This window comes from Zeus faber, assembly GCF_960531495.2.
Source record: "Zeus faber genome assembly, chromosome: 11".
Classification (NCBI taxonomy): Eukaryota; Metazoa; Chordata; class Actinopteri; order Zeiformes; family Zeidae; genus Zeus; species Zeus faber.
Window position 1 is genome coordinate 10,816,314 of NC_137205.1, and position 63,051 is coordinate 10,879,364.

The 63,051-nt window shown below is 46.1% G+C and overlaps 3 protein-coding genes across 3 annotated transcripts in view; 2 read left to right on the forward strand and 1 right to left on the reverse strand.

Annotated features, from left to right (window-relative positions):
- smurf1 (SMAD specific E3 ubiquitin protein ligase 1) overlaps positions 1-6,144 on the forward strand; it is a 20,064-nt gene extending 13,920 nt beyond the window's left edge. Inside the window, exons 10-18 of the mRNA XM_080008996.1 lie at positions 47-254; positions 1,447-1,550; positions 2,506-2,620; positions 2,819-2,997; positions 3,693-3,830; positions 4,430-4,550; positions 4,656-4,857; positions 5,677-5,761; positions 6,015-6,144. Coding sequence (XP_079865122.1) covers positions 47-254; positions 1,447-1,550; positions 2,506-2,620; positions 2,819-2,997; positions 3,693-3,830; positions 4,430-4,550; positions 4,656-4,857; positions 5,677-5,761; positions 6,015-6,114 — 1,252 coding nt within the window. The 3' untranslated portion in view covers positions 6,115-6,144. The remainder of the gene's footprint in view (positions 1-46; positions 255-1,446; positions 1,551-2,505; positions 2,621-2,818; positions 2,998-3,692; positions 3,831-4,429; positions 4,551-4,655; positions 4,858-5,676; positions 5,762-6,014) is intronic.
- A 3,092-nt stretch (positions 6,145-9,236) lies between these two features.
- rnf216 (ring finger protein 216) lies at positions 9,237-39,493 on the forward strand. Its single transcript, XM_080008885.1, has 16 exons — positions 9,237-9,368; positions 12,447-12,574; positions 13,609-14,976; positions 15,136-15,212; positions 15,387-15,495; positions 17,124-17,285; positions 17,400-17,511; positions 20,768-20,901; positions 22,437-22,487; positions 22,731-22,868; positions 23,292-23,440; positions 27,303-27,381; positions 33,118-33,215; positions 36,795-37,017; positions 37,825-37,894; positions 38,503-39,493. Exons 1-16 carry the CDS (start codon positions 9,302-9,304, stop codon positions 38,871-38,873), a joined length of 3,336 nt encoding a protein of 1,111 aa, XP_079865011.1. The 5' UTR covers positions 9,237-9,301; the 3' UTR covers positions 38,874-39,493.
- A 4,006-nt stretch (positions 39,494-43,499) lies between these two features.
- fscn1a (fascin actin-bundling protein 1a) lies at positions 43,500-60,233 on the reverse strand. The gene is made up of 5 exons (XM_080009946.1): positions 59,384-60,233; positions 50,207-50,363; positions 47,925-48,046; positions 46,460-46,627; positions 43,500-45,816 (listed from the first exon to the last, which is right to left on the reverse strand). The coding sequence occupies exons 1-5, from the start codon at positions 60,225-60,227 to the stop codon at positions 45,608-45,610; spliced, it is 1,500 nt and encodes a 499-aa protein (XP_079866072.1). The 5' UTR covers positions 60,228-60,233; the 3' UTR covers positions 43,500-45,607.
- Positions 60,234-63,051: the final 2,818 nt, after the last annotated feature.

The window sequence follows — 63,051 nt, forward strand, 5'->3', positions numbered from 1 at the left end:
CGCCCTCTCGCTCTCCCCCCCCCCCCCCCTCCCCACAACCTTCCAGCCAGCACTCCCAGGCCAAGGAGTCCTCCCAGGCCCCACAGATGGACGTGGGGGGCGAGGAGGGCGGCGGGGGGACGGACGGGGAGATGGCGGTGCGCTATGAGAGAGACCTGGTCCACAAGCTCAAGCTGCTCAGGCACGAGCTGTCCCTGCAGCAGCCCCAGGCGGGACACTGTCGCATCGAGGTGTCCCGCGAGGAGATCTTTGAGGTGGGTCTCGGCGGAGTCGGACACTCACTAACTTGCACACAAACTCCGAACGCATCATAACCCCATTGATTGACGGGGTTCTTAAAGTGCTTGAATTTCATCCTCAGAATATGAGGTACTGGAATAGCCTGAAAATAGCCCCTTTTGTGTTGAAGTGCTTGAAAAGTGCTTGGGGGAAGAAAAAAAAAAAACAATCATTGAAAACCTGTGATATTCCCCTGGTTTTGTTATTCAAATCGTAACGGGAACATTTTCCAGAATGGCCTTTACAACATACATTATGCCAACGAAATTAAATCCAGCATGGTTGGAAATAGACACTTATAATTGTTGATGAAAATGAGATTAATAATAGATATAGATACATGATACATATACTAGTATCAATAATAGACAGACTAAGATTATATTATATTTTAATTAATAAAGATTATATTAAAAAGGTATTATATTTGTTTAGCCTGAAGTCCTTGAAAATAGGGAAAAAATTGTAGTTAAATTACTCTAAAGTCCTTGAATTTCATTTTGTAATGCCAGAATGAACCCTGGATTAATAAACTGTTTTCTCATCTTATGATTCAATTTTGAAAACTATTGCATTTTTGAATTCCATGTTTTTAAAACCTCACATTATAGCTGAAACAAGCGTTCATGCTCTGAATTCCCTGGCAAACACAAATTATCTCTTGCAATATGCACTCATACCCACCCCTTACACACACACACACACACACACACACTCTCTCTCTGAGTCTTTGGTACACACACAAAAACCACACAGTCTCACTATGAGCAGTGCAGACAGATCGGGTTCTTCCCAACACCTGCACACTACACACACACACACACACACACACACACACACACACACACACACACACACACACACACACACACACACACACACACACACACACACACACCCCAACCCCCCTGACCCCCGTTACAGTGTCACCAGTTTGAATAACGACCGCCTCTGTGACAAGCACACGCACACACACACACACACCACAACGCCTGTGACCGCGCATACTGAATTAGAACTATTTAACACAAACGTAATTGAGTGCAGGGGACTGTATTGCGCGGGGGACTTAATCATTCTCAGCTACTTCAAACTACTCGTCAATTAAGAATGAATATTTAATGTGGGTGGTTTCTGTTGTTGAGGTTTGTTTTGTTTTGTGTGCAGGAGTCATATCGTCAGATAATGAAGATGAGGCCCAAAGACCTAAAGAAGCGTCTGATGGTGAAGTTCCGGGGGGAGGAGGGTCTGGATTACGGCGGCGTGGCCAGGTAACCGCACTGTCTATCTTTGAGCTATCTTTAACGCTCATGCTTGTTTTTGTGGTATTTCTAGTATTAGTAGTTGACGTTGCGTTGGTCGTGGTAACTTGTACGATAATATACGTGCAGTAACACTGGTATTACACTGTACATACTGTAATCTAGTTGGTACATAGTAAAAATTCAATTTATAATATATATAGCCTTAACAATATTACCCAACATAACATACAACATCAAAATCTTGTGCATAGTATCGCATTTTGTATATTCTGTATATTTTTATCTGACCATCTCGCTTTTGTTTTTGTTTTCTTTGACGATTTGCATATATTAGCCAATTTTATTTTTTTGTTTTATTATTGATGCTCCAGTTTTTTTATATACCAGAAAAATAATTGATCCTGTGCATAGTATCGCGTTTTGTATATTCAGTATATTTTCTCATATATTTGAATATTTGTGTTTTGTTTTGGTATTTTTTGGCTACTTGTATCTATTTGAATTCTCATTTTCTTTCATACTTTTTTTTTTAATGCTAATTGTCTGTCGTGCAATGCACCAGAACAAATTCCTAGTACAGTGGTACCTCGACTTACGACTGTAATTCATTCCATAAGAACAGTCGTGTGTCGAAGCACTTTTTCCCATATAAATTATGAAATCATGAAGGCTGAAAATAAACAAACTACACAGCACAAACACAGTAAATATGAAAAAAATATCGACAAGCCACGAACTACGTGCACACATGATGTAGGTCGCCCGCTGACTGACTGCTGACTGGCTGCAGACACGCCAACTGCAAATTTCCACGGTCATGTCTTGGAGCAGTCGATCGCAAACTATACAAATTTTCGCCACTATCACTACTCGTATCTTGGATTAGTCCTAAGTAGATGCAGTCGTAAGTCGAGGTACCACTGTATATGTAAATGTACCTGATGGAATATTTTGATTCCAGGGAGTGGCTGTACCTGCTGTGTCACGAGATGCTGAACCCCTACTACGGCCTGTTCCAGTACTCCACAGACAACATCTACACACTGCAAATCAACCCGGACTCCTCCATCAACCCTGTAAGTACAAACAACTCAAAGTAAAAAAATGAAAAAGGATGAACTTGAATAATAACAAATACAGCTCAGAACAATAAACCCACAGACTTAGGTCGCTGTGGTTAATTTGTACATCTTTCCATGTCTGCTTTCGGTTCTCTTCCTCTTTTTTTAATTTCCCATCCTGCTTCTATTTATGATTTTTTTTCCCTCTGCCAGGACCACCTGTCGTACTTCCACTTTGTGGGCCGCGTGATGGGCCTGGCGGTGTTCCATGGCCACTACATCAACGGGAGCTTCACACTGCCCTTCTACAAGCAGCTGCTGGGCAAACCCATCCAGCTCAGCGACCTGGAGACCACCGACCCGGAGCTGCACAAGAGCCTCGTCTGGATACTGTGAGCACCAACATACACACACACTTATACCACGGGTCTTGAATTGTATTCTTTTTCTTCTTAAAAATGCAACTCAGACCCTAGACGTGTCTTTACAGTTAGGGGTGCGGTGTGGGGACATCGGGCACAAGCGCTTCACTTGCCCGCCGGCTGCACCGCAGCGCGGAGCGGAGGGAGTGGGTGGACAGGGAGAGGTGGAATGGCTGGAGTGTTCATGCTCCGGAGGCAGAGAGTGTAAGACAAGTGGAAAATTATCACGATGATTAAGTATCATTGTGTTAGGGTTATTGTGTCCGCGGATGGGGGCTCTGTCCCCTCTCAGTCAGCGGAGGGAAGAGTCTGTGGGGCGGGGAGATGGGGAGTGAAGCACTAGTTTGAAAAACAATTGTTTTGCCTAGTCACGTGTGATAGTAGACACCTCGCGTGAGCATCACATCATGTATCCGGAACAGTCATCTATGTGGGAACAGACTCCATACAGAACTTTTCCGTAAAGGAATCCAATGTGGGAATGACTACCAACTGCCTTCACAGGATATTTATTCCTGTAACCAATTCTGTACATCTGAATTCTCACAACCTCGCTGTAGTCATTTCTAAGCGTGTGCGTGTGCGTGTGTGTGTGTGTGTGTGTGTGTGTGTGTGTGTGTGCGCGTGTGCGTGTGCGTGCGTGTGTGTGTGTGTGTGTGTCACAGAGAGAACGACATCACGTCGGTGCTCGACCACACATTCTGCGTGGAGCACAACGCCTTCGGGAAGTTCCTGCAGCACGAGCTCAAACCCAATGGGCGCAACATCCCCGTGACCGAGGAGAACAAGAAGGAATACGTCAGGTGAGGGCTCCACCCCCCCTGTCCTCATCTCTCCCTCTTCGCTGTGTTTAAACTAGATTAAACATTGATTCCACTCTAATCGATATGTTTGTTCACGTGACGGTCCTCCTATGCTCTTTTGTTCTACTTTGTAACAACGCCTTCCAGCGCAGAAAGCCAACGTTTGGGGAAAGTTCTTGTATTTCGTCAGTGTCTGAAGTATATTATTTAAGTTACGATAAAACTTTGTAAATCAATTCTGAAAGTGTCAATCCCCCGCAGTATCAATAGTTATATAAGTATGGTTAACTATATAGTAAAGTGTATATACTACTTTATATTTATAATGAATTATAATACTGGGTGGTATTATAATGACCAAGTATAATATATTAGTATGAAGTATGGTATAAAAAACATAGTTTGATGGTATGGTAATAATATAGTATAATGCATAGTTATATATTATTATACTGCCCAGAGAAAGTATAATCCAGGCTAAGGTGATATTGTAAGTAATGTACTGTGGTAGTGCGGTGTTTGGGTTTGTATGTAATTAATGAATTAATTAACGAATTAATCAAGTAATTAGTAGGTTAATTAATACATTTTCTCTCAAGGCTTTACGTGAACTGGAGGTTTATGCGCGGCATCGAGGCCCAGTTCTTGGCTCTGCAGAAAGGCTTCAGCGAGCTCATTCCCCAGCACCTGCTCAAACCCTTCGACCACAAAGAGCTTGAGGTACTTTTCAAAACCCCATCCTGCTCTGTTTGGTGGAAGGTGTCTCTGTGCTCTGTATTCTCGGCATGTTCTCTTTCTCTATTTAATCCCCCACCGTCCCCGCAGTTAATCATCGGCGGCCTGGGGAAGATCGACCTGGCCGACTGGAAGGCCAACACGCGGCTGAAGCACTGTACGTGTGACAGCAATGTGGTGCGGTGGTTCTGGCAGGCGGTGGAGGCCTTCAGCGAGGAGCGGAGGGGACGCCTGCTGCAGTTTGTCACCGGCTCCACCCGGGTGCCGCTCCAGGGCTTCAAAGCTCTGCAGGGTGGGTCACGGGCCGGTTCGGGACACCACACACACACACACACATACACATACACACACACACACACACATACAGTTGATTATTCTCTTTTGGGATTGATGCAAACGCAAATCCCATCAAATTATCCTTACATTTAAAAGATTTTGTTTAAAATAGGGTCTACTTGTTGATGTGATTAGGGCTGATTTGCATTAAATCATGGACTCTTTAACAACATTATTATGTATCTTTCAAACAATAGCTAGCAAAATAATAGTAATAATAATAATAATGCAACTCAAAACACTTATACTGTTTGGCTCATATACTGTAAATATCTTCATTACACAGCTTTTACTCTGATTGGCCAATAGTGGCTAATCAGCTGTCAGTTATTTCTGAATAATGACCGCTGTCTGTTAATAATGACCGTTGTCAAGGGAAACCTCATCTCCAACTTGTTTCATGTCCTTTGCTTCAATGTTAGTTGCTGTGGACTAATCAGTATTCTGTTTGAGTGTATTGTTTTATTTATTAAGTAGCCGTGTAATAAATGGGATGATGTTAGGCTAGGTTGTCATTATCGCAACAAAATGACCGGCTAGCTGGACATTTTCCCCTAAATATATGCATAGATATCTGATATCTTAAAGTTTCCATATAGTTATCATGCATGTGCGATCACTTCAGAAAGCACCTAACAGTGTGGAGATTCTGTCACAACTATAATTAAAGTTTGTTGTAAATTAAGAATAATGATAATAATAATGCAGAGTGAACTTTGTTATTTGTTCTGTTCACCTGCGTAGGGCAGTGATAACTAGAATGTATGTGTGTAAGGTTCTACAGGTTCCGCTGGACCAAGGCTGTTTACCATCCACTTGATAGATGCCAACACGGACAACCTGCCCAAGGCACACACATGGTATGTGCACACAGACACACATTGTACTGGTATCAAAGTGAGGTCCGAGTAAATACACACCTGGTTAGTGAGGACCCATGTTAACCGGTGCATTACTAAACCAAAGGAATAGTCAATTTGGAGACGGTTCTCACAAGTATGGTTACACAAACACATACACACACACACACACACACCAATTCTGTTTGTTCTATGATTGGCATCTTTCTCCACACATTTACCCCTGAACATCTCTCGCCCTGTGTGTCTTCAGTTTCAACAGGATAGACATCCCCCCCTACGAGTCGTACGAGAAGCTTTACGAGAAGCTGCTGACCGCTGTGGAGGAGACCTGTGGCTTCGCCGTGGAGTGAAATCAAACAAACAAACAAACAAATTCTCTCTCTCTCGCTCTGTCTCTCTCACAGACACACACACACACAGAAGCGCGCTCATGTTACTTACACACAACGTGAGGACGTTTTTTCATACAAACAGACACTCGACAGCAACGGAGTCCAGGGATCCCAGGGTCACGCATACTTGTCCGCACACAGACACACACACACACACACGCATACTCTTTCTGCCTCTTCCAATGCCAAACTACTGGGGTTACAAGCAGAGGCTCAGCGAGAGGACATGCAAACGAAAAACAAACAAATGGAAAAAAAAAAAAAAAGGTATTTTAGATTTTTCCCCAGATGTTTTGAAGAAGCATTTTTACTCTTCTGTTTTAACAAGCTATTGATGTCTTTCTTCGGAAACACGTACAGTGCTACCGCAACATGCGACTCTTGTCTCCGGGCGCTGGTCCGATCGCCATTGCCAATGGTGTCACGAGCCCACGAACAGAGAACTCTGATTCCGACGTTTGAGCAAATGAGGCGGAGATTTGTCCTCCCCCTGTCCTGACGAGCGGTTTGACTGATTAGTGTTCATGCTTAATGTTTAACCACTGTCGCTTATTAGAGAGTGTGTGTGTGTGTGTGTGTGTGTGTGTGTGTGTGTGTGTGTGTGTGTGTGTGTGTGTGTGTGTGTGTGTGTGTGTGTGTGTGTGTGTGTGTGTGTGTGTGTGTGTGGCATGTAACCGGTCTATTTTTTGTATAACAAAAGACAAAAAAAAAACCACAGTGATCAAATGAGCCTGTTCCTCTGTTTTGTTACATTTTGTCTCTTAACGTTTGTACCTGCGACCACTCTGAAACACTCTCTAAGCAATCGTTATTTTTTTTTTTATTATTATTTATTACTAAGTGATTACTGACCATGCTGCTATATGCTCTTTTCGAGAGCCCACACTAATCTCTTCATCATCATCTGTCGAACCCCCGGGTCAATTCACTTGCAGTTCAAGCTATCCAGAAATTTCTTTGTGAAAATTGAAAGAAAATTCACTTCAAATATTTTAATCCATAGGGGAATAAATTGCGGATGAATGCTATCGTCGGCGTATGGATTTTTCTTACGATGTTGGGGTTTTGTCTTCTCTCATGTATTGAATTGAAAGTGAATTACCAGCTCCTACCATTAATCGAGGGGCCCAATCCCAACCTGAGTGTTTATGGAGGGGGGAAAAAAAAAAAAAGGTAATATGGAACTCCCCATCTAACCAGATAGGAGTCAAATACCATGTGGGGACGGTGTGGACGGTCGTCAATTCAGAGGCGTCACTGGTGCCCGCGCAGAAATGGGCATCGCTGGTCACTGGCATCTCCATAGAAATGGACACCAGTTATGTCTCCTGCCCCAAGGCTACAGATCGCACGTCTTTAATGTCAACAAGGTGTTGTTTAACTCTTTCGATCTCTAATATATATATATATATATATATATATATATATATATATATATATATATATATATATATATATATATATATATATATATATATATATATATATATATTACACACACACACACAAAGTATATTGTGAGACTTACCCTGCTGATGTTCTAATCTAGAGGGTCGGGGTATGAACTGCTTGTTCCATTTGAAGGAGCCTATTCTTAGTATCCCCCCCCAACATGTATGAAATAAGCAATAAAATCTCAAAGCCTTTCATACTTTTTATTTTATTTTTTTATACAATCCTCTAGTCAACCATCACCTTCTGTTACTTCTAAAGGTTGGTTTATGAACCTTTTTATTTTTTACTCTGACTCGGGTTGGGAGAGGGTCCTACTGTCCTGTCGTCATCTTCCTCGAGACCACCGTGAATGAACAAAATCTTAACAGTCGTTAAGCCTCCATAGAAATGAATGAATCTTCAAAAAAAAAAAAAAAAGAAATCCAAATGTCGAGCAAATTCTGTGGAAGTTTGTTGGGATGTGTTGTAGATTGAAGATGACTGCCTTTCAGTAACATTACAATCTGCATTTTCTAGGTTCTGACTTCATTGTGTAATGAATGCAAGAGTATTGTAACTTACTATGTACTAAACATTTATGGAAAATACAATGTAAATAAGATTATATTAAAATAAACTAAATTGAAAATATGCCCCCTGTGTCCTGCCACTTATTCAAAGTGTCCTTCTAAATTGAAATATCCCGTTGTGCTTTCAATAAAATACATGTTTTGTGTATTTTATGTTCCCGCTTGACTACAGATGATCGCACTGTGGTGTGCAAACAGTATACATTTTAGGTTCTTAATCCCAATAACACAATTGTTCGTGTGACTGTAAATACCCAATCTAATATTTTTCCTAAAGCGTCCTCGCCTACCAACCCTCCAGGAAAGACTACAACCCTCCAGGACTACATCTCCCAGCGGCTGTCACCCTGCCGTAAAGCGGAACGTTTTGCTTGTGACGTCAGGTCTACTCTTGTTTTGGCAATTTTGTTTTCCATATCCGCAGATTGTAAGTCGGAAGCGAAGCGACATTTTTCTGGTGGCTGTAACCATATATTTGAGTACGAGGTAAGGCCAACGTGTGGGTTGTAACAGTTTTCATGCAGGTCAACATGTTCTGAAACGTTACGTTTAGCTCCAGATTCTTACTCGTAACTAGTTCAGACCACAGTGGCTAACGCTGTGGTGTGTTAGCTCACGATGCTAACGACGCTAACGGTGGAGAGGTTTTCAAACAGCGCTACTTGTGACTAAGCTCTGTCGTCAGAACAGCGCAAACCAGCAAGTAAAGTTCGTTTTAATGGGTGGATGAATTTCATTTCGCCCGTGCGAGCTTTCCACGCGCGGTGTTCTTGTTGGTGCCCTTCTAACAGTAGCACGTAGCTGCCCGTTAGCTCGATAAGGTAATTAACACAGTCCCATGATCCCCGGGACTCATTCAAGGCTCATGCCATGACGACAATGAAGTGGCTTCTCTATCGCAAGCCCATCATGTGTGACGCATCTCGGACGTGAAAATAAAACGTAGGAGCAGGACATTCTCCCTCCATTCCAAACGGGGGAATGTCACTACTCAGTCCAGACAACAAACCCGTGGTGCAAGTAAAGTGTGTTTTTCCCCTAGATGGTGGTGTCTGAGCAGTGGCCTTGGAGACTGGGTGTGTGAGCCGAACCAGGAAGCCTTTTTCTTAACTTTCACCATCATGGCAGATGGAGGAGGGGATGACGACGTCATCCACCTGGCGAGCTTCAATGTCCACCGCAGCCAAGGTAATAAAAAAAAAAATACTTCCGTGATCCATCAGTCCATTCAGACACACGACCTTCTGAAACTCCCAGAAGCGTTGGAAGTCGCAACAGCACCCGATTAGTCGCCCTGATCCGATGACATCAGAATTTATTTGTTTTCACTTTGGCAGTTGTACATTCCATTTTTTTTTTTACAATTTTGATGAAAACTTGTCCGTCTGATCTCCTGCTCTAGATACAACATTTTTCACCTTGGCTTTTCCCCATACACTAATTAAGCTGTCATATTAGATGGACTTATCCACAGTGACTAAATTTAGCACAATGCGACTTTAGGATATGAAGATCTTAAGTGACTTAACCAGATTTAACCAGACATGCAGTGAAATGTCTTTCTCTATTTTGTTAGTGCTAGAGTGGCACTGTGATACTGACAGTTGAAACCCATTGAAACGTTGCACATTTTTAACAGTTATTTTGTAAGCTTTTCCTCTTTTGGATGCATGTATGTAAATGACTTGTTTAAAGTTACCATGGAAACATCTTCATAGCATAAACAGGAATGTCTACTAACACTACAACAAAGTAATCACAAATATTCTTTGCCTCTTTTCAAATGCATTGACATCACAAATGGTCCCGGGGGGTATTCCTGAAAAATCGCGAGGATTAAGATAACCCATAATGCCCTCGCTTGTGTAAGTGCCAACTTGCCGCTGGAGCTCAAATAACGGTTCCAATAACGTCACTTGGAGCTAATTCATTCTGACAAAGTGAAGTCAGGTTAAGACAATGATTGCATGCTCACGATATGTAATGGATGCCAAGCAGTGGAAGGCTGAGGGCTGCAGGATCAATGCAGAACATGACGTTTATTTTATTCTATCCACAGAGCAAGAATTACTGAGGGAACAATATGGAATGAATTAATTAAGAAATGTCTACACATTATTACTAAATAAGAGGAAATATTCCTCCAAGTGAAATGACTACAAACACACTGTTTTAGTTATTTTATTTCGAAGAAGGGGGTGTTGTTCGCGTCCATGTCCGGACACGGATGGTTCACACATATAAAAATATATTTATGATTTCCTTTTTTATAGTTAAAATTTATAAAGTCCAATAAAAAAATAATCATACTGCTTACAGTACACACACACTCACTGAGCACTTTATCAGGAACACCTGTACACCTACTTATTCATTATTCCCAGATACAGGTCAGCAGCTTCAGTTAGTGTTCACATCAACCATCAGAATGGAGAAAAAATGTGATCTCTGTGTTTTGGACCGTGGCATGATTGTTGCCAGACGGGCTGGTTTGAGTCTTTCTGCAACTGCTGATCTCCTGGCATTTTCACGCACAACAGTCTTTAGAGTTTACTCAGAATGGTGCGAAAAACTAAAAAACATCCAGTGAGCGGCAGTTCTGCAGACGGAAACGCCTTGTTGATGAGGTCAACAGACTAACAGAGAATGGCCAGTCTGGTTCCAGCTGACAGCAAGGATGCAGTAACTCAGATAACCACTCTGTACAATTGTGGCGAGCAGAAATGCGGATGGGCTACATCGTGCGCATGCGCATCCTTCATGGCCACAAGTTACCCATCTTCTAATGGTTACTTCCAACATGATAATGCATCATGTGACAAAGCAAAATTCGTCTTAAACTAGTTTCATGAACATGACAATGACTTAAATGTTCTTCGGTGGCCTTCCGAGTCACCGGATCTGAATCCAATAAAACACCTTTGGGATGTGATAGAACAGGAGATTTGTAGCATGAATGTGCAGCTGACAAATTTGCAGGAATTGCGTGATGCAATCATGTCAACGTGGACCAGAATCTCAAAGGAATGTTTCCTTCTTGTGGAATCCATGCCAAGAAGAATTGAGGCTGTTTTGAGAGCAATGGGAGGCCCTGGCAATATGAAGTGTGTGTGTGTGTGTGTGTGTGTGTGCGTGTGCGTGTGCGTGCGCGCGCGCACAACTGTTTAATATACCTTAATGTAATAATTACAGGGAGATAGCAATAAACACATGTTCAGACATGGTAATTAAAATACAGTAATATAATTGATTTTGCATTGTATGATATAATTAAAAAGCAGAAGGTATAATGCAGATCTAAAGTCAGCGTAGAACCACTGTATTGAACCACTAAGTAGTGACACTAACACACGCTTGGGCTGATCTACCCTGCTCCCAAACAGACTAGGACGAAAGCAGCAGTTGCCATGGTAACCTAGCTGGCATCTTTTCTAGCTCGCTCTCAGGAACATTTTTGTCCGAGGAGCTAACCAGGCTAGCGCCGCTTACAGCCTAAGCAAGCTTTTGGGAACGCCCCCTGTTACCGATTATCAGGAAGACATCCTCAACAAGGACAAAGGAGACGTCAACAAGGACAGATGAGGATTCTGACAGAAGCTGAAGAGAGATAGCAGCCGTGTCTGCTGCTTGAATCCCAATGTCTGACTTGGATGTGGCTAGATCATACATTCCCAAATAGTGAACTTCAAGCGGAAGGCGGTTGGGAAAACCATAATCCTTTGCTATTGTTATATCACAGATTCATATAAACTCCAAACAATGTTCAGCTTACTCAGAGGGAAAGCGGGGTCAATCACCTTATTATATGAAACACAGTTACAGAGGGAAGGAGTGACTTAGCAAACAATTGAAGAACACAGTGTGTGAAACTTCCTTGAGACTATCCTTGGTGAGGCTGTAGATGCAGTGATTGGATAAAAACAGAAACATATATTATATGTTTCTGCCAGGAAACTATTGTACCACCCTAAAAGGTGAAGTTGGTTTCAAACGGCATAGTGCTGACATGAGTGGGGGTGCTAAGAACAAAAGCTGATTGGTGCACATTCTATTCTAATGCTGAATGGCATGTTGAACACATGAGGTGTTTATATCCACCAGACAATCTGGCCATCTAAATTATGCCATGGAAAATGTAATTTGTCCTATTAATGAAGCACTCAGGCCCATTCATCCATCCAGAATGAATAAAATAAATCCATTCTTTACATATGCACTCGCTCTTTATCTGTTGCCACGTTTGAAATAAAGCCTGTGCATGTGTAGGGCGGCAGGCACGGAAGAGGGAGCTCATCACCATTTCTGACGACTCAGACGAGGAGCCTGTGAAGCTGGTGCCTGGCAGCCCCGTGTTGGTCCCAGACGACACAGACGATGATGTCAGCATACTGGAGGTTAATGTCACACTGTCTTCTGCGTTTCAATCTGCCAGAGCCAGTTCACCTGCAGCCGAACCCCCGACCGCACCGGCTGCAGGGGTTATGACCTCAAAGTCCCCAAGGTCCCACTAGCAAACCATAACACACTGAAAGGCTGTGTCAAATGTGGCTTTGTAATTTCAAATTTTCTTTCTTTTTTTTTTTTTCCCCATGTTAACTCTATAACGCCTATAATTGGTCAAAAATTATGCAGAGGATTGTTTTCTTGCTTCTTCAAACAAAAATTCCAGGAATTTGTTAATTAAGGTGATTTTTGCACAGATGTTCATTGTTACATTGTTTCAATGTGTACGAAATCTCTGACTTCAAAGTTGTTACACCGATAACAAGATATACACGATCAGCCTCATTAAAACCACTGACAGGTGGAAGTGAATAGCGTTGCTCATTCCATTGGCACCAGTCAAGGATACGGGATATATTAAGCAACAGTCAGTTCTTAAAGTTGATGCTTTGGAAGCAGGAAAAATGGATCTGAGTGACTTTGACAATTGCAATTGGCCTAATTAGTACCTACCAAAAGTGGTCCAAGGAATGACAACCGATGAATCAGTACCAGGGTCATGTGCACCCAAGGCTCATTGATGAGCGTGGGGAGCAAAGTCCAGCCTGTCTGGTCTGATCCCACAGAACAGCTACTGTAGCACAAATTTCTGAAAAAGTTAATGCTGCTATGATAGAAAGGTGTCAGAACACACAGTGCATCACAGCTTGCTGCGTATGGGGATGAGTAGCCGCAGACCGGTCAGAGTGTCCATGCTGACCCCTGTCCACTGCCGAAAGCAGCTACAATGGGCACGCTGGCGTTAGAGCTGGACCATGTAGCAATGAAAGAAGGTGGCCTGGTCTGATGAATCACGTTTTCTTTTACATCATGTGGTTGCGTCAATGTTGTGGCTGATCCATGTATACAAGTAGTAGTTGTGGTGAAAGCAGGAGCAACACGCTATCGCTTTGTTTAACGCTGGACTTTCTGTCTTCCCCGTAAGCCTATAACTCCCTCAAGAAGACAAGTTATTCGTCCGGCAGCGACTTGGAGCAGGGCGTCATACAACCTAAAAGCTCAAAACAACTCGACCTCGGGAGCTCAGTCAGAGTATCTCGAGTCTGCCCCCTCCACATCCAGAGGTCCTGCGCCTAAGCCCATTGTGATGAGAGCGCCCCTCCGAGCCCAGCAGCAGCTTCCCAGCACATCCACTCACACGGAGCCGCAACCCAGGCCTTCAACACAACCACGTACTCCGCCAAAACTTCCTCAAGTAGAGCCCGGCACTACGCCGCCTAGCAAGGCTGAAGCCCCGGCGACCACGTCTACCAGCACCCCGTCTACCTCCCAGAACACCCACGCCAACGCTGCGACATCGAGAACGCCTATCCGAACAAAGGTTGAGCCACCGCTTCGGCAAACAGAACCACAGCCCGGTTGTTCAACACAAATAAAGGCAGGGCCCCAAGCGAGTACATCCTCGTACGCTGGACCCCACCATAGCGGTTCCTCACAGACTGATTCTTGCACAGCCAAGGCTAGTACTAGTAAACAAACCCATGACAATCCTCAGGCAAGTACTTCCTCTGCACACGCTGGATCCCAGCTTAAGCCTTCCACAGCCCCCCAGCCCCAGCCTGGGACCTCCACACAGCCCCCACCTACTGGGCTGCTGAACCCAGGGCCACAGGTCCAGCATGTCATTCAGGTCACCGGTGTCCAACTGGTGGTCGTTCCACATCAGCCGCGGCCCCAAGTCTCCACCCTGGTAGCCACAAACAGACCCCAGGCGCTCTACCAGCCCATCCAGTTCAACCCCAGCAGGGGGAACCTCATACACATTGTGACTAACGCACAGCCTGTGCCACGCCCCCCGACCCCACCCCGACCCCAGGCTCCATTCCAGCTGCCTCAAGCCCCCCAGGCCAGACTGGTGGTTCCCCCGGCCGTGCTGGTGGCCGCAGCCCCAGAAAGACTGGGCCCTTCCGAGGCAGGTCACCGAATCACCCTGGGCAGCCAGGCACCGGGGGAGGCCAACCGCCATGCTCAGCCCCAGACCAGAGCTCCTGGTCTCGGTCCCCCAGTCCCAAATCTCAACGCCGTGGTTCCCAACCCCAACGCTCCTAACCCCAGAGCCACCACCCCCCACCACAGAGCACCTGTCCTGAGGCAGGCCAGTTTGATTCTGGCGCCAGCTCCCGCCCCGGCCCCGAACCCAGGGGGGGCCAATCCAGCCCCGGCCCCGGTGGCAGCCCCTCCGGCCCCAGCAGACATTCCCAGAATAGAGGACGTGAGGCCTGGTCCCTCTGCACCGCAGGAGGGGCACCCAGCGGAGCTGCAGCCCCACGTTAGGGCCTTGGTCTCCGGGGTGGTGAGTACCAGCACGTCAGCTTCCAACAAATAACCAGCATCTAGAAAGAGCCTCAGTGCTCACATTCTTGCCATGATCTTTTGTAACCTGAGGTGTAACGATAATTTGTCTTTTCCCCTACATTCCTGTATCCTTGCTTTCCCCATTTCCTCTATGCAGTTGGATCTATTCCCTGACGTGCAGGAGGCCTTTGTAGCAGAACTGATCCAACTGAACAATGTGAAAGACTTGAATGTGTAAGAAGCAAGCATGGTCTTCTGTTACCATTTGTGTTGTAGCCACTCAGATACAAAGCAATTCACCCTTTGTCTTTACTCCAACTTGTCACCGATCTCTGCCCTGCTTTGTGAGAGAGTCTCATATGTTGCTTACCTCCACTTTTGCCTCATGCCTTTTTTTTTTTCTATCAGTATATGTAACCTGTTGCTGGAGAACCCTATGTATCCCCAGAGGGAGGCTGCAGCAGTGAAAGCAGCTCCCACCAGCATCCTGCTGGAGTCTGGAGACACTCAGACAGAGGTGCGTGTGCGTGCGTGCGTGTGTGCGTGCGTGTGTATGTGTGCACGCGTGTGTGTGAGATAGAGATGCTGTGTCTGTAATAGATACAAGCATACTATTTAATTCACCAAAGTAATGTTTACTATGTCCCAAAACATTTTATGCGTAGTTGGCAGTAAATGGATGATCACATCTAAGGGTAAAATAATCATTATACAGAGTATGGCCTGCTCAAATCTTTATTATAGTCACTATATTTAGAGTTAAAATAAGGGACGGGTGGAGCTCGCCTAAGTTTTTCTCTCAATGTTAGAGCTGGGATTGAATAGCTGATGAAAGGTCAGCACATTGTTTGTGGGTCGACATTAAGATGACATTACAGCTGTATTAAGAGCAATTCAAGGAAATTACGGTATTGAGCTCTCTTCCAAGAAATTATTTCATTTGTACCTATGTGTTATTATTGTTTGCTTGCTTGTTTGTTTATTTAGCAGGCACACATAAACAGGGACAGTCCCAGAAACGCACATTTTGGCCTAATCCCTCAAGGCAATGCTGATCTATTTGTTTTAGTTTTAGTTATTTAGCAATACCGTGAAAAAGTTACGTTGCGATCTCTGATGTCACATACGGTGTTCTCCGGGGTCAAAGAGCATAGACACCATGACGGGCGACCTAATGAAACGGTCCATTACCAACATAAAAATTACGGATTTCTCTGGCTTTCAAAATTGTTGGAATCATTTGAGATACAACTCAGCAAAATATACAACATAGGTCTAGTCATTTTTTGGAGATATGAATGCAGAAAAGTTACATATTGTACCTTTAATTGAACCGTTGCAGTCGGAAAGACGCCCCAGACAGGCAATTGCAGATCTATTTTATTTTGTTTTAACAGAGCCTACTTGTAGGCTATGTTACAGTGCTATGTTTTAGCACTGTAAAAATGAACAATTGTTTGATTTATTCCAGAACCTTTGGAAATGTTACATTTTTGTTCTGTTTAAAGAAATAAGTGTTGTTAATTATTATGCTGCCTTTTCATGAACTAACCCCTTCCCCAAGATAAGACTTGATTAAGCTGATCGATTTGATTATTCGGTGACGATCGTTCGGCAGCTAACAAGGTCATGACCGGCCCAGCCCAAACTACACAAATACATTTCTATATATTGTATTCGCTGGAAATGGTGTCGGTTTTATTTTTCACTGCACTTTTTTTTGCTCAGTCTATAGCTTGTTTTATAATATTGTATATTATAAAATATTAATATCGTATATTATATCATTACTAGTATTAAGGGTAAAGTAAACAATAACACACCACCGTTTGCTACGTTAGGGGTTGAGGTCTGCCCGAATGTTTTATGAACAGCCCCCGATCTAAAATATCCCCGCAGGGCGGGCTCTGTGCCCCGATCACTTCTTCCCTGATGGTACCAACGGCGTCTGCGATGGGGCACCGTGATCGATGCCAAAACTGTGTTTTTATTTTACTGTTTTACACCCCACTCCCCCCCTTAAAAACATTTGTTTGCCTTGTGCCCAACCTTCAGTAATGTTTGCATGGAGCTGAATTTACAATGAAGAAAGGTCTTTCAAAAGCAGCTGCAGGCTGTGATTGTAACGCCCCTGTGTCCCGCCAGGTGACAGAAGACCTGTTCGACTACAGCAAGCTGGGAGCGGTGGGACCGGAGGCTGTGATGCAGGCTGCCGACCTGCTCATGGCAGATTTCAGGATGCTCAGCTGCCAGGACATCAAGTGGGCCCTCAACGCCCTCAAGGGACACTATGCAATCACACGCAAGGTAGGAAGTCCGTGGAATGCGGTTCGGATGCAGAATGACTGACGAGTGTAGGCGCTCTGATGAGATTATGTCTGCCTGTCTGTCTCTCCGTCTGTCTGTCTATCCTCCTGGAAGGCCTTATGTGAAGCTCTGAAGAAGTGGCAGGAGTCTGGCGACGCCTCAGGGAAGAGACGACGGAGCAGAGCCTCCTTTGAGCGCTGCTACATAGAGTTCCAGTTTGAGCACGGTACACACGGTCTCTCTCTCTCTCTCTCTCTCTCTCTCTCTCTCTCTCTCTCTCTCTCTCTCTCTCTCTCTCTCTCCTGCATATATATGTGTAATTACTGCAGTGCTACCCGGCAGACTGAGGGTTGATGATCTGACAAACTGCGACTTCCCTGGCTATATGTGGTTCAGTTTCACTTCGCTTTCAGGTCATTTCCCCTTCTAGAGAAACTTTTGGTGCTGCATTGAGTTAAAAAGATATTCGTAGCAGTACGTAAACAAGATTGGGAATGTTAAAACATTCTTCTTTCGGCTGCTCCTGTTGAAGTGCCATTAATTAAAATGTGACCCACCGCAGCAAAACCCCCCAATCTGCGGTGGGTCACAAATAATTTATTAATATTTTCATATGACCCTAGGCCTTAGGTACGCTTGCTTTGTCATACTAACCTATTTTGTTTTCACTCCCATTGACTCTGTTCACAAAGTATCCTAGAATGTTTAGTAGTGTGGGAAATGCTGTATATGCAGTAGGGATGTTTATATATTTTATATATATTTTTTGAATGTTCTAAAAACTTTACTGTTTACAGACCACGGCTCCAGATGAACCTTTTTCACGAGTCGCTCTGGTTCTCCCTGCTCAAGAAATTTAGGAGCACCACTGAAATCGACATGCAATGCAACACATTCATGTTGTTCCATCTTAACAGCATTACTGATAAATGCTTTGGTAATAAAGATACAATTTACAGTAATAACAGGCTGTTTTAATTTAAAGGAAAAAGTCACAATTTTGAAGTAGTGCTTTCACAGAAAAAAAATCATTAAGTTAAATTGTGCTACTTTTAAACAGACAATAATAAATGAACAAATGTAAACATAAGGTATGTGTCAGTACATTACTGTTATTAACAACCATGATGAGAGCCTCAGCTCTCAATCTCACCCACTCACTCTCTCACACACGCACACACGGGGCTGTCAAACAATGGTTCGATTTTCTAATGACATTTGAATCTAAAAATTGATGTTTGCAGAAAAAAAAAAGCCCTCTTTGTGCGTGCAAGTGAATAAGTCCGCTCGTGAGCTCGGGTTTTTTTTTATCCGCAAGCTGAGCAGGTGCAGGCAGGGCCGGCTCTTCCTACAGGCGAGATAGGCGGCATCCTGAGGAAGGGGGGTGTGGGAGGGGGAAAAAAAACAAAAAAAAAACGGTTTACATATTTGCAAGTCGCCCTGGTAAGCACTGTCTCCAAAAATGGTCAAAAAATGCGACTAAATGGTCGCAGTCTGGAGCCCTGCAACCTTTTCAAAAGGTTCAAAATAAATAACTAACGGTACTGTTTCCCAAATGGGAGAGGGAGCAGAGTGTGCGCGTGCACGTGGCGGTGTGAGAGAGGGAGCAGAGTGCGCACAGCGGTGTGTGCTGCAGGAGTTTCACCTTCTCAGAATTCTATCTTAAGAATTCCGAGGCGAGCCGACCATAGAGATTTTTCTTTTTCTTTTTTGCCCTCGATGTCGACTGCCTCCTGTCCCGTATCATAATGCTCGCACATACTGTATAAGCCGCGTAGCTAAATAAGGTTTCATTTCAGACGCCGCTTGGTCATCATCTCAGTATGTCAGACAGCAGTGTGGGTTAAACCACACAGTTCTCAAGCGTTTTTATAGCTGAATATATAATTTGTCATGATTTATTTAATTAAGCCTACTTTTCGCAAATGCACGCAAAGAAATGCACTGCGGATTCAGCAAAATGGTTTCATTTTCATGTTTCACAATTAAATTAATTATTTCAATAATTACAGGTGATTGCTTTGGATGTTACAAAATGGTTAAATAAACGTTGGTGTAGGCTATAGGCGTAGCCCAAAACACAGTAAAGAAAGAATTTCAACATACGTCTCAATTGTGGTGCTGAAAGGACACAGCGCAGACACATGCCGCGGTGTGGAAAAACTAAATTCATATCTGATGGTAAATGAACAGGTCTATCTGTGAAATAACCTTACATTTAGATACATTTTGTGGTGAATTAAGGCATATAACTTAAATATTATATACCTAGTGCGGTTTTAAATTGATAGGTATAGACTGTCTACAACCGAATCTTAAAAAATCCCAACACAAAAAACAAGAGTACATCCCTAATATGCAACTCTTGCTTTTAGTTTATATTAGTAAGTAATTCTGGGCCGATACTGATGTTTAAAATAACAGCTTGCCTTATCTCCAATACCGTTGTCTGAGTTCCCCTGTACGCTGCCTCACTGACAGTTTTCTGAGTTCGAATGAACCTGCGCAGCATCACTCTGCTTGGAGCGCCTCCAGAGAGCCTTGTCGGCGTCTTCTAAAATACATGGCGGATGCCGTCGTTCTCTCAGACGGATAAAAAAAAATAAAACCGAATAAAAATGATAAAATGGCTCGCTTAATATACCTGGGTGGCCCGCCCCACTAAAGTCTGTGTGTGGTGTAGGAGCCAAAGCACCTTAGACGTGTGTGTGTGTGTGTGTGTGTGTGTTAATTATACATTCAAGTGTTGTTTACATTCACATTATACGTAGAAATTATATTTACATAGATGACACGGGTTAAAAACTGTACTGGTCGTGATGTTTATAATAGTTGAGTTTAGTAAGCATTTTTTTATTCCTTCGGTTCCGTTATTCCAAATGCGTCATTTCACGTTTACTCCTTTTGTCCCTCTGCAGTTTCCTTAGTCCAAGCTGTGATTTGACCCTTTTTGTATTTCCTGACGCTCTGGTCTTCCTCACGTACAAACGAACAGGGTTTAGCTTCAGCCGCTGTTTCTAAAAACACGCCTTAGACTCGATGAGTCATCTTTCCCCTTTAATGGGCCGGGGCCGTAGTTGTAGTTGCGTGATTTAAGTTATTATTACTTAACTTTGGATTTACTCTTGTGAAAGAAGATTTCGTTGTTGACGTATTTTGTTCCCTGTGAAACACTTATGTTCATCTTTTTTACACCGGAATTATGTGCAACTATTTTCTAAGAGGAGCACAATATACACAAGTAACCAGCTGTTTCAACTACCACCTAAACCACCGTCTTCTCCGAAATGTGGGGAAACACTGGATAAACATTGGCCACAGCCATCGGTAAAAGCCATCTTATTTGCCGATAGGCCTATAGTATGACTGCCCAGGTGAATCTCGGCTGATACCGATGTATGGCCGATAAATCGGTGCATCCATAATATTAGCTTATATTATTATTATTATTATTTAATGATTATTGGTTGTCGTCCCACCAGGCTCAGTGAAGTTCGACAAGAGGATGTACTTCTTGGAGCACGACCGTCGCTACATCAGGACCTACACCACCCTGGAGGCTTCAGTGCAGAAGGAGCTCTCCTTCTACCAGCAGAAGGCAAAGGAGTGGGCAGAGGTGCTCATACTACACACACAAAATCACACACTCAAAAAATATTTAATGATAATGATATAGTGGTATGAGACTAGAGAGTTTGGTAATTGTAATGTAGTTAAATGTGGTCTTTAAAGCTGAATTACAGTAAAATAATGCAGGTTTTCTCAACTCTGTAGACTGTTCTAAAGAGTGCCTCTACCTGCTTGGTCATTACATCCACATTACTACATCTCAAATGTTTCTTTTGTGCCAAGATGTTGTGAAAGCATAAGTCATCCCCAAAATATCGTCAAATTGTTGAGGTATTATCGAGGTACTCCTCAAAAAATATGGGGATGTTAGATTTTGTCAACATCGCTCAACCCTACATGTACATCCAACTTCTTTATGTACAGTTGTTCTATTCCCGTCCATATCCAGCTGCAGACTCTGAAGTGTACAGTATAAAAGAGGACAACAGGTTCTAAAACTGTCCATTTTTTCTATTTTTTTTCCCTTGAAATGACGGATGGCATCTAGGGATGTGGGTAATCTGTCATAATGATCGCTACTACCTATTTTCGTCTTATCATTCTGGTCAAAGCTTTGTTTCATTTTATTTATTTTTTTTAAACCTACATACCAAAAACGGAACAGTATCTGTTGTCTGGGTTTTGAGGCCCTGCTGAGCGACGCCACGGGGGTGATTTGCCTCATGGAACGCTGCCTGAGGACATACGCCACATACTTTGTTTCAGCCTGAGGGCCTGTCTGCACTGCAGGAGGGTCCTTTTGTTTTAACTTTCTTCATATCATCTCTTTGCTGTGGTCTTTTATTTTTTATTTTTTTATTTTTTTGTCTTTTTTGTCGCGCTTTAAAGCCGAGCAGGTTAAATTGGCACATCGGCGGTCCAACTCCTTCCACGGGACAAATGTGGCACTGGTATCTCGGCGTGTTTTTCAAAGCCACTTGATATTTTCCCTCCTGACTGTCGGGCTTTCAGATGACTCAAAGAGTCTCCAACTCCGGCTGTTACTCTCATTCAGATATTTGTAATATCGCCTCCCATGCAGCAGTGTTGTGTCAGTGTCTAGCCAGTACATCAACAGTTTGTACCAGCTAAGCCGCAGGGCTTTTTTATAAATTGTGCATCATAAATCAAACGTATGAATAGTTTAGATGAACCATTATTAAGCAGAATGACATTTTTGGCACCTTAGCTTTGGTTCGAGTCCAGCACACAAAAGCACTGTTTTATGGTTCGGTGGAAAAGATAATCCACAAGGTTTTTTTAAAAGAGACATTGCGTCAATATTAGACAGTGCTGGACATGTCACAGGATACCGATAAATCATTGACCAGCCGTGATTGGACAGAACCCTCCAACGTGCATTGTGTGGTTTAGTTCGTCTTGCATCTCAAGTGTCTCCTTCTGTCGTCTGTATGCTCCACAGTCACGCACTCTGTATATTGTTGACTAACAGTCACTCTCTCTCTCTCTCTCTCTCTCTCGCTCTATCCATCTATGCATCTATCTCTTTGTTATTTGCTCGAATCCCGCTCTTCCGCTCAGCATGAGGACTTCCTCCTTGCTCTGCAGGTCAACGAGGACGAATACAAGAAGGTAGGAGCTGCTTGCTGTGACACCCAAGCAGCCATCGCATCGTGACGTGTACTTGTCATCCATTTTCTGTCTCTTTGATTTTGACTGGGCCATGTTTACTTCTGTAAAAATCTCATATATGATCGTCATAAATGTGTGACAATGATGGTTTTTGAATATTTGGCTAAATTCAGCACGCCTTTGCATATCTGAAATTCTGTTCAAATTCGAAACAAAAAATACGTTGTGTGTTCCTGTGGTCAGGACGGCCAATTGATCGAGTGCGGATGCTGCTACGGCGAGTTTGCATTTGAGAAGATGACCCAGTGCTCGGACGGTCACCTCTTCTGCAAAGAGTGCCTGGTCAAATATGCTCAGGAGGCGGTCTTTGGCTCCGGACAGGTACATACACACACACACACACACACACACACACACACACACACACACACACACACACACACACACACACACACACACACAGTTTGTCCCTTTATAGGGCTATGGTAAATCTGGCCTTCCTGGAAATCATATCTAGATCGGACACAGTCAGAACTCATTCTCATGCATAGAGTATGAGAACAGTATTTATTTCATTTAATTGTATTTAATTTGTATTTACTTTAGTATCTTGTTTCTAAGACTCAAGCTCCACCTGTATGAACACATACAGTATATTACAGTGTGTGTGTGTGTGTGTGTGTGTGTGTGTGTGTGTGTGTGTGTGTGTGTGTGTGTGTGTGTGTGTGTGTGTGTGTGTGTGTGTGTGTGTGTGTGTGTGTGTGTGTGTGTGTGTGTGTGTGTGTGTGTGTGTGTGTTTTGCAGTCAGAACTTAGCTGCATGGAGGCGGGCTGCCCGTGCTCGTACCCCGTGTGTGAGCTGGAGAAGGTCCTGCCCGAGAACATACTGTGTAAATACTACGAGAGGCAGGCCGAGGAGGCCGTCGCCGCCACCTGCGCCGACGAGCTAGTTCGGTAAGAGTGTCTGTGTGTGTCTGTGTTTGTTTGTTTGTTTGTTTTACTATACTTGTGAGAACCGGACTCCGAATTGACTATTTCTTTGGTTTAGAACTGTACCAGGAACATGGGTTCTCACTTAAATACGCTCACAGGTGTATATGGGGGGCAGTAGCTCAGGAGGTAGAGCCGGTCGTCTAGGAGGCAGAAGGTTGCTAGTTTGATCCCACCCTCCTCCAGGTAGTGTGCTGATGTGTCCTTGAGCGAGACACTTAACCCCCTAACTGCTCCCCGGGTGTCTCTACATGGCAGTCCACTGCTCCTAGATTCATCAGATACAAGGATGAGTAAATGCAGAGAAATTGTAAATTTCCCCATTGTGGGGTCGATAAAGGTATATAAATAAAATAAAATAAAAAAATAAATCAATACATTTAATCGGACCTCACTTTGAAACCAGTACAAGAGTGTGTGTGCATCCTTTAACATCCTTTGTATATAAGCATTTGAGACTTTAAGACTCCTACAACCTTCCATGCACGCCGCGTTCTGTCGTAATGTCCTTATACATTCAGAGTTCGATATTAAATGCACAACTTCAATTAGCTGAAAAATGTGGTTTTAAAAAATTAACTACCAGAAGCATTTAATTTTCCTATTCTCCTACATGAAGTGGGGGAAAAGAGGATAATTAAATGTGTCTGAATTGAATTTTGACAGCTATTTCCTTCTGTGTAATGTTCGAAAACCTTTAATTGCTCTAAAGGGTATGTCTAGACGGCATCCAAACCTACGTTTAAAGCCTCCGTGAGGACTTTCTCACCGTGTGAAACGATGTGTTGATTTGAAGGAAGCAGCAAAGGGCGACATTACGAACGCCACACAGCGTTCAAACTGCAATCCATATCTTTGAAGACAAACAACATACAATCTAATTCCTAGCAACCATATCTCCAAGGGTTCGACCTCGACAGTCTGAGTAATGTCACTAAGGTGGAAGACTGTGTAGTTGTTTTTTTGCGTCCAATGGGAAGCAGATTTTAACATCCTTTACCTCCCAGAAATTGAAAAACAAAACAATAAATACTAAATAAAAATGAATGCTAACATTTTCACTGTGTTTCACCAATTCCTCATTAAATTATAATAATATATAATATGATATAATGATAATTTGAGTTTATGTATCACCCCAGAGTGCGAGACTTACTTCCATAAGTTGACAACCACGTATCAGCTTTGGGTTGCCAAGATTGACAAAATGGTTGCCAAATTTTAATCATTTTATAACAATAATTATAATCAATATTTCAATACTCCCACTAAAACATCAATGCGCCAAGAAGTCATTTTCCTAGGCAGAAGTTTCTAAATCTACAGAGGTTATTTTTAAACATATGAAAAGTAGTTGACAACAGGGCAACCACACCACACAAGATGGCTGACAATGTCCCAAATCTGGTTTCCCAGGACACCTGTTATTGTCGCGCCCTGCGCCCAGGAACATCTGGGATATATCAGTAACGTTGCCTCAGTATTTTGGTCAAGCTGGATCACAGCAAATGGCGGCTCGTGGTAGATTTTGTGATATCCCCAAATATGTAATAGTAGCCTTAAAAAAGTCTTAATCTGGTAGTGCCTGAAGTTTGCACCCCTGTAATCTATTGGGCTGTCAACGTAACCCACACAAGAAAATTAGACATTCGGCAAGGAGACCCATAATTAGGTAGACACAATTGCCAGTGCGTTACATCAGGGGTTCCCAACCACAGGGCCGCGGGGCATTTGTCACCGGGCCGAGAAGGCGGGCGGGGGTGCCCTGTGTTTTTTTATTTGTATTTTATTTTTTTTACAAAGCCTGATCAGAGTGATCTCAAATCAAAAACAAGCAAGCAAAAACTGTGTTCTCATTAGGGGTCCAGCCCGCAGTACTTATTATTATTATTATTATTATTATTATTATTATTATTATTATTATATTACATTTGACTGGATGTAGCTAAACGTTCGTGAATTGGCGTTCCTCCAAGGTTCTAAAACCTCCGGTCGGTTGGTGTAGACTGAAGAGAGATGAGTTTGTTCTGTAAGAAGCTTTTGTCACATCGTCATCCATTTCGTTATATATGTGCATGTTGTGGCTCTGAACTTCCATTCCCATCATGCGAGCTGCGTGGTGTAGGCTCTCATCGCTCTGTCGTGGTAACAAACCGCACATGTGAGGTGTCTATGTACCGTCTTAGCTGCTTGACGTCGGCGGGGCTTTTTGATTGATATTTGATCTCCTTTGCTCTTTTTGTAAATGGAGGCATTCTGTTCACATCTAGCCCCGTGTTACATGCGGCGTTGTGTCTCTCCTTACTTTGTGGGATTCTTAAAAGTCGTAAAATACAAACTGTAGGAGTCCATGATGCCTTTGTCAAAATGCACTGGAAAACTAGGACCCGGAAAGGTATAAATCATCACAGAAATTCGTCACAACGTCATCATTGCCCGACGCCACTCCTAGCATTCACCTGAGTGCAGTGAGTTATAACAAAGAGAGGTTCTGGTTTACGGGCAAACATTTCTTCTGGGGACAGTGCGCCCCCCCCGTCCCTTCACTGGGACAGTCTATTTATATATTATTTATTTTCCCTCCCCACGCTGTAGACGCTACGTAAAGCTAGGTTTATACTTGGCCCAAGCGTGAGGGAGGGCATGACACAAATGACGTCACCAGGGGTGGTGCCCTGGCACCTCGGGACCTGCGCAACATCAGCCGATGGGAGATTTGTGTTTTGCTGTTTTATTTCTTATATGTTGACAACATTGATCCGCAGCACAATTCAGATGTGAAATTCAATTACTATTTGACGCAGAGTATATAGTATACTATATACTCTGCGTCTACTATACTATATTGTATACTATATATAGTAACAGCTCACAGTTTGGGGATTTCGTTGTAAATTAACAGGGTCGATGTAAAGTTCAGTTTACAAATGATGTCATTAAATAAATAATAGGTAACGCTTTTATTGGTATTTGTGTGCAGTAACTTTTTAGAGAGTCTTGCAGTGAGGGGAATAATTACACATTGTGACTCCGTTCTTGAACGGAAAGGAACGGTTCACTAAGTTCCTCTGTCATAAAATGCTGAGCAGGACATAACTTCCACCCCCCACCTCTCCGGTCTCTGCATGGAACGGGCCGACAGAGCAGCTCCTTTTCTCCTTTTCAGCGCTTTTGTCGGTTCAACCACAATGAACAGCGATTCCTCCTCGGCACAAGCTCAAACTCTGTGCGTGCAGGCTTGTTTGTGTGCCGTCTCGTGTCTACAAGCGCTCGTCATCGTTTACTACTTCCTGCTTCACAGGGCACTTTCTCTCCACTGCCACCCGGGTTTCTGAGAATACTGCAACAGAAAATGTGGCAGCCATAAACACACTGCCCTCTCTGTACACGCGCAAAGGTATAACCAGGGCTTAACGGTGGCGGGCGGTGGGACCGCTGCGGTGCCCCCCACCAGTCTGGTACGTGATAATAACATGGCTTGGGAACCCCATTATTACATCATAGCTGTGCATAATGCAAGGCCAGAAACCTGAGTCCAGGCCGCTTATTGGAAAGCACCCCCCACCCGAAAAGACTACGTGGAGGTTTGAAATGGTCACGAGTTGTGTTCATACCTATTTTTCTAAACACGCTCTGATCACACCAGCATTAATTCACAAGCGTGGCGGTGTTTACACCTCGTAGCGGACGCGGTAACGCTCCCTTTTGTTGATATTCGCGCCGCTTGTTTAGTTTCATCGGTTTCTGCGTCTGACCCTGATCTGTCTTGGAATTTCTGCCCCCTCCTCTGCATCCCCTGTCCCGACTGTCTGGCCTTCATTTCCAGGTGTCCGTTTTGCAACTTCCCAGCCCTGTTGGACAAGGGCATGTCTCTGTTTAGCTGCCCCAACCCCCGATGCCGCAAGGTCAGTCCCACACACGCACACACATAAACACACACGCACTTCAGTGTTTTCCACATCACCACAGTCCACATTCCCGCTGTGCAGTTTTATTAATGTACTTTAAGTCTGTTAATCAGAGTTTGGCAAGTCTGTAAAAAAAATGAATAAAACGAGGCTCTTTTTTTCATTTTTTTTTATTATTTCCTTCCCTCCCGGGCCAAACGGCTTCTAGAGACTCTAGATTCAAAATATACTCAAGGTGAAGCCATCTCATAAAATAGATGCGAAGCCACAGTTTTGTCACTTTATACAAGTGAATAAGTCCTCATACAAGCTATATTCCTCCGAGCCAATGAACGTTAGACCTTGATGGGAATATAACACCATCGCACATTTTGGACCGTGGCAACACAGAAACACCAACAAATCATTTTGGAGATAGACGCAGACCAGAGACAAAAAGATATCAAAGTCAAGATTAATGAGCGACTACAACTTTCTTTCTTTCCTTTTTTTTTTTTTTTTTACTGAGATAAAGGCAGGAGTACGTCTGAGGTCTTCTCTCTATCTATCTCTGTGTGTGTGTGTGTGTGTGTGTGTGTGTGTGTGTGTGTGTGTGTGTGTGTGTGTGTGTGTGTGTGTGTGTGTGTGTGTGTGTGTGTGTGTGTGTGTGTGTGTGTGTGTGTGTGTATAATCTGCTTGCCCCAGCTCTACTCCCTTAGTCTGAGGAATGCAGGAGGGAGGCGCTGCTTTGTCAGAGCCGTCAAATGGATTCCAGTGTAAAATCTCCCGTTATTTATCTGCGATAGAGCCGCAATGTCTCTCACTTTCTCTTTATCTCTCCCTTGCTCTCTCTCTCTCTCACACACACACACTTGGAAGATAAACAGTCCTCCCGTGGCCAGAGCCCTCGGAAGGGGGAAAAATGAAAGATGGAGAGTCGTACATGCAGAACAGTGTGTGTGTGTGTGTGTGTGTGTGCGTGTGCGTGTGCGTGTGTGTGTGTGTGTTCCTCTCACTACTGACCTGTTGCTTACGTTCTTGTGGAAATCGACTCTTTTTAAAACAGAATCTTTTGAGCCATTTGAGAATGGCTCGTTACATGCAATATCTCTTTTTCTCTCACAAATACACAAAACAGGTTGTTGTAGATCTCCCTTTTCGACACCTTCTGTTTGACCCTTTTCACTCTGCGGTGCTCCCGTACAGTTTTGTGTTTTTTTTGTTGTTTTTTTTTGTCGAAAAATGAGCAACCAAAATATTTACCAATACCTGCTGTGCAATGTGATTTTGAAAGAGTTTGAGTATTTCAATAACTACATATGAAGCAGAAACGGGAGAAGGTTTGGACTTGTGCAGTTAAAGTTATGAAACTGTTATAAAAGACAGTCATCTTGGACCAGTAATTGTATTCCAGTGAAGCGCGATCGCTGTAGGGAAGTTATGTGGAGCCAGCTCATTTAAAGAAACCCTGACTGTGTCGATCTCCATTCTTTTCACTTAGCTCGAGCGCTAATAGTGGCCTGGGGTGAATTAAGATTCCCTTTTGGCGTTTTCCTCGAACCACTGGATCTTTGGGGCCGGCCCTTTAGGACCCGCTTTCAAATCCTCACCATAATACCATCAGCTACATGCTTCCCATTGTCTGCCTCTACTGCCCAAGTGTTTCCTTGAAGAAGAAGCGGACGTAGGGCAGCGACAGCAGTTACTAAAGGAACTCGGGCAGATCCCGGGTGTTTGCCAAAACACCCAGGCGCCCCCGCCCTCAACTCCTTCAACTTCTGACCAATCGGAAGCCATTTTCTCCCCTTCGCCCGTCTTGTTTGTCCCACAGTTCACTCGTGTGGCCTGTAGGTGGAGCCAGCGGTTCGTCTTAGCTCCTCTACGGTGAAAGCCACACAGCTGAAGCCAATAAATGACTTACACACACAAGTGAGACACGTTCCAGATGTTTTTCTTGTGTGTGTTGTTTTTTCTTTGTCACTTCCTGTTCAGCGTGTGTTCAGTCACTCCCAGTTGTGTTTTGTTTTTTTGTTTTGTTTAGTTTTTTTTGTTTTTCTTTTCTCCTCTCTTGTTTTTCTGACCCGGCCTCTCTGCAGTCTGAACTACACATGTAGGACGTCTAGTTATTGTGAATACCACTCACTTGGTAAACCTCAAGCTATCGAATTGATACTCAAACCTCGACTGAGTTTCAAGTTAACAATAGGCGAGGCCTCGAGCCAGCAAAGATTGTGCATTGCACAATAAACTTCCTCCTAAGTGAGTAATAGAATGAGGATGTGGTCTCGGGTCCTGTGACTGGTCGCTTGCGTTGCGCGTTCCAATTTTTCCAATTTCCTCTGAAGTGCAGTGGAAAATCCCTCGCACAGTCAGACGTTGCCATGACAACGTAACCACCCGTAGATCGACTCGGCGCGGACGGGCTTGAGTTGGGCTCGACATTAGTTTTCCCTCTCTTCACACAAGCTCAATGGTGCGCTACACACACACACACACACACACACACACAGAGGCTTAGACAGTTGTGTTGTTGTACAGTAAGACCCCCTCACCCTGCAGAGCAGGGGAGGGTCTTTGTTATGTAACTGACACACTTCTTTAGCCCTGCCCACTTTGCCCCTCACCCCTCCTGGATTGGCCAGGCCGCGCTCTCCGCACTTGACGCCCGCTCCCGATTGGTCGGACGGTCTTCCCCCTACGTTTTCAAATGTGATCGGCTCGGATCATGTTTGACCCAGATTCTCTTTCCACTCCACCCCCCCCCCCCCCCCCCCCCCATGCCCCCGTAGTTCTGTCTGACCCATGCACACACACACACACACACACACACACACACACACACACACACACACACACACACGCACACGCACGCACTCTAATGTATTCCACATGTGGTTTTCAGCGCGTTGGAAAGGTTTGTCCTGGCCTGTGTATGTGATTACTTCCTAGCTGCAGAGAAGCCAGAGAGATGTAGGACACTGCAACACCATGGAACCTTGCGCTGGTAGATCGCGCTTCAGTCTGTGGATCTAATTCACACACAAAAAAATATTTTGGTTCATGTGCACAATTGTAAGTTTACGTCGGAGTGTGGTCACTGCCTCAATAGGATATGTTTTGCATCCATTCCCCTCACTGGTCGGAAAATGCCGAGATGTTCCCTGACATGTCGTGTCCTGTTAGATTTCTCTCTCTCTCTCTCTCTCTCTCTCTTTCTGCATGTCTCCTGCATTTAGCTTTGATGGCAGTGAGAGCCACCTCCCTGTAGGCACACTCACACGCCGCATGCTTAGATGCATGGAGAGGAACACGCGCATTCACATGCATACACACACACACACACGCCCGCGCATGCGTACACTCTCTCACTAGCCATGCAGCCCCCCAATCAGATGCTCCGCAAACGGCTTCTGCTGCCTTATAAGGGCTGCCGCAGCCCGCAGCACGGGAGAAGAGGGAGAGATCCAGAGGAGAAGGGGGTGGGGAGGAGGTATGAATGAAGATGGAGGAAGTGGGGGAGAGGGGAGGAACGGGGGCCGCGGGAAGCAGTGTCATGAATGAAGATGGAGGGAGAGAGCTGAAGGACAAGTGGAAGGAGAAGAACAGGGATCAATTGAGAAATGAATCCAGAAACTGAAACTTCTTTCCTTTTTTTTTTTTTTTTTACTGAGATAAAGGTGTCTGAGGCCTCTCTCTCTCTGTGTGTGTCTGTCTGTGTGTGTGTGTGTGTGTCTGTGTGTGTGTGTGTGTGTGTGTGTGTGTGTGTGTGTGTGTGTGTGTGTGTGTGTGTGTGTGTGTGTGTGTGTGTGTGTGTGAGTGTGTGTGTGTGTGTGTGTGTGTGTGTGTGTGTGTGTGTGTGTGTGTGTTGTCTTTTATTGTGGTGTTCAAATCACACACTCCACAGCGTGGAACAGAGGTTTACAGGATGGCTGTGGCCACCGCTCCTTGACGTCGTTGGCTGTATTTTTAGCCGCAGTATAAGAGCAAACAAAGGTGTGTTCCTGTCATTCACTGCCAAACACACACACACTGTCAAACTGGCTGAGGAACTCTTGAGCTGCCTCACACCTCGTGTCTGGGCAGCCACTAGGGGGTGATCTCTCACCATGCCGCCTTGGTCTTCCTTCCTCTCCTCTGCCAGCCCTCCTTTCATTCTCTCTGCATTCTTTGTCCCCTGTGTTGTCTTTCTTTTCCTTCCCCTGTGATCCCCCTCAGAAGAGGGCCACATTATCACCATACTCTGCACGCACGCACACACACACACACACACACACACACACACACACACACACACAGGTGACAGTGTTTTTTTCCTGCAAGTTTGACCCTTTTCACAGTTTCAAGATTTCTCCTCTATGCGGATTTTTCCAAAGCTTGTGGTATGTCATGTGTCCTCCATATTGCCAGCCTTGACAAGTGAGCCCCGGTAAAATCCTGGAATTTCTCTGCTCTGTAGCCGACCCTGCCGCATATGGTCGCGCAGAAGGCCAATGTTTTGGTGGCAAAAGAGCAAGACATAACCAAAAGGACGCCTGCACTTTTTAACTGGTGGAATGACAGCTGAATGGGGCAAGAAGGGCGTGTGCCCCCCCACCCCTGACCAGAACAGTGTTTCTGCTCAGGGTCAGGAGGTCACTAGTGTGCTGCATCGGCTGTCATATGCCACAATCTTCAATATTTCATGAGTGGTTCAAATATTCATGGCGGCACCACTTAGCTAAGGGTAAGCTGTGTGTGTGTGTGTGCGTGTGTGCGTGTGTGCGTGTGTGTGTGTGTGCATGTGCGTGTGCGCGTGTGTGTGCGTGCGTGCGTGTGAGATTAAGAGAAAGTGCAATACTGTGTATTCCTCACGTGGTTGAGCCTTCACCCACAATCGCCGCTGCTTTTCATTGGCCAAAGAGTGTGTGTGTGCGTGCCTGCGCTGATAAAAGCCGCTAGACTGTCTGCCCCAGATGTCCTTCAAGAGTGGGGGCAAAACGTGGCAAAGCCAGCGCGGCGGGAAGGATGGCGCTGCTGTTGCCAGGCAACCAAGCCGGCAGTGACGAACAAATCGCTCTCCCGCTGCAGTTGGATGTATAAAAACACACACACTATCACACACACACACACACACACAATCGTGCACTGCAAGCCACACCTAGATGTGTCTTTGTCAGTTGTTCTGCAGCGGCAGCACTAGCAGCATACAGAGCAGACACCACGTGGACATTTTGTCGATCCACAGCCTTCAGCGTAGGTTTGTCGCTGGGGATCAGGTCCATCGGGGATCTAAATAAGCGGCTTCATGCAAAACGGTAGGAAGAACGGCTTCGTTCAAACCGCAGGACTCGATGCTGAAATCATTTCATTTTCCCTTTACTCAAATACGACCCTCGGTGTCCAAACCATATTTATTTTTTAAGTGACATCCCAAATGCAAAAATACGCACAGAAATCCATACAGTACAGATGGAACTGAAAGAAGAACGTTGCCCAAACTTGTGGTTTTTACAACGAGAGGCTCTTGCTGCAGATCTCACTCAAATGACAAAAGGGAACAGTCAGATTGAGGTCACATGGCTCGGTTCGAGAACTCTCTCTCTCTCTTTCTCTCGCCCTATTCCTGTCTGCTCCAATCCTTCTCTCACTCTGCCCCCCGCCCTCGGCCTCTTTCCTTATTCTGCTTCTTCCTTCCCCTTTCCGTCATTTTTTTTGTGTTGTTTTTATTTTTTGCCTTTCAACCGTTCCCCGTGTGTGTTTCCTCTGTCTGACCAGGAGAGCTGCAGGAAGTGCCACGTCCAGTGGAAGCAGCACGTGGGGAAGACGTGTGCGCAGGTCCTGGAGAGGGACGAGATCCGCATGAGGGTGCTCTTGTAAGTGGCCCACGCCCCAACAGACACCCCTCCCCCCCCCCAAAAAAAATCCCTACACTGCGAATGTTCCACTCTAAAAAGTCAATGACCAGTGAACATAACACATTCAGTTGGGTGAATAGTGTGACATTTCATTTGAACGGGTATTAAAATACACATTTTTCAAGGTATTTTAAGGTAGGAAGTGACTCGCATTTGGTGAACTCTCCCTCCTGCTAAGGCACCAAGTGGCGTTGAAAAGGTTTTAAAAATACAACTTGCAGTTATCTGCAGATGCCCTGTGAAGATGAGGACAGGGGAAGGTTTTTTATTATTATTTTACCCCCGCCCATATGTGGTAGTCAGTGGTTAATGTGAGGCTTGAGGAGCTTTCCGTTTCCCCGGACCATGCTCCAGGAAGTGTCAGCTGCCGGCTGCTTCCTCGAACCGCAGGGCGGCACTTCCTGTTTTGAGCCGCCCACAGGAAGTTGCCTGTCCTGGCGCTGAGAGACGCAGGACACTGCCGGCTAGAGATCGACTTCCACTCCACTCCACCTGCAGGAGCCGGAGGAATCCTGTGGCTGGACCATGGTGTTAAGATATGAGCCCAGTGGGAAAATGATCTATACCCGGAACAACCGTCAGGGTGATTCACAATCCTGTCGCCAAGTGTTACGCTTTCACCTTGGTTCAAACTGTAATTTTTTCGGTTTTCTCAACTCAAGATTTACACCTTGATTTCCAAATTTCAAATTGAGAAAACCTCAGAATCAGAATAGTCTTTTTTGCCAAGTAAGTTTACAAGAACAAGGAATTTGTCTTGGTGTTCCGTGCATACATGAAACATAAATGTGAAACAATAAGTGAAATATATAAGCATATGTAAAATAAGGCAGTTTTTTTTATTTATTTTATTTTTAATAAAGCTGTACAGTTGTGCAGGACTGTGCAAATGTTCACGGATAAAGTCCAGAGAATGAGGAATGCGCGTTAATGTCACGCATAGACATACTGTACTCATTGAGTTAAAGGCGTAGTGGAGATTGGTGCCTCGTTGATGAAGTCAGTTGCAGATGGGAAAAAACTGTTCTTGTGGCGAGAGGTTTTGGCCTTTTTGGACCGCAGCCTCCTGCCAGAGGGAAGTGTTTGAAACAGTTTGTATGCAGGGTGGGTGGGAGGGGTCAGCACCAATCTTACCTGCACGCCTCAAGGACCCTGAGGCGTGCAGGTCCTGGAGAGATGGCAGATTGCAGCCAATCACCTTCTCAGCGGAGCAAACGACACGCTGCAGTCTGCCCTTGTCCTTGGTGGTTGCAGCAGCGTACCAGATGGTGATGGAGGAGGTGAGAACGGACTCAGTGATGCAGGTGTAGAAGTGCACCACCATCGTCTCTGGCAGGATGAACCTCCTCAGCTGCCGCAGGAAGTACGTCCTCTGCTGGGCTTGACGATGTAGCTGATGTTCAGCTCCCACTTGAGGTGCTGGGAGATGATGGTTCCCGGGAAGTGGCAGGACTTGACTGGGGAGTCACACAGGGTGATGGGGCTGAGTGGGGCAGCGTTCTTCCTGAAGTCCACAACCATCTCCACTGTCTTACAGCGTTGAGCGCCAGGTTGTTCTGGCTGCACCGAGTCATGGTCATGCTTCCCACCAGAGATGAGCCCAATGAGGGTGGTGTCGTCCGCAAATTTCAGCAGCTTGACAGACTCGTGGCTGGAGGTGCAGCTATTGGTATACAGGGAGAAGAGCAGAGGAGAAACAATGCAGCCTTGAGGGGAACCGGTGCTGATGGTCCGGGAATCAGAGACGTGTTTTCCCAGCTTCACGTGGTGCTTCCTGTCAGACAGGAAGTCCGTGATCCACCTGCAGGTGGAGTCAGGCACGCTCAGCTGGGAGAGCTTGTCCTGCGGAAGAGCCAGGGTGATTGTGTTAAAGGCGGAGCTGAAATCCACAAACAGGATCTTGGCGTAGGTTCCTGAGGAGTCCAGGTGCTGGAGGATGAAGTGGAGGGCCAAGTGTACTACAGACAGGCTCTGTGGGCAAACTGCAGGGGATCCAAGAGAGCGTCTGTGATGGATTTGAGGTAGGAAAGCACAAGGCGTTCAAAAGACTTCATCGCCACAGAAGTCAGGGCGATGGGTCTGTAATCATTAAGTCCTGTGGTCCTTGGCATTTTTGGGACTGGGATGATGGTGGAGGATTTGGTACATGGCATGTCTGTGAACACCGGAGACAGCTGGTCAGCACAGTGCATCAGGGTGGATGGAGAGACAGAGTCTGGTCCGGCTGCTTTGCGGGGGTTCTGCCGCTTGAAGGGCCTGTTGACGTCCTTATCCAGGATTGAAAGAGTCATCACTATGTTTGTGGGGGGGGGGGGGCTCTGAAGTGAGTAGCTGTGAAGAGGTCCAGTCTCCTGCTGTGGTGGGGGAGGTGGAGCTAGTAGGCTGGCGCCGGTGGAAGGTGTAGGTGGGGGAGGTGGAGCTGCTAGGCTGGGGCTGGTGGAGGGTGTCACAGGGGAGGGTGTCAGGGCTGTCCCATTGCCTTTCAAAGCGACAGTAGAAGTTGTTCAGGTCGTTGGCCAGACGTGAGCTGTTCATGGAGTGAGGCGTCCTTGGTTTGAGGTTCGTGATTTGTCTGAACCCTTTCCAGACAGAGCCAGAGTCATTGGCGGAAAACTGGTGTTGGAGTTTCTTTCAGTGCAGTCGTTTAGTAACTCGCACCTCTTTGCTAATCCTGTACTTAGCCACTTTGAACATGTCTCTGTCCCCACTCCTAAACGCCTCTTCCTTCTTTGACCTTAGCTGTCTGAGTTTAGCTGTGAACCAGGGCTTGTCGTTGTTGTAACTCACCCTGGTGCGTGATGGTACACAGCTCTCCTCACAGAAGCTGATGTATGATGTCACAGCCTCTGTGTACTCATCCAGACTATTGGTAGCAGTCTTGAAAACATCACAGTCAGTACGGTCCAAGCACGCCTGAAGATCCTCCACAGCTTCACTGGTCCACTTCTTGTCCGCACCACAGGTTTACACCGCTTTCATTTCTGCCTGTATGCAGGAATCAGGTGGACCATGACGTGGTCAGTGTCCCAGTGCAGCTCGGGGAACGGCGTGATAGGCACTGCTTACTGTGGTGTAACAGTGGGGTCCAAAGTATTCTCCTCTCTGGTGGGGCATTTATTAAACTATCTATATTTGGGGAGTTCATGGCTGAGGATTCCTTTGTTAAAGTCGCCTAGGACAATAATTAGGGAGTCTGGGTTTGTCTGTTCCACACGCTGTATCTGTGAAAATATAGGTTTTAGAAATCTTTCAGCCTGATTTCATCCCATTTCTGATGGTGACCTTGTGGTGGCTCCACGCATCACGCTAAGTTCCCTGCCTGGTCTGCCCGGCAACACTAACACTTTGGGTTTAATTCAAGGTTGACAACAGTCGCAGAGCCTCTGCCGTATACCTGTGTAGTGTTTTAGTTATCATGATATAACAATATAGCTGATAACAATAATGTTTATAAGTTGTATTGTTGGTGCATTCTACAAATGCTTTAGCTCCCACCTGGAATACATGTAGTCTTACGTATTCCCTCTCCCTCTCCAGCGAGGAGCGCATGACGGCGGCACGCGTCCGCAAGTGCGTGAAGTGTGGAACGGGGCTGGTGAAGTCTGAGGGCTGCAACCGCATGTCGTGCCGCTGCGGCGGCTTCATGTGCTACCTGTGCCGGGAGCCCATCACAGGCTACAACCACTTCTGCCAGCATGCCCGCTCGCCCGGCGCCCCCTGCCGCCACTGCCGCAAATGCTCACTGTGGACGGACCCCACGGTGCGAACACACACGCACACGCACGCACGCGCACACACACACAACGTGAGGCAAGACTAGCTGTAGCATTTCATCATGATACCGCGTCCTCCTTTTTTCATATATATTGGTCCGCTATAATAGCTGATCTCTAGTTATCATCAAATGACATTATTTCCGATTAAAATCATCGCTCACGACAGAAGACGTTTTTGGAAACTCTATTTTAAGCAGCCTGGTCGTTGTCTTAATTTAGTCCTCAGCTCTAGCTTGAAATATCGGGCTGGGACTGGAACCCTTTTTGACTCCGACTGCGCCTTGACCGTAGCCATGTGGCCTCGGTGACCCCGGGCACGGTGTCGTCCATGAGCAGTTAATCCGCTGGAGCCGCTCCAGAACACACACACACACACACACACACACACACACACACACACACACACACACACACACACACACACAGACACACACACCACTCTCCTGCACCTCGGCAAAAACACACCCGCCAACAAATGGCTGAACGCCTTCTTCCCCCAGACAGAGATTGAAGGAGCGGTGCAAGGTGTAATGTAGATACACTTTGCTCAAAATGAATTGAAACACTGATCAAACAAGCAATTAGAGTTTTTCTTTCCTTGAATATAACAGCTTCCACCCGTCTGTTTAGTTTCGCGTCTAAATGCACAAATTAGTATTTACTAAAACAATACGATTCGTGAGCGACCTCCAATTCATCTGTTCAGCAACCCTGATGTACAACTCTATTTATTGTGCGTGCGTGTGTGTGTGTGTGTGTGTGTGTGTGTGTGTGTGGGTGTCTGCGCACAGCAAGATGACGAGCGCATCATCCAGGAGATCCAGAAGGAGGGTGAAACCGAGCTGAACAAGAAGAGTTCAGGTCAGTGTCACTGCCCCACGTCCTCTCAGGACATCCCACCCAAACAACAACATACATTTATGTTTTGTGAACCGGCTGTGAAGGAAGGATTTGTTCTTGAGAAGCTGCCGGAACATTATTCTGTGTCTTTCCGACGCGACTTCAGAAACAGACGTCATTCATTTGACACATTAACAATTTGACACAGGAAAAACAAATTGAACGGATGTATTGTTTCAAAAGTCAGCGGGGATGCTTCAAGCCTCGGAGATGAAGGCAAACGTCATCAAAACCAATTGTACAAAATTGGTCAAAACTTAAGCTTATAAAATCATTCAAAATGTCTTGCATCTTATAGGTCTTAAAGAGAGAGAGAGCGAGATTATACCTATATGGTCTTATGTCTTAAAAGTAGTCATTTTAATAGAATGAAAAGTATTTTAAGATCATTCAGTGCCACCCTGCATCTTCAGTGTTAATGGACTGATCTGTATCAACAACCTCTTCTCCCATGTTCACCTCTTATCTCTCTCTCACTCTCTCTATCTCTGTATCGCTCTTGCTCTCCCTCGCTCTCTCTCACTCTCTCTCTCTATCTCTGTATCGCTCTCGCTCTCTCTGGCTCTCAGAAAATTCAGGGAAGAGAGTGGGCCCTCCCCCGGAGCCCATCGTCGTTGCCAAGCAACCCCGCCTGGGCCCGGCCCCCCAGCACCCGCCCCACCCCCACCCCGCAGCCCCGCCCCCCGCCCTGGCCGTGCGGGATCCTCCGCCGGCGCCCCCCATCTTCCCCCCGGCCCCGGCCCCGCACCGCATGTTCCACATTATCCCGCCCCGCCTGCCCCCGGCCCCCTACGTGCCCCCGCTGCCGCACCTGCCCCCCCTCAACATGATCAACAACCCCCCTCCCGCCATCAACCACAACGTCCACCACAACAACCTAGACATGATGGACCTCCCCATGCACTACGGCCCCCCGCACCGCTACTTCAGGCGCTTCTGACGCGCGCGCGCGCGCACGCACACACACACACACACACACACACACACACACACACAGAAATACAAAGACACCTTCATAACACACACTGCTACAACCTTGTGTGTGTTATTCCTGATGAAGACCGTCTTATTCCAGAACACACACCCTCATTCAAACACAATGTTTGCTCTAATACGTGAAGATCCTGCAAACCTTTAGCTTTCGGCCTTCTCCGCGGTTGCCATGGCGATTGGAACCTGTGTCCGCACCTCGTCTGTCTCTCCAGCTTCCTCTGCCGCGGCATCGTCGCATCCCCTCGTCAATCACGGCCGCATTGCACCAGCTGCTTTGATTTTCGCACAGACATACACACACACACACACACACACAAACACACACACACACACACACACACACACACCTACACACGCACTGTGCACACCTTGCCTTTGACCACTGAACCCTGGGACGTCGCATCTTTTCTACTGTCTGAGTTTGTTTTTCCTGGCCGGCCGGAAAAACTGTTTACCGTTTCAGAACGTTGCGTTTTACGTTAACAAGATATTTTTTGAAAAGAATTTAAAAAAAAAAAAAAAAAAAAGATGAGCATTATGATCTTCTGGATGTTTGCGTAATTAGTGTGGGAGCGCATTGTTTTCTAATAAACAGTTTGTGTTTTTTGGAATCTTATTTGTCCTGGTCCTTTCAGACAACCGATCACTCATGATGTTATTTAGGTGGAGCGGGTCTATCGTCTCTCAGGCAGAACAGCTGCTGAGTCATTAAAGCTGAGCCCAGGCCATCCACCAATCACATGACACGAGGGTCTGCTCTCCACCAATCACAGCGCAGACACATCTCGGGGGCTTTGTCTGAGAGGGAGAGGGGGGGGGAGCTCTTTGTCTGGCGAAGTGTGCTGTAAGTGTTACAAATGACTTGGTCACACTTACCGACACATTCTATACGCGCACACACAGCCCACCACCCACAGCCTGACAGTCCTACATGAGACCCCCGTTTCAGCCCGGGGAGCCGACAAGAGTTTTTGTTGGTCACAGGTGCTGCGAGGAAGACCATGTGTGTGGGATCATTAAACGTGTGTTTTACTATATTTGTGAGGACCACTCTCCGAGTTGACTTTTTTTTGGTGGGGCGGTGTGGGGGGTATTGTGTGTGTGTGTGTGTGTGTGCACCATCAAACAAAGGGTGTATCCCTATAAGCAACACTTCCTCCCTCTCGTCTCTCTCCCCCATGAAGGCCCGAGGTAACTGCATCATCCTTTCTAGGTGTGTGTGTGTGTGTGTGTGAGATCCTTAGTGTTTGTGTTGGTCATGGGGGGGGGGGGGGGGTTCAGCTGACTCTTAGTCCTGTGACTTTTTTAACCCTGATTTTCCCCGCCTGCCTGCAGACGTCCCGGGGGGCGACCCCACGTCCTGCCCCAATTCATGACACCAGTTGAGTGCCTGGGTGTGTGTGTGTGTGTGTGTGTGTGATGAACGCAGCCCGTTCTGCTCCACTTTATCAAATTCCCCGCCTAAGGCCCACCACACTTGCCAGGAGATCATGCCTCATGGTTGGCGGGGCTGTAATGGGATAAGAGTATTATCCTGTAATGACTCATTTAACTAAAGAACAAAGGATTTTCTTTAAGCCATGTGATGAAGAGGTAAGAAAGCCTTCAGTCACAGTCATTTTGTCACAAGAATAACAATTTTAAGCCCGATGGAAAGACAATGCAAACTGATTGCAGACTGATTTTTTTCACGGGGCGGGGCTGAAATGGCCCCACAAACACAGATTGTGCCTTGTGAATTCAGGCCGTCAAATAGGTCTATTTATTGCTGTTTCTGAGACCACGTTAAATTCAATCCGAACCTGGAAACGACAACTCGTATCTGCTGTTTGGCATCAGCCTCCGGTTCCTGTTGATCCCAACGCATGTTCCTGTGTCTGGGGCTGGAACTGTGTGTGTGTTTTTTTATAGGTGTCTCCAGCTCTTCCCCTCACACACACACACACACATCTGAACTGACTCAGCAGTGACCTAGACCTTCAACACACAATTACTGAACGCAATATGCATGAGTGTATAAATGTGTATGTGCGCACAAATTAGAGCCCTTCGCCGTCTCAGTCTGGAGGGACCAGTGTGTCTGTCTGCACGTGCTCCCCAGACGCCCCCCCCACCACACACACACACACACACACTCACATCTCCCAGCCTCCGGCATTGTTGGTGTCTTATTTGGCTGTGCTTCCCTTGTTTTAGATGTGTATTTTTAATGAGCGTGTGTGTTTACAGCTGTGCTGCTCAATATTGAAACCTCAGCGTGATTTACGATCATTTTTACATACACACACACAAACACACATATATACTGTATATATACACACATATATATATATATATAGTTACATATTGTTGTGTGGGGATGGTGTGGTTTGAGCAGCCACACCCGACCTGGGTCTAGGTAATTGGGGGCCCAGGATCAGCGTGGCTGCATACCTGTTGCTCATTGGTTGGTCTAAAGAGCAACCGGTAAAACCACCATCCCCACACTCACTCAGGAGAGGAGCCCTGTCATGACATGTCCATCTGCTCTGGACGAATTCCACCTCGCCACTCTCTACAATAAACTGTCTGAAACCACGTCGTCTGCGTCTCTGTTAAGGAGGTCCCTGAACACACCACGTGGGTGGCGTGTGGTAGGCGAAACGGCCACACATATACTGCATGTGTGTATACACATATGTATATCTATACACATACATCTACACATATACACATATATATACATACATATACATATAGATATTACATATACTGTATAAACATTGTCATGTATGTCTTGCTGCAACACTGGAATTTCCCTTTGGGAATTAATAAAGAACCTTTATCTAACCTTATCTTATCTACATATATACTGTACATATATTATATACACACATAAATATACACATACAGTACATACATATATTCAGATACACAGTATATAATAAAATCCTGTGATACATCAATTATTTTCTCATGACATTTGAAGATCTATGGGCCTAAATCTAAGCACCAGGGGGGATGAAACAGATTTCTCATTTGATATTACGCAATTCCAAGAAACAGGATTCAGTCCTGAAAACCTCTGCCCTTCACCCGGTGCCCTCCCGCGTCGCTGCTCCATCCTTTCAACAGATTACTCGCTGACCCACTGACGGACGGACGGATGCTGATAAAAGATGGGAGCAGCGATTGCCACACGACTTATATAGAGCTGAAAGGTAAAAGATTAAAGGGTGATTACATCCACACGGTGAGACGTAGCTTGATCCCCCTCGTACACACACGTACGTGTGTGTGTGTGTGTGTGTGTGTGTGTGTGTGTGTGTGTGTAAGAGGGGGAAAAAGTACGTCATTTTCTGAGCCATCAAAATGGGGAGGTGAAATAGATGGGGGAGGTGGAGTGAGGCTCAATGAGCTCCTCTTTGATCAGAAGCAGACCACTGCCTCCCCCAAACCCCCATATTAACCACTCCTCCCTCCCCCTCCATTCATCCTGCACCGACATAATGAGGGGAAAGGTTTTCGGACATTTTCAGCCCTGACAACGCCTCCACTGCTGGACAAAACACACACATCTGTCACTCCATTTCTCTCTCTACACATGCCCCGGCCCCCTCTCCTTTAATTCAGCCCAGCCCACCCCCCCCCCAGCAGCTGGTGTTGCCATGGTGACAGTGGTCTCGGATGGGGGTGGAGGGAAGCGACGACGACGGCGGCCATTTCGTACACCGCCTCTCCTCCTGCTCTCTCATCATCCCCGCCCCACCCTGAGCCGTCGAGAGAGAAATGGAGAGACAGAGGGAGGAACAGGCGACCGGCCGTCTCCGCCTGCAGCCTCAACGCCTTACCCACAAACCACCGCTCCCATTTCTCCGGGATCTGGGTCACATTTGGTGTGACTCATCGTTTCAGCACAAGCGGCATTCAGTCAGATGGGTTGTGTGCGAGGAGAAACTGATGTGGAGGAAGACAAATTTGAAAAGGCCAGGAATGGGTGAACAAATGAGGAAGGCAGAGAGAGAAGGGAGAGAGAGAGAGAGATGGGACGGAGGGGCGTTGTTTGTTTTGCCATGTTGGGTGTTTCACCGTGGGACCCAGAAGTCTGAACCTAGGGAAACTGATTAGAGACCTGCTCCAGAGGCAGTCATTACTTTACTACCCTGCGTGCGTGCGTGCGTGCGTGTGTGTGTGTGTGTGTGTGTGTGTGTGTGTGTGTGTGTATTGGTCTCCTCCTGCACCAGAATAAATGTTTGAGCAGAGCACAAAGGCTCCATTCAAGAGAAAAATGTATGTATGTGTGCATAGTGGGGTCTGCAACACAGGGCCGCTGGGGTCAGAATGAATCCTGGTCGTGCACCAAGTGTGGGTGGGGATTAGATGAGAAGCGAGCAGAGTGCAACCCCTAAAATAAGAGGGGAAAGAAAAGTCAACTGGGACCCGATCATGTTTTGACTGCACACATTCATTACGCAAGAGCTGGCAGGAATCTGCAGAGTGAACGAGGGAGAGAGATTCACCCAAAAAGTTGAATATCTTTATAATGACTCAAAAGAAAAAAAAAAAAAAGACATTAGCCGCAATATGATAGTGTTCCAAAACCCAGTTTTTTTTATTGGTCGTTGGAGTTCGGGTGAACCAATGGCACGAGAGGAAGATTTAACCACAATATCAAAGAATTATACAAAATAATACAAAAAGGAGGTTCCAGTTATATAAAGCAAAAGAAAAAAGCAAAGAAAAAAGAAGTTCTCTTTTTTTCCCTCTTCATTTAAATTCCCCAACCCCCGCTTTTTTTTTTTTCCCCTACTGCCCAAAAACTCGGTAAGGCACAGTCATTACCACATGTTTACCCTTCCACATCCGTTAGTCTCAACCCGGGTTTCTGTTACCGGGGAGACTCTGATCTCCCTGGAACTCCCTCCGCTTTGATAACTTCAGCCGCTCTCCACTCCGCCTTCTTCGCCCAAGCGCTCAAAATGGACCAATTAACACAAGGAGCGCTGTCAGGCTGCGTTCCATATCAATAAATATTCAAAACTGTCCATTATTTAGAATTTGACAAGAGGAACGATACGGTGTGGAACCCGGTTCCTCCCCTAAAAGAGATCCATTTCTCAGTCAATGGATGAAGTTGGTATTAATTTGGTATTTGGTTGTGGCGAGTGGGGGGAGGGCGGGCGGTGAAAAACGCTGTCATCAAAAGCAAAAGGGGGTTTGAGAAAACCACGAGCCCGACGTGCTGCACCACAGATTGGCATCACAGAGAGAACATTCCAGTCAAACAGACGAATTTAGCGGAACTTTACACACAAAAAAAACCCAGACGATCCAAATATCCAAATAGTCCAAAGTCAGCGTATTTTCCCCGGCGCTGAGTCAAGGCTGGCGACGTCCAACGGCAACGAGTCGCATCGAGTCGGAGCTAAATTTAGACTCAAGGTTCAGAACGGGGGGTGGGGGGGAGGGGGGTGTTTCTAACCGGAGAAAAGAAGCAGATTTTGGTCGTCTCGGTGCTTTTACAGTATAAATCGGAAATTTATAATGGAAAGAAACTAAGTATTGAGGCGGATTTTGGAATGGAAGGACGAGATGAGGCTTTAAGATTTTGGTGTGGCGATTGATAATTTATAAAGCAGCTTTATCCAAAAAATACAAATAAGGGGGGGAGGAGGGGTTCCAGTCGCAATGGTTATCATCTACACACCTGCTGTAGATAATGTCTGTGCCTTGGATAGAAAGAAAGAGAACGTAAGAGGAACACAGCGGGGTGTGCTCAGGGGTTTCTTCCAGTTAACGTACAGGAGGGGTGCAGTAAACACATCTGACTGTGCCTTTATTTAGTTTATTCTTCTTTTAACACTGTGCTCTGAACAATAGCTTAAATCGGTGGGGGGGGGGGGGGGCAGGACAAGTGTTCTCTTCCCGGGGGGGTTTGAACTTCCTACTTCCTGTTTGGCCCAGGAAAGCGCACCTGGCTTTTATTATTATTATTTTTTAAATCTGTTTCAACGTCACACAAACCTGTCGGTTACGTCATATTTAATTTTTTATCTGCGTCGAGATCCGTTCCAGTTTCGTCACATAATTCACACTGTACGTACAAGAGCCGCCTTCGGAACGGACGCGGAGTTTCGACCCCGCTCAACATAAATCCTTTTCTATCGGTGCCCTCTGGCCCTCGAGACGGTCGGCCAGAGGCGCGCCGACGACGCCCGGTCCCACGGAGAAGCGGTTTCTATCGAGGTGATTGGATCTGAAATCGAGGTGGCTCCACCATAAACACTGCACCGTGGGCTGCTCACACAAATAATAGACAGAGGGAGTGAGGGGGGAGTAAGGGGGAGTCATAAGGCTTGAAGGAGCAAGTAGCGTGTCGAGCAGCAAACCAGATGGGAGCAGAGGTAACTATGCACAGCCCAACGGTAACTATGGCAACAAATAAAGGTTGGCGCTGCAGAGCTGGAGAGGGGGAGACAGAGAGAGACGGGGAAGGACGGAGAGAAGGGAAGGAGGAATGGGAGGCAGGGGGAGAGAAGGAGATATGTAAGGCCTCCTCCTCCCTCCCCCGGTGTGTGCAGTTCAACATCTAGTAGGTCACAGGCGGCGGGGGGACACTGTATATGAGATGAGTCAGGTCGGGGTGAGGGATGGAGGGAGTCATATAGGTAGATGTGCGGCCGGGGGGGGCGTCCTCCCGCCTCAGTACTCCCAGAGCGTGGCGGCCTCCAGGTCGTCGGCGTTGGCCTTCAGCACGCCAGCGTGGTCGCCGCGCAGGTACTTGCCGTCGGCCACGTGGCGCACGGCCACCTTGTTGTAGTCGCAGAACTCGAAGAGGAAGTCGACGGGCGTGTCGCTGCTGCTCACCACCGACTGCTCGCTACCCACCATCCAGTATTTGCCGGTCGAGTCTGCGGGCGAGGAGTACAACGGAAAGAGAAGATGGGGCGGGGCGGAGAGGAAAAGACGGGAAGAGGGGATGTAAGAGTGAGAGAGCGATGGAGAGGTGAGACGCGAGGGGTGGAGGGAGATGTGGTAAAGTGTAGGATGACGGAGGGAAAAGAGAATGAAGAAGAAAGAGGATTGAGAGAGAGAAAATGGTTTAAGAGGTAATTGGGGATTAGAGGGAGGAGTGAGAGAGAAGAAAACAACGGTGCAGGCGAGAATTAGAGGAAACAGAAGAAAGGCCAGTGGGGCAGAGAGGGTGCAGATGGGTGGTTTGGATAAAGATAAAAACCAATGAGTGCAGGACAGAAAGCATGGCTTTACATTCCTTTGTTCAACTTACATCACATAATTCCAAGGGAGGGAAATGAGGCAAATTAATCCCCTTTTTTTTGGCAGAAAGGCCTCATGAATGAGCCTTTAAGGAGGATCAGTGGATGAATGGATAAAATAATCCCCCGTGTGCCGTAGGAGGTCGGTGCCCATATGCTGCGGAGCACTATCTGGCATCTACATCCATGCATGAGTGTCTATCTGTGCATTACTAAGTACAAAGTTGTACATCGTTGGTGAGGAGCCACATGGCAAAAGCAAGGCACCGAGACTGACCTTGCAGGCTGTAGGCTCCATCTCTGAACTCCAGGGTGAAGTAGTCGTAGGTGGAGCGGTTGGAGTCCAGGGTGCCTGTCACCTTCCTGCAGCCAATGAAGCCGTGCTCCCCGCGCAGCACGATGATGGGACGGTTGATCAGCTTCATGATGAACTCCTCAGACTCGCCTGGAAAACGCAGCAAAGACATACAGTACATAAAATGGATAAAAATGTTACCACTTTGTTGGCAACAGGTTTCATGGGACAAGACACGAGCAGTGTTGATAAGTGAAGCAAAATCATAGTTCTGACAGACAACTCTTCGATTCATTTAAAATCTAAGAGTTTGCACTACACTGCTCATCACTCCCGGGGAGATGTCCAGCAAACCTAGGCCAACTTAAGCTGCTTTCACACATGCACTCTGGACAATGTCTGGATAATCAGGTCTGGACATTGTCCGGAGTCGCCCTTTCACACATGTAGCACATGTTCGTGACAGACGCGTTGACGCCACCTGGAAATACTCAGTTTGGTTCAGACGAGGGGCGGAGCCCGGGTAGAGCATGCAGGAGACAGCACGTGACGCAATGACACAGCAGAGTTTTAGCACACCCAAGATGGTGGACGAGGCTACGGACTAAACTTTTTCATTGATACTCTATGTATTTGGACGTAGCATAAAGGAAAGACTGGAAAGGAATATAAAGGAAAGCAGAAAGAAGAACGAAGCAGCTACGCTCCGCGCACAAAGGTAAATAACATTAAAATAATAACATGATAGAGATGTCATCAACACGCCAACTGTGAATGCTCGGGACAATCACCTGCTCTGTTCACACATACCGCTCAATCGGACATTACGCTGACTTTGTATTAGGGTGCTGGCCGGGTACAGCCAGTTTAATGTCTGGTCCGAGTGATTTGGGAATTTGTGTTCACACATACAGCTCCTCCGGGTAATGTCCGGATAATGTCAGTGTTGCAGTTTATGTGTGAAAGCAACTTTAGTGAGCTCGAAATATAGGAGTGATGAGCTTGAATCCCCGTTTTGGATAAAAGGGTAGAGTTCAACAGATGGATGCGTGGGAGGTGGAGGGAACGCAGTAAAGCAAGCAGGCTGCAAAGCAGGTAGTGCAGGAGGGATTGGCTGCTTAAGTAGGCCGGCCAAAATAAGGGCGTGGAAGCATGTGGCAGCGTCAAGTTGTCTGAAAACTAGTTCTGCAAGCGCTACTCCATTGTATGTTACATTAAGGAGTCAGGACATTTGTAGTATTTTAGGTCTAAAACCAAATCCACTGAAGACGGTAAAATTATTTTTTAAATGAGACAAACATCACATTTTGATGGATTCCTCTACCCATGACTTTGTTTCCATCCCACTGTTGTCTTCTCTGATTTTATGCACAATCATTTCCTGGGGGCGTCTAACAACCAGTGTCCATGGAATCGAGGTGTGGCAGCCGCACCGAGATGAACTGACCTGCAGAGTCGATGCTCGCCGCCAGCTGGCCGTTTTTCTTGGCGGCAACATATTTCCCGTTAGCCGCGCGGAGAGTCAACCTCTTCCCACGCCACTCGATGTCAAAGTAGCAATTAGCTGACCTACACGGAGACAGAGAGAGACTGAAAGTGAGTCAAAGTGAGGACATTGGAAAGACAATGAGTGTACACGGCAGTTGCTTGTATAAAGTTTTGAGTTCTCGCCACATCCAAATCCGCAGTCTCACACAAACAGAACGATTCCTAGTGTTATTTTCTTCAAGTAGACCTGAAGTAATTAGAGAAGCAGGTTTAACTTTAACGAGAGGTATTAGCTTGTACACTCAGAGCCTCTAAGAAAATGCCATATTGGGTATCTTGTTAAATCCTTTCACAAAAGGCGCGTTTTTGTTTTCCCACATGGGAAGGGAGCCACCCGTGGTTAAAGCCGAGGAGCTTGGACTCTCAGAGGAAAAAGGTTTCGATAGTGGAAAGGAAAGTCCTACTCTGAGTTGTTCTCCACCTAAAGCACAACACATGGAATGAGAACATGCCCCCCGCGCCCCCTCTCCTCGAGGAGGTCGGGGACCTCGCAGTGCTGCGTGCGGAAAGGACTGACTCAAATCTGAAGAATGTTCCCCGGAGTCTCTGCCCTGCGATGCCTCACTCTGCTCCTCCTTATCTCACTGGCGGAAAACAGAAGGAGCCCCACACAACCCAAATACATTATCCCGGGGTCAACGTTTTTTTTGTTAATATGACTACACACTACAGAACTCCCGGCCCATCTTTACATTTAAGAATTTGGGGATTTTAAAGACTTCAAATATTACTCATGTAATTCAATAGAAACACTAGAATATCATGTTGGATCTTTGTTAAATCCCTCTCGCATACTACTCATATTGGATAAATCGGTAATAGCAAGTCGGCAAATTTAGTTTTCAAAAGAGTTTTCCTCCCCTCCTTTGATGCAAGGCAATGATGAAGCGTCGCCACCAAAAGGATGATACGGGCTTCCACTCCCACATCTGGGTCAGGGGCCTCAGGAGGGAGGCATCCAGGGGCACCAGGTCAAACAGAGGGTGTCAAGGGTCAAGGGCCAGTACACTGCTATGAACTAAACTGTAATTTCACTGAATATCACGTAAAAAAGGAAAGTAACAAACCAAAGCCTCTCTTTAGGCTGACCCTCCAAACTCCTTAGCCATAACTTAACCCAGAAACCAACACCCCTGCAACCCCCAAAATGCTCCACACACGCTACTGATCAAATTACCAGCGAGGACTTAACCCCCGAGAGCTGTGACGGAGCCTGTAACACACAGACAGACAGAGCGGAATAAAACCGGGTGTACAGTGAGTGTTAGATAAGTACGGCGTATAGGGTACAAACAGTGAGGAGTGGTATACAAAAGCATTTTTCAAAAGACAAAAAAAATGAACGCCATCAGTTCTTTGAGATGAAAGGTGGAAATCCATTTTGTACTCTTGTATTTGAATTCTAGACGTCCCATAAAGGATGAAACATCTAGTCAGCATCTAGATAGACCCCAGAGAGGAAGAGAATTTGGGATGGAGCGGTACCATTCTTGAATTCATGGAGCGGTGTGTATAGTGGCATTATCACCTGCGCTAAATAAACCAATGTAGAGAAGAGGCGGACAAACGACACAGCCGGCGTCAGCGTCAGCTTTTCTATGAGTTCAATCTCTGTGGAGTTCACACAATAGGTTGAGGTGCCAATTCGACTCTGTAGTCATTTTTGAGGCTGTAGTTTTGCGGTTTTAATTGTCGTTCCCCAACCGAGCTCCACACTTGCGGCAACCGCTCTTAGACTTTCCAAGAGCGTTCCCCTCAACACAGTAAAGTATTTAGCAGTTTGCTGATGCACCGGATAGTTCGTCCGCTAATCGGCCTCTTTCCAAACGTTCGTCGCTGACGTCTCCTCCAAATAACGCACATCTTCAGAGGTGATGCATATATTTCATATGACCAACCTGTACGGCTGCCTCTGTAATCAGACCTCTGTATTTAGTTACTTCAAAGTGTAAGTTCTTTATGTGGAGTTCTTTGTATTTTTTTTTAGTAAGTGCCAGTAGGTTACGATGTAATAAATGTTGCATGACTGCATTTTTGCGAGCGCTTAACTTTTTTCGTTTTCAACTGTCGTAAAGCACACGCATTGCATGTGCTCAGTGTGTAATGACCCAGACACATTTCACACCATTTAAGTGTGTGCGGCGTGTGTTTGTGTGTGTGTGTGTGTGTGTCACATCTTACTTGGTGGAGGCGGTGCACTGAAGTCCTCCGTTGGCAGTGAGGGTCCAGTATTTCCCAGCAGCCGTTCGGAAGGCGCACTTCCTGTTTTCGCGGCATATCTCCACCTGGAACACTTCCTGGTCACCTTCCTCGTCCTGATTGGCCGAGAGATCCATACCTGGGAGGTGTGGAAAGACAGAAGGGTGCTTAGCTATAGTCAGCGGCCGAAGAAAGGAGGCCTTCTCAACGCATTCCCCCACCCAGACATCTGAGCATCCGCCCCCGCGTCGAGATCAGACAGGCTAAATGAGCAACATCAGACAGCTGTGGATTAGAGGATTTGACACAGCTGCACGCACACGCACACACACAGCTGTCATAGTCCAGCCAGGCCCCACCAGTAGTTCAAAGGGTTAATCCCCCCCACAGTGGACAATCATGGAGTCTGGAAGTCGAGGCACGGCCATCTTTAAGTCAGCAGAACAAGACGACAAAGCGTGGACATTTGCAGCCGTACGGGCTATTGTATGGACACAGAATGCCACAGTCCATAAATAGCAAACATAAAAAGTCATTATGGGCACTTAACAGAAATGAGACAAATCAGGCGAGTCATCCATAGCTCGGAACATGCACACAACCACACACACACAGCCACACACTTCGACACATCATCCGCATAAACATACTACACATTACAACGGCCGCTATTGTAGAGGGTGAGGTCATGGGTCTTGGTGTAGACCTACAGCCTAGAGGTTGGAAGAGGCCAAGTGATGTTCAACACAGAGAGAGAGCGAGGCAGAGACAGACAGAGAGAGAGAGACCGAGAGAGCGAAGCACTGTGTAAATGTGTGCAGAGGGGGGGGGCAAAGAAAGGCAGGAAAAGAAAGGAAGTTCTGTTTGAGAAAGCCAAACTGTCATACCCTTGCCCCCCCATCCACATTCTTAATCTTTTTTCAAGCTTTTCAGCCGAGGGAAACCAATTTTCAAGTGTTGTAAACAAGCCTTTTTTTTTTATTTTTTATTTCATTTATTTGGGCAATCAGGTCGCGGTGGCGACCCCAACACAATAAAGGGGTGAAATTGACAGCGTTTTGAGTGCAAGGCTACTGTATGTTATGACATGTTATGGCCCCGGAGGGCAGTGCTCGCTGACCCCTCCCGTCCCCCGAAGAGCGATGACTCGCAATGTTGGAAAGTTAAAACAAAGGGCTGAACACTAACGAGCACTCAGGAGGAGCTCCTCCTGAGTGCCTACTGATCCCTGGAACTCTGGCCTCTATGGACAGATTGAGTTTCTGTACCGCGCGCACACACGCACACACACACACACACACACACACACACACACGAGCAAGAAAAATAACTGACCAAGATGAGAACCACATGGCGGCAATCAAGCACCCGCCGCTAAGATGAAGGGGGGGGTGTGAAGGGGGGCGAGAGAAGAAAAACGAGAAGGAGCAAAGAGAGAGAAGGAGTGAGGAAAGCACCAACATAAAGAGACCGATAATAATGTGGCCGGGAAGATAAAAATATTGAGGCCAGAAGGGGGGATGTTGGAGGAGCAGCACAAGGAAAAAGGGAGAAGGAGGAGGGCGGGGTCGAGGAAAGAAGGGATTGACCCAGCTCTCCTCCCATTTGTGCCGGAACATTTATCAGTTTGATTTTGGCTGCGAGTTAAGTGCGCCAACTGAGGCGGTGCTACACTCCCAGCTGATGCTCAATCGTTTCCTGTTATTGTTCGGTTGTGTGCCCCTTTCTCAAATACTTTTATTTTATTTAAACATAGTATTAGTTAGAGTTTAAGATGGCCTGAGGTTCCTGTTCTTTCTCTTACACAGTTGAGACACGGGGAAGCTGTCAAAACAGTATGAGGGGCTCTGTTGCGTCATCCCTGGTACCGTTGACCCTGTGAGGCCGTTTACCTGATGGGTTTGGATAAGCGACACATTTAAATGAGTGTATTTGCATGTGTCAGCACTTGTAACAGTACAGAGCACTGAAAAAAAAAAGGTGATGAAGTAGTCGTTGAATTTAGCAAGGATGTACCAATTGCAAAATTATAAACCGATACAGATGTTTAAAATAACAATTTGGTCGATACCGATGTATTACGAGTTCCCTGAACGCAACATCACTTCCTGCTTGGAGCGCTGCAGAGAGCCGTGTCGGCGTCTTCTAAAATAGATTGCGGATGGCGTCGTTCTCTTGGACGAATAAAAAAAATAAAAAATGGGTCACCAAATATACTTCAGCAGCTGTTAATATACCAGAGCAGCCTGCCCAAGTTGAGTCTATGTGGGGGGGAAACACTGGATAAACATCTGCCTCTGCCATCAGTGAACGTCATCTTAGTTGCCAATAGGCCAATGGCCGTCAACAAGCCGAATATCAGCCGATACGGATGTACGGACGATAAATTGGTGCATCCTTATAATTAAGTGTTTTATTTCTTTCAAAACGCTCACTCGGAACAACAACACACAAGCAACATAACTGCTGAGTCATGTGAATTCCCAGATAAAAGACACTAAAGAGAAAAGGAGACTAAATGTCCTCTGTCCTTTTCACTCCAGCCTGAGGGTGACGTCTCATGTTACTGTCGAGGAAAGAGTTAGGTGCCAACACTACCAACAATATGAGCGAAAACCCCAAACCAACATCCATCCTGAGGAGTGTAGGGCTTCAGCCATGACCCTGAGGGAAGCCAAGGCTGTTTGTAATCATGGGGTACAGTCTCTGAAGCCAATAGATTAACGGGGTAACTGAGGAAAGAATATGACACACACACACACACACACGCACACACCTTCCTCTTCTACCAACCACACCAAAGACGTAGCCCTGCACACGCACCATCTTTCCCAACCACACCAAATGCACCACACACCCTCAGTTAACCAGAGCAGCTCTTGAGAACAGCTCCTCCATCTTTACATCCCCCCCAGCCCTCCACATTCGGGCTGACTGCAGCAGGCACGGATTGTTGGCACAGATTCCTGTGAGCCAGCAGGGCCCTGCACCAGTAGGCTGCTGTGAGGGCAAAGCATTGTACCCAGCGTGATTGTCCGCATTGCAATTGTGCCCTGCGTGCGTGTGTGTGTGTGTGTGTGTGTGTGTTCCATTGTTCAGCAGGTCTGGTTGAGGAGGCAACCAGCTGGGGCACAAGCAGGGAGCCAGATCACCACCCTTTGTTCTGACCGAACACATGCATGGACACACACTCCAACAAATCCAACTGAAAACACAGTGCATGTGTACAGTAGGTTAAACATTGTATGTGCACAGATCAGAAGAAGAGCTGCATATTAAGGCTATGCTCACACTGCAAGCCTTAGTGCTCAACTCTGATTTATTACACAATTTTGTTTGGCTGTTCAATTTTCTTTTTTATGTGGCCAATATCAGATTCCAGTGTGAACTGGTTAAGAACCTGAACTGACCTGCAGTAGTACCTAAGATGTCACACGCAGCACACTGTCGTAATGAAGTAAAGATGGAGGCCACTGAAGTCAGTGTTTACGGTTTCTTCTGTTCGACCATTTCTTTCGATATGTTTTCAAACACAGACCGGTTACGATACAACCCCTATTTTTCCTTGGACAGAAGTGTCCCTCCACTGACTACCCCCATCGCAGCTGTCTTCCATGGTTGTTTTCACCGAGTGAGTCCCGCCAGCGCAGAATTGTGATGAATGTCGCGTTGAGGTTGCATTGCAAAAAAGAATAATAATAATAATAATAATAATAATAATAATAATAAGAGCTGTATCTGATTGAGGACCACATATGAAAGCTCAAATGACTATGGAAATGATCAGATTCCATGTGATTCTTGCTGTTCTCACACGGTTACGAAAAAAACCTGACTGTGATTGAGTCACATATGAGCAAAAAATAAAATAATCAGCTTTGGGCTACTTTTGCCTGCAGTGTGAACGTAGCCTATGAGGCTCCCTCTTAGATAGCCCTCTACACAAACACAGCTGGACCTCCCTGGAAGACTGGAAACCAGTCAGAAGGAGAAAAGGAATGAAAAACAACAAAGAGTTGAATTGGCTTTATAAAGCTTCACAGATTGCAGAGAAGACGAGACAGGACCAACAGCAGCACTGATAATGTTGCTTGTTCAATACAGTCCCGTGTATTAAAAGACTAGTAATTAAATGTACTGTAGTGTCAAAGACAACCACCGGCTTTTGGGGGAGGAAATTACATTGTAACATTCAATCTATTCATTGAGTTTCAAAATTGACTATTAAAGTGAATTGCTTTAAATCAGCGTGCTTTAGTGGACCCAGAATGAAGCACAATGACTCATTGGAGATCTGCCAGCGACCAGCCAGCCATAATAGAACTCAGGACATTAGGGGCGGGAGCGCATCCCACTGGAGCCCCACAGAGCACCAGGCACCTCCCCTGGCACACGCCCAGCTGCTGCTGCTTAGAGCACATTCACACACAGTCCACAAACACAATCAAGGTCCATAAACACATTCAAGAGTCAGTATACACACCAAGGCAAGGCCAGTGAGCTGCGACAAGGATGCTTGAATGGAAATGCTGCTCTCATCTGTTTTGTCTGAGTACATACAAAACACAAACCTGTAACCTCCAGTGAAGGAGAGGAGAAACATTCAACATGACCTCTGGCCGATCCATATTCATTATGCGCCCAACAGAGGAGAGTCCTTGATCCATATGGCAGCGCCTGCCTGCGATACAACAGCAACTTGTGAAATGCGAACATCTAGAGCAAGAGAATGAATAGGCGAGGTGAACAATAAATTCCTTAATTTTTTGGAACATTCAGATCTCAAAAACAATAAAATACAATCCTTAAAAGACGATGCTTCGTTTATCCTTCAACACCCGTGATGAACTTATGAACTATATGTCATGCTGATGTGAAGAAACAATGTTAAAAAGGTCTTGGATGCGGAATTAAAGTATATTATGTGTGTGCACGCATGCGCGTAATTCTCATTTCCTTCTGGCACCTGGCGTGGCTGTGTCTGAATCAGAGCCAAACACAAAATGGAGCCACAGTCGATTCCTCTTCCCCAGCATGCGTCGGAAGACTGGCAGACTCTTGGATTAAAGATGAAGGAATTTGCTTCAGTGCGTTTTTTTTTTGGGGGTTTTTTTTTTAATTGGAAGAAAGAATCATGAACCGCGCCCTACATTGAAACCGTGTATATCAAAGTATCTGCTGATGAACGGTCAAAGAGCGAAGTTCCAACACATTTAACTACTCATGACATATCCATATCAAATCAAAATGAGGTCACTGGTATTCAAATTTCTCAATTTCATGTCATTACAATACGATGATAATCTGTTGTGCCCAGCCCCAGCACCGCACGTGGTCTGTCAAGGAAGCTTAAACATTGCAATGATTCCTTGAATTGCCGTTATGGGAAAGATGTACAGAAACTGCTCAGTTTGTATTAGTAGCAGAACAAACTGCTTCGTCCCAAAGGACAGGGCAAAATGAGGGTCTCCCCCTGCAACTACTTCAGTCAGCTGATGAGAATGAAACTTAATGAGAAGTGAACAGGAAATGCATCTGGTGCACAAGCAGCCATTAAGCTGACAAGCCAGCACTGAGTGGTCACCAACGCTTCACAGTATAGCTGAGGGGGTCGTGACAGGTCACCTCAAGGACCATTGAGCCCGGGGCTAATTGCCAAATAATCGTGTATTAGGCCATACGAGGGGTCGTTAAACTGCCTCCTGTGGATCTGTGGTCGTCACTATTGTAAAAGAATAAGAGAGAGAAGGTCACCATCTGGAAGTCCAAACGTGGAGCAGTATGAGGAACTCCTTCCAGAATAATGGAATGCGTGAACATTAAAATCTGATTTTTCCAGAGGACGACGGAAATGACTCCTCATCCAGAAGGTCAGCTGTCGCAGCTTGTTACAGACCTACAGTAATGGGGGCTCATTCCTGGTCTCTCAACTTGCCGGGGCTCAAAGTCGCCAACCTGTTCAAATCAATCCTGTAACTTGTGTAACTTATGGGCGATGTCATCGCAATTGAAAGGCCCTACACAGATTTCTTACATACACATCTCTATCTTTCTATTCTATTTTTCTTTTACTACTTCCCTCAGCAGGTCATTTTTTCCTCAAGATAATTTCATTTTTCCGCATGATATATGCACAATACATATTTTTGCTCCCTTTTCAAGTTTTTAACTCTAGACACGTTTATCCATCATTATTTACAGATAAGGACAAAAGTACCCATCTGTTTCCCTATCAATGCTTGGCCAAAGTTTCTATCACTGAGTTTCCATCTACTGAAGGCCAATTATTGAAACACATTAACCATTTTAGAAATATTTAAATCACGCCTACTTGACTACAAAAGTCTTAATATAAAGAGGCACCAAGTCCTGGTGAGGGCCAAACCCCCTGAGCCACTTGGATCTTGTAACAGATGCAGCAGAATCCTGCACAGATAAAGAGATGCTTTGACTGAACTTCTACGACCAAGAGTGTAAACCTGATTTGAACTACACTTGAGTGGCAAAGACATTCTTTTTGCCTGAAGAAATGCAAAATAAAAAAAGGGGGGGCAGTTGTTAATGGTAAGCCAATGGATTTGAAGCACCATGTTGACTTGGTGTTGCCAAGCAAAGAACCCAGAGGGCAACCAGCAAGCCAAGGCAGCAGCTGCCTGCTTCTACATATCTGCAGCATTTCCACCCTTTAACATTTAATCCACACAATGCAATCTAGTTGGTAATGTTGTGAGCACAGGCTTCCCACTGATAATTGGGATTATGCCTTCTTAGATAAGCATCTAGGAACCAAGGCTACCTAAATGTATGAATTCTATGTCAACCTTGATTGTGCTGGCATTACCCTATAGTCAGGACTATGTGGGCACAGGCTGGTAAACAGCTCTGCCTGTACCATACATGTCATCTTAGCCCAATAAAACCATCTGAGCTGGCAGTCAGTGTATCTTCAGAAGTGTTCAGGGCGTAACTGTACTACTTCATCCCATGGAATCAAGTGGATAGCCAATATCTATTTCCTTTCTCCTTGGGGGGGGGGGGGGGGGGGGCAATAATCTGCATCATAAAGACTCAATTTGCTTTGTTAGATTTAAACTGGCCATAACTCTTTTTGGTCACAAGTCACAGTTTGCCTCCATTTTGTGTCTTCAAAGACCTTTATAAGAAGGGGGAGAGGCAGGAGAACCACTGGTGGCTGTGAGCCTACTCAGAAAGAATAAATATCCTTAAACAAAGTGCATAATGCCTTGAGAGACATTGCAAACAAACAGAGGGAGTGACGGGGCGACCGACAGAGGGGGTGGGGTGGGCGGTGGGTTCTGGAATATACTTTAAGGAGAAGAGAACCGCACTGTATTTGCAGCAGTGTATTCTCTCCGGAGCTAAAACTTAAATATAGAATCCCAAGGCATCAATTACACTCATCCCATCATTCACCGCCAGTCAGCGCAGCAGTGTGTCTATTATCCTTCATTTCCAAATTCTCCGAAAGCATCTTATCTTCCTTCCAATGCAGTGTTTACTGATGTTATGGCCAAAGGTAATGAGCCTCCAGTCAACTTCACTGTCTTCACTTCCCCCCTTTCCCCTCAGGAAAAAGGGGCTGTTGGATGGATTTAAAGGGGTTGAATTGAGAAAGATGGGAGTCACTTCTGCTAACATTGTTTTTTCTCCTCAAAGTGTCATTACCACCATGAGAGCCAGTTGAGAACCCACCATTCCATTACTCATTTACAGCAGCCATGTCAGGAACTCTCCTGACATGGCTGTGCACCTATAATGATATCTGTTTGTGTGGGTGTCTCTCCACTGTCGTCCTTCCCAGGGGGTCTACAGCCTCTACTTGGTGGTCATCTAAAATCAGCCTGCCATGACTCATGATAATACATTTCTCTCTCACACACACACACACACTTTGGGTGGGGCAGAGAATACAGCAGACTTGAGGCAAGGCAGGATGGAAAAAGTGAGAAATGGGCAAAGGTGGATGAAAGCATGGAAACATAGGTGGGAACAAAGGAGGAAAATGAGGGAGAGGTAGGGAAAAAGGGAGGAAGGAAGGAAGAGGAGGTGAGAGACAAGCTTGTGCTTTGCCCAGTCACAGCTGCAGACCAGCCACACATGCTCCGTTAACATCCCCAACCACATGTACAAATGCTCTGTGATTTGATTAGCAAATCAATTCCCCCCATTCATGCGATGCTGAAGTTGACCAGATGCACAAAAAAAAAATATGGCCCCTTGTCTATAAAAATAGAGATCCAAGCCATGCAGCCACTCGAAACAGTACATATTGGCACAGAGCCTTTTATCAGTGGAGGACATACAGTGTACACCCACTGGCTACCACAGTCAAGGAGGCGTGTATGATTTAAGTAATCAAAAGTCTGTTCCAATATTTACGTACTTTCTTCAAAAGGCAGCACACCAGCGAGCCCTAAGTGTGATTTTGAAGTATCATCATTTTAACATGACTTATAACAATACCATCACTCACTTCTTATGGTCATGGTTCAATAGATATTGTACACTGAATTCAAGACCATGAGATCAGTTTGAATGACTTCAGTCAGAATATTTCTTTATGTCCTACATTGAATTTCAGCTGGAAAGCATCAAGGGAGTCAGAGATAAAGAGACAATGTCTGTAAAGTTGCTCATTATCGCTTCTGGGGGTTGGCAACTTTGATAAGAAACCATACCAAGCAACATGGTCATATGGGCTCTTACCACCAATTTAAGTGTTAATCATTGGACTGTATGCAGGCCTGTGATGAGTTTTAGCATTTTATAAATGCATCTATTGTGAGTGTGTTGTCTAGCCTACATTCCATTGTTTAGCCCGGCCTTGTGAAACATAGGCCATCCACTGTTGTGTTGCATTCCATTCTTTACTGTGATTCTACATGGATGTTTAAGGTGGCATGTGCAGGCCATCAATGGTGATGGGATGATGGGGTGGTGTCTTGTTGCCATGCATTCCATTCCTGTTCTCATCCCTGCAGGGGGTCTGCAGCCTGACATTCCATCACATTAACCCTCCCTGTGCCAGAGGCTGGGGGGCTGACCACACACACGCGCACAGAAACCCTGCGGCGCCACCAGAACACACCAAGGCCCGAACGGGGACGCCCAGGCAGATGACACCTGACCCACGCCTACCTTGCCGGGTGGAGACGTTCCTCTCGTTGCCCGCAGTGAGCACCACCTGCGGATGGCTCTGCTCCAGCACGAACAGTTCGTCCTTCCCGACGCGGGCGCTCTTGCCGGACTTCATGGTGCCGGAGGGCCCGGAGGGGGCCAGGTACCTGCCGGTGCAGTCCCTGAAGGCCACCTTGCCGGAGCGGAACTCCAGGGTGTAGCCCGTGGTCTTGTCCGTCTTGGGTCCGACCAGGGTCCCGTCGTTCCTCAGGAAGCGGTTGTCGGAGGTCTGCAGGTGGTAGCGCTGCTCCCGGAACACCAGGGTGATGGTGGAGTCCACGCCCCACGGGACGTCCCGGTCGATGGCGATCTCGTCCACCTTGGAGCTCAGGTGCGCGTACCGCTTGCGCGTCACACTGAATATGTTGACCTGCGGGTGCATGGCGATGTGCACGCTCCATTTCTCCGCCACCGAGGCGGTCTGGGCGAAGCAGATGATGCGGTCCTCGGTGCCGCCCAGGTAGCGGCCGTGGTGCTCGGACTGCAGCGACCAGCGGCCGTCGTCGTGCGCGGTGATGACGAACCGGCACTCCGGCCCGGGGCTCTCGCTGTCCCCGGTCACGTTGCCGTCCTTGTCGGCGGCGATGTACCGGCCCAGGTGCGACTTGAGACAGAAGACGTTGCCGCTGGCCTCGTCCCCGCTCTGCTCCAGGGTCCAGATCTGCTTCTTCTTCATGCTGGTGGCGGACGCGTTGATTTTGAAGCCGAACATCTCCGCCGTCAGGTATTTGTTCCCGCAGTTGATCAGACCGAACTGGATCTGCAGCATGTCGCTGGTTCCGTTGGCAGCGCCGTTGGTGGACATGGTGGCTTCTGGACCGGCTCTGGTTTGTGGGGGGAGGGGGGGGGGCGGCTTCTGTACTGTGAGCTCGCGCCGAAAGGGTCTGGGATGCTCAGCCTCGCGTGCTTCTCTTTGTTTGAGCACCGTGTGTGTGTGTGTGTGTGTGTGTGTGAGAGAGAGAGAGAGAGAGAGAGTGTGTGTGTGTGTGTGTGGGAGTATGGGAGCGCGCGCCGCCGGTCCTCAGTGCTCTCTCTCCCAGCGCGAGCCCGCCGCCGCAGCTGTAGCCTATATACTGATCAGTGACGTTTCACCGCTGGCCACGCCCCCGCGTGGACGCCGACTCAAAATGACAAAGATGGGGTTTTGGGGTTTTTTTTGTCACGGGCCTTGATTTCTTTCCTGACACATAGAGGAGAAGACTTGAGGGGGGAGAGAGAGGGAGAGTGAAGGGGGGAGGAGAGGAGGGGAGAGTCGAGGCTAGATCACCGAAGGACACAGTGAAGATTCCCAGGACAGGGCAGAGCTGGCTTCGGTCCCTATGACCGGAAAGGACACTCATCTCATATTTACGTAGCAGATTGTTTATTCCCGGTTAGAGATTTTTTTTTTTTTTTTAAAGGATATCGCTACCCCATCATCACCCTTGAGTGTGCAAATCACGAGGGAAGAGTGTGTCTCCACACACAAGGTGCTATTCATGATGCCAGGAGCGCACGCCCGCGGCGCGCACGCACACACACACACACACACACACACACACACACACACACACACACACACACACACACACCAGAGGGCAGGAAAGCCTTCGCCACTCAGACAAAGGGGCCACACAGAGCAGAGAGGCATCGCTTCAGTTCAGATGCACATGCTCACTGCTATACACACACACACACACACACACACACACACACACACATACACATACACACACATTCTTGTACTGGTATCAAAGTGAGGTCCAAGTATATACTATAACCTGATAAGGTGGAGAACTCAAGTTGGTGTTTTACTTCTGAACAAAAACAAAAACTCACTTCAGAGATGGTCCTCACAAGTATGGTAAAACATGCGTAGCTAAGCGCACACCACAGATACACACACACACACACACACATTCACACACACACACACACACCCAGGCGATACTTTCTTATGACCATTGGTTTAACATTTTGTCCACAAGCCCATGCACACAAAAACACACAAAGGATGAGTTTAAATCAGTCGTAGATATAAGCCCTGGTCTGTCATACACACTGATGCACTGATACTGAGCAGCACACGCTCACACACACACACACACACACAGGGCCAGTGGATAGTCAACAAACGTACGTGAAATGTGATGAATGTAATCTGTTGTGTCAATAGTTCACTCACTGAAATGGAGCTATCCAATTAACCATCTTAAGGCAAATGAAGTATAGTAATAACAGTAGAAGTCATGACCTGCATTAAGGCAATAAGCGCAGGTGTGTGTGAGGACTTTAAAACCACACACATCCCACCACGCCCCGGTCTGTACGCAAAGATGGAAAAAACATTTGAACTAATTCATCAAATACATTATCAATTCATTAACATTCAATTGTGTCTTTTGGTTTTCATTGACATTTTAGAAGTCAATAGGCATTGCATGCTTTTGTCTTTTATTTGAACGAGTTTCATCCAGTCAAAGATACAACCGTTTCAGTGTGTAGATACAGTACAGCCTTCATCAGCAGACCAGGGTGTTGATTTAAGCTTTACTCATATATGTATCATGCCATATCATCACGCCAAAGGTCCTATCTGGTCAAAGATCATTGGACGAGGATGAGCAGAATTTTCCTTCCCCTTTTTGTTGCTAGGCAACACTGGATGCTGCACCTGGAGGCATGAATAACATCAGCACTGTGGCGGTGAAGGCTGTACCACTGCGCGACCAAAGCTATGCACAAAACTTGTACTGTTTCCAGTCTTTTTAAACAAACTGGAAATCGGGTTTTCATCTTGTGTGAACAAGTAGCTTTATATACAACTTCAGCTGTTAAATATGTTTACTGTTAATATCTGGGCCTATACAATTCATGTATTGTACATTGTCTATTTGTTTTGTGTATTTGTTTTCTTCTGTTTTGGTCTAATCTTTAGAATTCACCGTACAGCACTTTGGTCAACGGTCTGCATTTGTTATATGTGTTTCGTCAGTAAATATGGCTTTACTTGATTTCACAATCACATCCCAAAACAACCTCTTTCAAGTGATGAGTGTCCTTTTTCCGAGTGTATAAATTTCAAGCTAGTTACAAAGAAACTGAAAATAACCGTTCACGCTGTAGTGTGGGGGTGGTGTGGTTTAAGCAGCCACACCTGTCTGGGGTATCGGGAATTGGGCCCGGGAGCAGAGGTGGCTGTACGCCTGTTGCTCGTGAGAGAAATCAACGAGCAACAGGTAAATCACCCACCACCCCCACCACACACACAGGGAGCGCCTCTGTCATGACATGTGTCCATCTGCTCCCGGCTTGTTCCATCTTGCCCTCTCTCTACAATAAACTGCTGTGTTTGCAACATCTCTGCCTGTGTCTCTGTGTCCTGGCCCTCAAAACGCCGCCCGAGTGGCGTGTGGCAGACGGAACGGCCACACACGCTTGACCGTTTTAGTTGGGTTGAGTCATCTTTCTGGGGTTGATTAACATTGTCTGCTACATTGGTATTAATTAGACGCCCACAACACTACAATCCCTCACATCTGTGCTGATTGAGGACAGAGCTCAGATGAACTAAGAGGATTGAAATGAATAATTGATTGAGGGGGTTGCGTTGGGATTAGTGGACAGTCAACACTCACAGATGCTGCGCA

Coding starts and splice junctions, on each gene's coding strand:
- rnf216 (XM_080008885.1), top strand. CDS start 9,302: ATGGCAGATGGAGGAGGGGATGACGACGTCATCCACCTGGCGAGCTTC. Junction 17,512..20,767: donor AGAGTTCCAGTTTGAGCACG/GTACACACGGTC, acceptor TCGTCCCACCAG/GCTCAGTGAAGTTCGACAAG. Junction 23,441..27,302: donor TGCGCCGACGAGCTAGTTCG/GTAAGAGTGTCT, acceptor CTTCATTTCCAG/GTGTCCGTTTTGCAACTTCC.
- fscn1a (XM_080009946.1), bottom strand. CDS start 60,227: ATGTCCACCAACGGCGCTGCCAACGGAACCAGCGACATGCTGCAGATC. Junction 48,047..50,206: donor CAGTGCACCGCCTCCACCAA/GTAAGATGTGAC, acceptor GTCTCCGTGTAG/GTCAGCTAATTGCTACTTTG. Junction 46,628..47,924: donor GGCGAGCATCGACTCTGCAG/GTCAGTTCATCT, acceptor TGCGTTTTCCAG/GCGAGTCTGAGGAGTTCATC.